This window comes from Musca autumnalis, unplaced genomic scaffold (assembly GCF_047663935.1).
Source record: "Musca autumnalis isolate F117 unplaced genomic scaffold, ASM4766393v1 scaffold_1, whole genome shotgun sequence".
Lineage (NCBI taxonomy): Eukaryota > Metazoa > Arthropoda > Insecta > Diptera > Muscidae > Musca > Musca autumnalis.
Window position 1 is genome coordinate 155309345 of NW_027411644.1, and position 72089 is coordinate 155381433.

General features: G+C 35.3%; 1 protein-coding gene and 1 long non-coding RNA gene across 2 annotated transcripts; both read right to left on the reverse strand.

Annotated features, from left to right (window-relative positions):
* Positions 1-5461: 5461 nt before the first annotated feature.
* Positions 5462-36590, reverse strand: Cpr97Ea (cuticular protein 97Ea). Its single transcript, XM_073958613.1, has 4 exons — positions 36145-36590; positions 6703-6869; positions 6363-6639; positions 5462-6303 (listed from the first exon to the last, which is right to left on the reverse strand). The coding sequence occupies exons 1-4, from the start codon at positions 36151-36153 to the stop codon at positions 6058-6060; spliced, it is 699 nt and encodes a 232-aa protein (XP_073814714.1). The 5' UTR covers positions 36154-36590; the 3' UTR covers positions 5462-6057.
* A 29241-nt stretch (positions 36591-65831) lies between these two features.
* Positions 65832-67133, reverse strand: LOC141390907 (uncharacterized). Its single transcript, XR_012409514.1, has 2 exons — positions 67003-67133; positions 65832-66611 (listed from the first exon to the last, which is right to left on the reverse strand). It is a non-coding gene; the product is annotated as an uncharacterized lncRNA (long non-coding RNA).
* Positions 67134-72089: the final 4956 nt, after the last annotated feature.

Here is a 72089-nt window from a genome sequence, read left to right on the forward strand (position 1 = left end):
GACGGAAACAATCGAGCACCTCCTCTGTCGGTGTCCTAGACTTTCGATCAAAAGACATAGGCTATTTGGTGCAATTGTGATTGAATCCCTCACTTACTTTTCCTCCATCGATCCTACTACGCTGTTAGCATACTGCAGAAGCCTTAAATGGCTATGGGGCAGGTCAATATAGATCAAACCCGTTCGTTGGTTTTGATATGGTTACGAAGTTTTTCGGCAAATCACACACACGCGACCCGAACGCAAAGTAAGAGAGCAAATGTTTTGATTTTTTACTTCAGTTTTGTACTGAATGTCATGCAAGCAGGTTGATGCCGCTTTATTTGTTTTTTTTTTTTTGGGTACACTGAAAAGATTTTGCAGTTGTACAGCAAATATGTGGAGGGAAGAATTTGAAAATGATTTTTGTTTTGTATTAATATGTTTAATGACGCAGAATGCATCGTCTGCAATGCAACAATAAAAAATGTATATCCATCTTACCTTAGGCGTCATTATAATACGCATACAAAATATCATTTAATGACGGAAAATGTGCGAAAAAAATAATATGAGTGGATAATTTTCACTGTGAGGTAGAAATCGATGTTATTTAACAATTTTTATTTTTTATCTAAATTTAACCGAATTTCGTTAATTTTATTTTATTATATTTAAGTTAAGACCCTAATGTAAAAATATAAAAAAGAACGAAATCTCTATCATTAATTAACTCTTAGCAATCGCAGTTTTAATAAAAGAAACTGAAGTGGATACTTTTGACTGTGATTAACTGTATATTATTTTTAATTTTAGTCATACAAAGCGAACGCGCCAACAATATATTTTTTCTATTTGAAAATTTTGCCTTTTTAGGCGAAGATCATTTTTATACCCTCCACCATAGGATGGGGGTATATTAAGTTTGTCACTACGTTTGTAACTACTCGAAATAATCATTGTAGACCCCACAAAGTATATATATTCTTGATCAGCGTGCAATTCTACATCGATATAGCCATGTCCGTCCGTCTGTCCGTCTGTCCGTCTGTGGAAATCACTCTAGCGTCCGAACGGATTGAAGTAGGTTGATGAAATTTTGGGAAAATATGTTATATTTACGTAGGACTTTTGGTATTGAAAACGGGCTATGTAGGTCCACGCTTTCGTATAGCCCCCATACAAAATGACGCGTGACGCGTCGTCGTTTTAAGGAATTTTTAAGATATTTGGCCCATTTTATCACCGAATTGATTGTAATTTGGTACTTTGTGTCTCCAGAGGCCAAAAAATATTCCTACCAAAGTTGGGTTATATAGCTCCACGTTTTGGTATAGCCCCCATATAAGGCCCCATATAAAGTACGCGTCATTTTAATATATTTTGAATGTATTAGACCCATTTGACCATAGAATTGGTTGTAATTTGGTATTTTGTGTCTTCAGAGGTCAGAAAACATTCCTACCAAAGTTGGGCCCCTTATAAAGTACGCGTCATTTTAATATATTTTGAATGTATTAGACCCATTTGACCAAAGAATCGGTTGTAACTTTGTATTTCCAGAGGCTAAGACACATTTCTACCATAAAATGTTTATATAGGTCCACGTGTTGATATAGCCCCCATAATACAATATCTCCCGATTTTCGATATTTTGTACGTTTTAGCCTCATTATCACACCGAGATGGCTGAAATTTGGTATTTAGGCGTATAAAACTTTCCCCCAGAAATTTGTAGGTATAGGTCCACGCCATCATATAGCCCCCATAGAACGGTACCTTCCGAATTTCGGTATTTTGAAGGTTGTGGCCACATTAATCCACCGAAATGGCTGAAATTTCTGGTGGAGGGTATAAAAGGTTCGGTCCGACCGAACTTAACGCTTTTCTTACTTGTTAGTATTATTTTTTTTTTAATTTATTAATCGAGCTTTTTATGATCTACAATGCAAATGAAAAAGGAATGCCGACGATTCGAACCCACACACCCACCATGTTTGGCTCTGAACGCTAACACGCCGTGACAACTTTTTTCCTGTGTTTTTCATTTCATACTCAATATGAAAATCATCACCCTGTTCTGTTCTGTCAGTGTAATTTTACCCACACATAAACAATTTAAGCGCTCGCTCTTCTTGGTCGGCTATGATATACATACATATGTACATAGATTAGAAATAGTCTAGGAAATACCTTCAATCAATCTATAAAAAAAAAATTACAGTTTTTTGTCCGAAATTCGGGCAAAAAATTTTTAACAAAAATCTGTCTCGCCTTTGAATAAAACCAGAAGAAAACGTCATAGAAATTGTATTTTGGGAAGTACTTTTAATGGATGCACATTTCTAGAAATGTTAATTTTTCCTCCTTCGGTAAAGGACTTTGTGACAACAAACGAAATCAAAAAATTGATTGGAAACAGGTTCTTCTTCGTCAAAATCCCAACAAGTACCACTCGACTTTGCGGACAGGAATATACCCTGAGCCTGTGTGAATTGAAACTTTCATCTATAGACAGATCAAATAGCGGCTACACAGATAAAATCCTCAAACCCAAAATCTATGTATTACGAGATTTCAGAAATTTGTAGCCATTTTCGGACATATGAACTTGCAAACAAAATATGGATTTGTATCATTGATCACAAGTGTTGCGGAGGAGGTATGGAGAATGGACCGGACCGACATAGTTCATTTTGGGAGTAAATCTTACTTTGGGAGTCTTTCCTTTTAAAAGATATTGCGCTCACCAGTCATTTCAGTTCGCCACAGTATAATTTTCACCTTTTGACCCTCATGTCAGGAAATATGGATTTGCACACGAAAAACATAATACCGCTCTAAACACAAGGAATACCTTCAGTAAACATTTCTAAAGATCCTCAAATAGACCTTTAACTGCACTTAAACAACAATTTTGAAGGTTTGTGAGGTAGGCCCATTTTTGAGCAAAAACTGTGTTCGGAAAAAGTATTACTAAATCCAAAGTTTGGACCAAATCTTTTGTTCAAGAAAACTCGCGAATACCACTTTAGCTAAAGTTTTTTAATTCTGTTTAATATTTTTGACCAATGTAATTTTTTATTTTCTTTATTATGTATTTTGTTGGGCTTTTCGTGGTCAGATTGCTTTATGACAATAAAAACAAGTTTTATTTCATTTTCTGCTCGACGTTTCGCTGGCTTTTTTCCAGCTTTTTCAAGAGCTTTTTATTGAAAATATTATTTATTTTTCATAATCATCTATTATTATTATTAATATTAAAAACTGGACTCCACAACACATAATTAATATAATAAAAATAAATAATTAAAATAAATAAATAAATCACAGTAAAAATTAAAGCTAAATCACAGGTGTCGTTACGTTAAGCCCAACAAAATACATAATAAAGAAAAGTTTTTTAAATTTGGGGGGAAAATATCAGAAGAAGTAGACCGATGTAGTATCCGGTTTGAAAGTTGTCGTGCGCACTCGCCACTACACATGATTGCCTTAGGTGTTCGTTACAGCTTTCGGGCCATTTTCTCTGGAAGTATAGTACTGTAGTAATAGGGGCCCCGAGAACCCTTATTGCAAAAAGCAAAGCGTTTCCAGCGAGTTCTTTTTATTTATAAATTTATTTATTTCATATTTTTACTTATGACTAAATTATTAGCATAAAGGAAGCGAATCCATGACCATTGAGCTCTTACACAGCTTATCCGGGGAGGTCTTAAACTGCACTTCGCTGGCAATTTTTGAAATACTCTGCGGAAGTTTGCCAAAAGAGTAGATCGATATGGCCCATCTTCGAAGTTGATTAAAATATCACGAAGGCCAAATTTTGGACCGAATCCTATTGATCTGCTTGAGAATTATCGTTCTCTCCAGGCAGCTACCCAGACGAACGGACATAGCTAAGTCGACTCCAAGTTTTCTGAAACAGATTTCTTCCAAACACACTTTGGACCTAAAGCCATTATTTTGATGAGGCACATTTGGCTAAAGGCTGAGAGTATAAAAAATGAAGATTGGGAAAAATTGTTTTTATGGATTTTTGCTAAAAGAATGTATACAGGTATAGACCTTGGATTGGGCGAAATAATTTAATTTTAAAAGAATTTAAGACTGAATTCCAGAGTTTCCCTTGTTCCTGATCAATTTATGAAAAGATCCAGGATAGGAAACCAGAATTTCTATAAGTGAAGTCCGACGATTGGACGCCAAAATTAGTCTATTGACAGATGCACGATATGGCGACAGAATTTGTCATTTACATAACCGCGATTAGGTGCTAGAATTTCTTGATGGATACACTAACTATTGCTCAGCATTAGTTCTCGGCCATCAGAAATTCTTTGTGATAAGTAGACATCAGATTTTTGCATATATTTGAAAATTATAATGTTGAGATATTTGAAAATTAAATGTTATGATATTTCTAAGGTTTTCCGATTGTATTCGCCTTCTCTTTTTTGGGTGCCACCGTGGTGCAATGGTATGCACACCCGCCTTGCACGCAGAAGGTCGGGGGTTCGATTCCCCGGCCAAGCAACATCAAACATTTTTCAACGGTGGCAAAATACCCCTCAGTAATGTTGGCGACATTTCCTGAGTATTTCAGCCTTGAAAAACTTCTCCATAAGTGGTGTCTTAAGACACGCCGTTCGGACTCGGCGATAAACAGTAGGTCCCATATCATTGAGCTAAATATGAATCGGGGTGCACTCATTGATATGAGAGAAGTCTCCCTTGTCCCGTATGGGATGTGGTGGAACAATGTTTTTTTTTTTATTCGCCTTCTTTTGGTCTTACCGAAGTGTTGTCACTGAATTTCATAACATTCACTGTAGTTGTGAATTATTTGATAAATGATACGCCCAAAAATATATGGGATTATTAATATATTCATTGTTTTGAACATATATTAACTGTGACATATTGTGAAAAAGTCCTAAAACAAGATAAAATTGTTCAAGAAGTCTTACTCCATTTGAATTAAAAAATAGTAATGAAAATTATTTCATCAGTAAAATAAGTCTAAAATAAGGTTTACATCTTTGCTAAATAAGACATTTTCGATAACATGAACTTTAAAAATTTTGGTCAGGTGGGCCTCCCCCCGAAATGAAATCCTGGCTACGTCCCTGTCTCAGGCAATTTTGCTCCTATCGTGTTGAAATTTTTTGCGGCATACTCTTAACTACCTGTACTTCAAAATAAGCCAATAATATTTTTTTCGATTTTTTGAAAGTGACAAGTAGAGGTAACCCCTTAATGGCATTACTTCTAATGACAAACCCTACCTCTCCACCAAAACTCAATTCTGTGCAAATTTTTGCTATTTCTCTAGCCAAAAATCACACTTCATAAGGTTCAGAACATTTCTTACATCTTTCTGTATTAAATTTTAATAGTCTCTAAAGCCAAAAAACCTTTTATACTGTCGATATCCGCAACACTATCCATAGGAAAAAGAATTACGCACAACATAAATATATTTATTTTATTTCACCACAAAAATGGTAAAGTCCACACAAATTACTTTATTGATTAAACAAAAGATTTCGTATTAAATGAAATGTTTATCGTCTCGTACACGAAATGTTGTTGGTGATCTGATCAACTTATATTTAAAAAATAGATTAAACTCAATAACTGTAAACACAACATAAAATCTCTTCGATGACTCTACAAGATCAATCGACGATCTCTCCTCTAATAATAACCAAATGAGATGTCATGTAATGGCTGAGATGTTCCCTCGGGAAGAGCATAATCACGTGCTAATTGATCTAACAGACTACTGCCTCCTCCACTGCTGCGACTTTGTGGTTGAGGTTGTGGATAGCGGGGCTGTTGCACAGGAATGGCTTGTGGTACAGGTCGGGGAGCAGGAGATGGTCCAAATTGGAATGGTTCCAAAAGTGGTCGACCACCAGATGCTGGTCCCAAGAAGCCTTGGGCTCGAGCACTGGACGGTGATGGAGTCTCGGGTGCTGGAGCGTATACGGGTCGTGATATGCGGAGATTTGATGCTCCACCATCACCAAATGATGTACTCTGGGAATAGTCTGGTTCAGGACGTGCTACTTTTTAGACGGGTGAATATACAACATCTGTGGTACGTTGAGCACCAGGTATTTGAAGTCTGGGTGGAGCGGGACCAACAGATTTGGGTGCTGGGATATTTTGTGGAACATATTGTGGTCTGCGTGGAGGCTCTGGTTCGGATTCTTCATCTTCATACTGGACATATTGGGGCTGGGGACGAGGTTGTGGTGGTGGCGGTGGTGGAGGAGCAGGTCTGTACTGTGGTTGAGGTTGTGGACGATTAATGCGCTGGAAAGACAATAAAAATATTAAAAGAAACTTATTAAAATTAGATTATTTATTCTTACTTGTGGTCTTTGTGGTCTATTTACGGGTTCTTCTTCGTAATCAGGTTCGGGTTCACGTCTCGTTTCATCCACTAATGTGGGTGGTGCCACTGTAATGCCTTCACCGGATGGTTGGAAACCATACTTGTTGGCACCATATTCCACAACTCGTACTTTACCAGTCTCATCAACATAACCGTACTTTCCTTTAACCTCACCAGTGGCCAATTTCGTTTCTATTTTGAATGAACCATCAGCACCCTCGTAGCCGTAAGTATAGGAACCATCCTCATTATGTCTATAGGGAAAAAGTGATTAGTTTATCGGATCTCATAAGTGCATTTAAATTTATTTTGCTTACTTGTTAATTTGCTTTAAAATGGGTACCGGTGTCGGTCTAGGTACTTCTTGTGCAGTATTTGGTCGCAGTCTTATAGGTGCAGGTCTGGGTGTATTTTCTTGATAGTCTTGATAATCTTGTGCACATACTGTTGCATACAATATGGACAGTAGCAGTAAACGTTTAAACTGAAATAAAAAATGCATCAATTAATATTTGGTTTATGCAAGGAATTAATTTACTAAAATCTGACTTTTTCTTGCAAGAGAAACCCGTAATATTGTAAAATTAATTAAGTTTAAAGAATAACCTCAAATAATAATAATAAGAAATTTAGGTATAGAGATTTTAAAGAGGACTCCGAGGGACAACTTTATCTGTGTGAGTGCTATCCAAACCGGGTTGATATGCTTTCTCTTGTATCATTACACATCTCTCTCTAGATCCTTCGACTTGTCGCGTTATATGTGGAACACGAAGACCTCGTTCCTACATCTCGCAAATAACTGTGGTATGCGCGGGCGACGTGAACATACTGTCGAATTTTACACTTTAAATCTTGAGTTAGTGATCGGAATTCTGTAAGCCTCGACCAGTAAATTCAAATCTGTGTTCATCTTCGCAGTCCATGTTGTGAGCAGAGTGGTCGTAGACTTAGTGACATAGGGGAAGGTACCAGACCCAAAGATCTTACAATCATCCGCATACGTAATGATCACAGTGCCGTTTGGAGGGGGAATACAGGAAATGTAGAGGATAAGCATCACCCCCATTATGGAGCTTCCGCTTCAGGGCTTCGACTTTTGTTCCCGAAATCCACGGACGACTGGCGTCCAACATTTCTAACTTGTCCGGATAAAGGTCTGTTCGATGTCCTCAAACAGCGTAGAGTGCTATGCTATCCTATGTCATTGATCCGGCTCAAATGTTGCAACTCCACAGATGATCTAACCACCATTCAGTTTCTTTGTGTTAGCTCCCTATTTCGGGTATTTGACCAGCAGGTATAAAGCGGACGCCTGCAGCTGTGATGATTTCCCGAAAAATCAGAAGGACTGGGCAGTTTTATAAAGCGGTTATTCGTAAACTCTCCGAAACAAGTTAAATTCCAACAGTTGAGCCTGATTTTGAGCCTAAAATGGCCACCAAATAGGATAGCCTAAGTGGTCAGATATAACAAACGGGGCTAAGGTAAGAGGACGGTTAGTATAATTATACCCTTAGCCTTAAGGCTAAGAAGGGTATATGGGCAATATTATTGAAAATTTAACATCGTTGAAGCCAAGGTTTACCCCTTTATAACTCGCGAATAGTGGTTGTATATTGTACAATTTAAATGCTTTTAGATAAAATGAAATGTTTTTAGACTTGGCAAAAAATATTGGGTTTCAAAGTTTATTTGCGTGGAAGCTGTGGCTATATTTATGTTAAAAAATGGGTAAAAATGGGTTGAAGCCAACGTGTCTTTTTTTGTTTTCTCTCGATTTGTGATTAAACTACACTTTTTACGATTCTCCCGTTAAAGTAAAAGTAGAAGGCAACTAAATAAGAATCATCTCACTAGTGTATAACTTCTCAAAATTTGATCTGCGTCTACCATTAAATGATGCTGACATTTTGAAGCCAGATTTTAAGTGTTTTTTGAAATTTTCTTATAATTTCGTTCCGCAAACAGGTTTTTCAAAAAATCATATATAGGAATGAAGAACTCACGATTCTGATTTATTTGATATATGTGTCGTGAATGTAGCCTACACAGCTTCAGAGAAATCTGTATCCAAATACGAAAATTTTGTGTGAACAAATTTCTAAAAATCATATTTTTCGGGCCTAATTTTTACAATTGGCATTCGATTTACTCGTACTTGATTGCAAATTTTTGATTTTTAAGTTGCGGATCTAATAAATCAATACTAGTGAAATTCCATCTACTAAAACGCGAGACACGAGAAATTCCAAGGTAGGAAAATCACCTAATATTGTTTTTGAAAATATCGCGCATTTTATCGCGTATTCTGTCGGCAGCTTGCACTGCTATGAAAAAACTAGTGCAGCATCTTCCTTTTTGCGGAAACAGAGATTTAAAAACTTCACTGATAAGGGAACTACATTCATTTTATCCCAAAAATAGTGTGTGATGCTACATCCACGGTTCTTGACTGATTGCCTTGAAATAGGTATATATCGATGCAGATTTTCATGGTGACACTAAAACCGGATGCGGAACGAAATTGTATGAACTTTGGGAAAATTAGCGATGTTTTATAGGTTTTTTAATGCTAAGATGCAGCCGATGCTACATCTTAGCGTCCAAATTATATTTCGAAAAATATATACAAATTAAAAGATATGGTCTTGCTGTACATGAAAATCACATGCGGACAAAACGATTTTGATAATTACGCGATTTACACATATTTTAATAATGCATATAAGTTAAAGCGGTTTATTTGAACTCTGTTTCCGTTTAAGAAGTCTAATGATTTATTTCAACAACCCGATAACTTTCCTCAATGGGAAACCTTCTATGTGAATGTAGATAAAGCAAAATCCACCCATTTTCTTGGGAGTTTCAAGAAAAATAAAAGAAGTACTCTTATAGAATTTTTCCAATATTTCCGACTCTAGAATGCGTGTGAAAACTATTATTCCAAACCAAAATTAGTTTTTTGTAACACAAATATGTGCTTATTTTGGCTATAATATCCTAAATACTATCCCGATGATTATAAGTTTGGTCTCATTTGATTCCCCGTGAAGTCTTTATTTAAAACTGTTACTTTTTTGTAATTTTTGACGGGTATATGGAGCTATATTTTCAAAAAATTCGGATTACATTTAAAATTTTGTCAATTTTTTGTAAATTCCGCGAATGCTGAGAAACATTTTACAAGTATTATGCAATCTACTTAATGACGTCACTTCGTGATAACTTTTTAGTGACAATTGTGCTCAATAAAATAATTAGCGTGTTTATAATAATTTTTTCTTAAAAGCAGAAGTAAAACCGCGATAACATTTGTCCGCAACAAAAATTTGCTCGCGAGCGGATTTGTACTGGGGAATTTTTTTTTAACCTATGTACCAAAAATCGTTAATGTAGCGCGAAAAGAAAAAATTCAATTTTTTGGAAATGGAATATGAAATAATTGGCAGTTTTGCCCATATACACTTTGATACGACCAAAAATGTGCCTCATTGAAATAACGGTTTTAGACCCCAAGTATGTTTGGACGAAATTCGTTTCAGTCAATTTGGAGTCGATTTAGCCATGTCCGTCCGTCTGTCTGTCTGGCTGGTGTGCACGATAACTGTCGAACGGATTAACAGATTCGTACCAAATGTTTGGTATCCTAATATTTTGTGTAAACTTAGCTTAAGTTCGAAGATGGGCCATATCGGTCCAATCCTTCGGGTACCTGGCCCACAAATTTCAAAATTTTTCTGTAAAATGGTGTGAACGATAACTCTTGAAGGGAGCAATCGTTTTGGTCCAAACTTTCCGCATCGTATTACTCCTTCGAGATATAGATCGTGTTCAAATATGGACTATATCGGTACACTCCTTCAGGTGCATCCACACACACAAAATTCGGGTAAAGTGAAGTTTAAAAGCACCTCTCGGATCGTTTTGAAATTTGTTTCAGCAGATTGCCCTTGCGGCTCCCTTTACAACGGTAGAATTTCTTTTGGGCACAAGTCCATACTTTCTATGGTAATGGGGTAAATGACCTAAAAGCTCCATGAAACCTTGACGGCACCAACTAAACTGTCAAATCCACAAGATTACTCTCGCAGGGAGATTCTGATTTATCTAAACTTTGCACATCGTATTATTTCATCTAGTCATGTAGCAGGTCGGAATATGACCTATATTGGTTCCGTCCTTCGGTTACTTCCCACACAAAATTTGGGAAAACTGTTATTTTATTTTTTTTTTTCAAAACGTTTGGGTATTACGTAAGATAACCCTCCAAGGGAGAAAACAATATTATCCAAACGTTGAACATCGAATTATTTCCTACAGCCTCGAATTGATTATTGACTACATAGGACCACTATTTCGGGTACAAAGTTTGAAAAGGGAACAGCTTATGGAGTCGTCTGGTTGTTTTTATATTTTTGGTAACATGTTCTGTATGCTATTGATTATTTTCCTTGGGTCCGAGGCTGAGGGTATATCTCAGTCGACACAGCGGACTGATACTTTCTTACTTGTTTTAATACCAAGAATAGGTTTTTGAGATTCTGTATGTCAGAAACCGAACTTAGGACTGAACTTTTTAATACTGAACAAACCATATGGGACCTGAGACCGCACATTTCCTATGGTAGTTAGCATAGAAAAGACGAACGAAGAAATTCAAATTAACGGTGGCCAAAAATTTGAAGGGTTTTGGTACAAGTAAATATTTTTGGGAAGGTCTACCACATTTATTATATCGGCACCACTCGATTTTATCAAATCGGAATGGCTAAAATTTTGTGTTGTTTTCTTGATTTTGGCGGGCTTATTGAGTACATCAAAATATTGTCTATAAACAATAAAATGTAAAGAAAAAGTACAGATTTATGACCAAACAAGTAAGAATGGCGTTAAGTTCGACCGGTCCGAACATTTTATACCCTCCACCACGAACTGTATTGAAGTAAATATGAACAACTAGTAAAAACTAAGCTCTACATCTACCTTCAATTTAATTCCTTGGAGAAGAATAATATTTTAAGATGATTATTACTTTATACTGAACATTTTCTGTGTAGAGTTTTTCTACCCACCGTGAGTATATTAAGACCTAAATCCATCAACGAAGGCTAAACACAAAATGTTAGCCATTTCGTTGTGATATTGAGACCACAACATTAAAAATATCGGAAATCGGGAGTACCCTTCTATGGGTGCTATATGATAACGTGGTCCTATAAGACAAATTTCAGGTGAAAAGTTGTATACCCGCAACGTAGACTAAATACTAAATCTCACCCATTTCGGTAGGATATTGAGACCACAACCTAAAAATATTGAAAATCTTGAGGTACTGATCTATGGGGGCTATACGAAATCGTGAGCCTATACCGACACATTTCAAGTGGAAAGTTGTTTGCGCCCAAAGAAGACTACCTACAAATTTCAGTTGGATTTGAGGTCACAACCTTCAAAATGCCGAAAACCGGGAGGTACGATTCTATGGGAGCTATAAGAAAACGTGGACCGATATAGCCCATTTTCAATGCCAAATATCCTGGGAGCAGTAGAAGCTTGTACACAAAATTATAAAGCTATATGTTAAAAATTTGGACGGACGGACATTGCTATTTCGAGGTAAAATTTTATGGTGATTAAAAATATAAGGCATATGATCTCCGAAGAATATTTCGATGTGTTACAAACGGAATGACAAATTTAATTATTAATTATTATTATTATTATGGTGGAGGTTATAAAAACGGTCCATTTATAAATTAGAATTTTTGATTTTTACAGTTAACTTTTTTTATTGATTATTAGGAATTTATAAGCCCACAAACATATAAAACAATCAGTCCATTCGTTTTCAAGCTTTGAGGGACACCGTAAAGCGTTTTTTATTGTAAAGGAAGGGTTACCTCCTGTGGTGAAAATGACTAATAACTGGTAGGTCAGCAAACGTCAGCAGCTGAACCTTTCACACACTGAAGAGTTAGTTCACTTTTCACAACTCAAACAGGACACATTAGATCACAACCTTCTGAAATTTGTTTGTTTTGTAGTTGTTACAAAAACAAAAGGAAATTTAACAACTTTTTAAAGTTACAGAATAGGCCTACAAGTATTAATGCCAAAATTTCAAAATTCGTTCAAATTGTAATTTTACCCATCAATAAATTTGTTGGTCACGGTCGTGACATCGTGTGCTTTCGTTTTGTTGAGGCATTTGTCGTTGTTTAAAGCAATACATTTACTTCCGATTGTGCCCGACATTGCTCTATATCAAATAGTGTAGTATATAGTATAAAAGTACGTCCCTCTTACCAGATGGTGCTAACTAGCATCTCAAATGCCTTATTATCGTGCCACCTATGGTCTTTATAAGATCGGCTTCCAAATGCCTTGACCACAATCTGGTTAAACGATAAGCTTTCAGTATAATCTATTTCAATGCTATGGGTGGCAACTGTGCATGGCATTGAGTTAGATGACTTGCAAATCTAACTCAATGCCATGCACAGTTGCCACCCATAAAAACGATAAAACTGGACAGATGATATAACTACTTGCATTGATGGCCACGGTTAAGTGTAGACTACGCAAATTTTTGTGACTGTAATATTACGATGTTGACTTGACAGTGAATAGATTGATATGCCCTCTTTTTTATTAGTGTCATTCATTTCATTGCTTCGATTGTGGTTGCAGAAATTCAATATTTAATATTAAATTTCATGACAGTGGTATCAGTATATGATATACATATGGACGAATACATATACGTAATAACAAAAAAACTATCTCTACCGGATAAAGCATTTGTTCCGCTTTGCATACAGTGGTAATAAGAAAGATATTGGGAACCAAAACACATTGCATTGACCAATTTAATACATACATTTATTTCATTTCATATTTAGTCACTGTACATTACCGTTCAAATATTGTGTTACTCTAATAAATCTCCTACTTCTTCGACAGTTGCGGTTTTTTATTAAAATGTATAATGTGCTACTGTATGTATGTAAGTACATACATATGTATGTAGAAGAGTTGCAAACTTTAACAATTTATTAAAAGTAGTTTTGAACCGTAACATTGCTACTTCCTCTTCAGTACCATTATACATCTCTGTGTATACATAAGTATGTTGTATGTATACATCTACATTATTTCCATTTTATTGTGCTTCTAACATGTGGTTTATAGAAAACTTTTAAAAGAGACATGAATTTAATACATATGGTTATTACAGCGAGGGTCGGTACCACGGACCAGCAAGTTTTAGCCAGGATAGTGCAAAGAATAATGATACAATAAGAGTGCACTTAATGCAGTCTCCGCACGCAGAGAATCATCAAGCAATTATATATTAAGAACAAAATAGTGTATTTTAAAAATCTGAAAATATATATGGTTGGTCCAACAATATATTTTCTGTCATTATGGTTCCAGACACAAAATATATAGTTGAAACGATAATATATGTTTTCAGATTTTTAAAATACACTATTTTGTTATTAAAATATGATTGCTTCTACAATATCTCTTCTCTGCATGAGTGGTCTTAATTACAAGGGCATATTTTTGTAGAGGGAAAGAGCATACATTTAAAAACAAGGGACCCGAATGTTCAGAAAAAACTTCATAGCCATAACTGCAATTTTAATTGAAGATCTTTTTGGTAAAAGAGAATTTTGTTCGTATAGCCAGGTTTGGCTACATTCAAATAGAGTAAACTAAAGAAAAACGCTAATTTCGACCGGGTGGAACTTTTTATACCATTCACCATGTAATATTCTGATCTGAAATTAAATAATTACTTTTCTTTTTGTTAGGAAATTAGCAGTTTTTTGGCTGAAAGCGATGATAAAAACTTTGAAATATCTAAATTCGGGCAGTACCGGTAGTTGAAGGTTATACCAAAACGGGAGCCACGGTGGTGCATCACGTCGCTTTCTGAGTGCAAGGCGACGTGCTGCACCACCGTCTGCGGATCAATCGCTGACCAGAACATCAAAATTATCGGCGGTGGCAAATCCCCTCAATTAGTATTTCACCCACGAAAACATTCTCTACGAGTGATGTCGCTGGGACTCGGCGATAAAATGTAGGTCCCCCATCTTTGAGCATTCATTCATTCTCGCTTGTTGTAGGAACATATGTATGTATACTAAAACGTGTACAATGGAACCCTAAATACCAAATTATAGCTTATTCGGTCTGGAAATTTAGCTAAAAACTCCAAAATTCCGGAAATCTAGCGGTACATTTACAGTCTGTCGCAAAAGTTAGTATACACCATTGAAACCAAAATGTATTAGGGATAAATATCACTATAACTTATTGAAAACAACAAGCAATTAGTTTTATTTGATAGGTAAGGAGGTTGTCTTCCGTAATAACAACTAAAAGTGCGCAATATTTGCATACAATAGCAAATGTACGGTTCGAATCCCAAAACTACCAAAATTTATGTCGCAAAAGTTAGTATACAACGGAGAATCCTCGTGGATGTGTGTAAAAAATTCTTGATATTTTTGAACAAAATGAAACTAAATCTGTACTTAAGATCATAAAGAGTATATTAATTGGTTTTAATGGCAGCTATAGTACTTGTAGTGACAAGTCCAGCGTACACTGGATCGTAAAATCCACAACAATTCGTCATCTACAAATACAACAACTGTAGCGACAAGATTCTGGGTGTTATGGCCTGTTTATAAATTCTAAAGCCATGAAATGCTGAGAAAAGCTCTAAAGTTCCTGTTTGAAAAAAATGGTAATTTCCTAAAGGAAATCCATACTTTTGAGGCCATTGTCCTTTTGAAACATGTAATTATCCTTAATCCTTACACATAAGGACTTTCCTTTTGAGTTAATTTTCTCACAAAGCTTGCCCCTTTTCATATTCCAACCAAAAGTAAATAGTAGGAGAACCTCAAGCTAACTGATCCATTCAGTTGTATTTTAGTCCTAAGTGAAGAGAAAACAGCTTTTCAGAACGTTTTTACACAATCCATGCGTTATAACAGCAGAGAAAGCTCTGTATTAAAATTTTAAATTAGCTATCATATCCTTCTGTGGTGGTGGAGTATCACTGTGGAGCTTACACCATAACTTGAGGTTCACCTACTATTTATTTTTGGTGGGAATGTGAAAAGGGACATAATTTGTGAGAATATTAACTGAAAAGGAAAGTCCTTATATGTAAGGATTAAGGATTATTACATGTTTCAAAAGGACAACGGCATCAAAACTATGGGGTTCCATCAAGAAATTCCCGTTTCTTCAAAAGGACAAGTCGAAACTCGATCAAGATCATCCCATATTGAAACTTTAGAGCTTTTCTGAGCATTTCTTGGCTTTAAAATTCATAAACAGGACATAACGCCCGGAATTTTGTCGCTACAGTTGTTGTATTTGTAGATGACCAATTTTTGTGGATTTTACGATCCAGTGTACGTTGGACTTGTCACTATAGGTACTATAACAGCCATTAAAACCAATTAATATACTCTTTATGATCTTATGTACAGATTTAGTTTTAATTTGTTCAAAAATATCAAGAATTTTTTACACAGTTACACGAGGATTCTCCGTTGTATACTAACTTTTGCGACATAAATTTTGGTCTTTTTGGGATTCGAACCGTACATTTGCTAATGTATGCAAATATTGCGCACTTTTAATTGTTATTACAGAAGACAACCTTCTTGTCTATCAAATAAAACTAATTGTTTGTTGTTTTCAATAAGTTATAGTGATATTTATCCCCAATTCATTTTGGTTTCAACGGTGTATACTAACTTTTGCGACAGACTGTATATGGGAGCTATTCCGAAACCTGGACCCATGTCTACAATTTTTGGTGAAGAAATTGTGTGTCTACTGAGAACGCTAAATGCCCAATAACAGCCTATTAAGACCTAAAAAGTAGATAAAAACTTCAAAATACAAGAAATCGGGTGGTACCGTTGTATGGGGGCTATAAACAAACGTGGACTTACATATATAGACAGTTTTTTGGTGAACATATTTGCTTACCTATTTCCACTACAAATTACAACTAATTTGGAGGGCAAATGCCACTACTACCTTCAAAGGTCCTTAAAGCGTCTACGCGTCACTTTGTATGGGAGCTATAACAAATCGTGGACCTATAAAATACCAATACCAAAAGTTCGACGGATCAAAATTTTGTCCTCATCGTGATTTCCATAGACGTACTTTGCTATATCGATGTAGAATTACACGCTGATCACGAATATACATATATACTTTGTAGGGTCAAGATTTATTATGTCGAGGAGCTAAAAACAGAATGAGAAACTTTATATACTCTCCATTATATGGGGGAGGGTATAAAATTGACAAAATTTTAACTAATGAGCGTAACAATTTTAAGCTCCAAAAAATTCAGTATTTTGAGTTATTACACTCTTTGTGGAAAAGAGCGCTATGTTTTTTATCAGTTGTATTATCTGATAACAATAATTTACAAATTCTTATTCCTTTCTAGAGTAAATTTGATCTATAGTTATTCACTGAAATTAACACGATTGACCTCGTAAAATCTATTACTTCTACATCTGTTTTTTATTCCCACTAAAACGGCATGGTGTTAATATATTCCTCCTATTCATTGCTAGTAGTTACATAGCATAGCCCAGCATAGTAAAGTTGTTTGTTCGGGTTTTATGTAATTAAATATGCATTGCAATGAATAATTTTCTTCCTGAATGACATTGATCACGATATGCGGCGTTGGTGTTGATTGCAGCAGATCTTTTGTTGCTATTGTCGAGTTTCTTTCTTTTTTTCTCTACGCTAATTTCCATTTCTATTTTATGTCATTGGCCGGCCAACAAGAAAAGTGAAAGGGCGGATAATTAAAACGCACATTTTTTTCCATTGAGATTGTTTACAGCTTGGCAAAAGTGCATTTTATCATTTCTGGTGTTACGTTTTGTTCAAGGCAATTACAATCGTTTAACAAAGAAATAATTCTGAATGTCTGCAAATAATTAAAAAACACGAACAAAAAATTCAAACATTCTCTTCTACTACAATGAGGTCAACAAATGAACGTCCTTGTAGAACAGTTAATAAATTATATAGTTGAACATTTATACACAAATCAATCGTTAGTGGAATTAGTTAACATTTAACAAATCTCAACATTCACATTATTATTGATGTTAGTGGTCAAATTCTTGCAGTTGAGGCGTTTTGGAGCAAAAAAATTGTTTGATTTCAAAATGATTGTATTCCGTATTAAATTGAAATATCATGTTAGCTTATATTGTACATATTTATACAGTGTTTATGCAGTGTACTTAAGTTACCCAGCAAAATTAAATGGAAGTGGTTCCATGTGAAATCATGATTTCACTGGTTCTTTTGCATGAGTGCAAAGGGAGTCGTGAAAGATCCGATCCTTTTCATCGAATTTTCATGAGCGAAATTGAAGTGGTGAAAGATCCGATCTTTGTCATAATATTGAAATAAATTAATGAGTACCCGTTCAAAAAATTACCAAATAATCATGTACCCGAATAATTGTTTACTTACAAAAGTAATTGTTAAAATGAAAATAAAATTCAGATAAATGTGATTGATAGTGGAAAAATTGACATATTTTAATTAAAAATACTATGCAAATTATTATAAAGTAAAAGGGAAATATATTTTGTGTTTGGAAACCTGTTTCGTTTAACGGATATTAAAGAGATGTATGAACGAGACCTGATCTATAAAACAGGAGCTGTACCAGCTGACGGGACACCGAAACGCAGTGGAATAAGATTCAAATTTTTCAAATTGCCGCCCTGAGAACAGCAACAGGGTGCCTCTTTAATTCCTCAGTGGCCCATATACATGAGGAGGCAAAGATTCTTCCAGTACAGCAACACAATGAGATGATTTCTTTGCAGTACTTGCTCGGGTGTTACCGTGAGAGCCAACCCAATCACTATCTGCTGGCTACCGACACACCCAGGCATATCAAGAAGGATACTCATGCTCTAGAGAGGGAGGTCCAACAATACAGGAGAGAACCTCTAGATCAACAGGCATATCAGGTAGGTTTGAATAGCATTCACACGGACGCAGTTGCTAAGGCATAAGCAAATATAGTGTGAATAAAGTCATCGGAGTACATCCCCCATCTATCGCAGCAGAGGAGCGTCAGCTGCCACGACAAACCAGAGTTCTTTTTGGCTCAACTACGCTCGGGATATTGCAGTCGCCTAAATTCTTATTGGGCGGAAATCGACCGTGCCGTGCAAGACATCTGCCCAGTATGCGGCATGGGCCCGCACGACACAAAACACCTTTTCAACTGCCCCGCCAAACCTACTCATCTAACTCCAGTGGATCTGTGGTTACATCCCATCGAAGCTCCCACTTTCCTGGAACTGGAGATAGAGCCAGATTGAACAGAAGAACGAACATACAAACATAATAATAAACACCGATATAGTATAACGTATCGAGCTGCAACAATTGCATTGGATGGTCCATGTCAATGTCAACAGGATGGATAATTATGCTACCGGCATATTAATACGAGTTATTTGACGTTATACGACCCGAGGGAAGGACAAAACTCCAATGGAAAGACCAAGTTGGATATTATATCACAAAACAGGGCATCTAAAATTGGAAAAGCAAAGTAGAAGATCGGTGTGTTTCGAAATATATTCTTAGTTCGGCTTATGGAACAATATGTTCTGTTTAGAATAAAAACAATCTAAGTATAAATGAATGAAATGAATGAATGGTAACTGTTACAGAATAAGTCGTTTAAAAATAACAACAGAATTCAAATTTATACTAGATGAGCCTGGAGCAGAGATTGGCACATAATTGACCGAATATTGGAAACACAGAAATCCAAATTGAAAGAAATATCTTGCAGCCATCGAAAGAGATAAATATGATTTTGGCAGATCAATATAATATATAATTTTTAAACCTACATAAAAAATAAAGAAAAATAACATCTGATGATAGAAATCATCTGTGAATTGTATTCTTATTAGTTCAATAAATTACATAATTGAACTGCAAATTTTATTCCGGATTGGTGAACATCCGGATCCAAAGCATTGGTGCAAAATGTCATGACAAAGAACTGGTGCAAGATGTCATGACAATGAACTGCTTCAAATACCCATGACAATGGACCGGTGCAAAATGCCATGACAATGAACCGATGCAAAATGCCATGATAATGAACTGGTGCAAGAAGCCATGACAATGAACCGGTGATAAATTCCATGACAATGAACTGGTGATAAATGCCATGACAATGAATTGGTGAAAGCGTGTGTTACTCCCTTGTAAATGTCATCGGTGATTCACCCGAATTTTCGCCGATGGCATGTCACTTGCACCCATGATTCAACTCATGATTTGTCATCGAACATTTTGCTGGGTTATTCGCATCTCAGCCTCCGACTGTTAAACACTTTATTATTTTTCAAATATTTGAATAGTGTCTCTGGAAACCGCATTTCGAGTTTCCGTCGGACAAAAAACTGACTATAAGGGTGTTCCCCTAAAACAAGTACAAACGGAGTCCAATCGAAGAGAAAATTTTACTAGTTCATTTCTGTGGCTAAACAATCCTATAAGATTACGTGTTTAGCCACAGAAATGAGCTGGTAAAATTTTCTCTTCGATTGGGCATCAAATGTGGCATTTAGCGCAATTTTGTGAAAATTCACCTTTGATCCCATACAAATTACTACGGAAACTGTGAGGCCCCATTGGCACGTGTTAACATATTCTGAGATCTTAAAATCTAACAATACTAAATACTTTAGGTGGGTGCCGTATAGAAAAATCCAACATCGATTTTTTAAAACCACCCTACGTTACACATTCCATATTTCTTCAAAGTTGGATAGATATAGGGTGTTCGGTGCTTCAAATACCTCAAAACGGTCAAAAATATATATGAGAACTATATCCAAATCTGAACTATTTCGATATATTTTGGCACATTTATTTGTAGGCCAACTTTCGACACACATTCTACATTTTATTGAAATCGGGCATATATAGCATGTTTGGTGCATCAAATACATGAAATCGGACGAAAATATATATAGGAGCTATATCCGAATCTGAACCGATTTCAATATATTTTTACGAATTTATTTCTAGACCCAATTCTGCCACATATTCCAAATTTGAAGACTGTATCTGTAACCGTTCTATGGATATTTGCTTACAAAAACTAAATTCTTTGGAGGTACCTGCGTTTCTGATGCTTTATCTACGGATCAACTTTCAAAACTTTTTATACCCTAGGATATGCTAACGAGGGTATATACACGTTCATACGGGCAAAATGTGCTTCATCGAAATAATGGTCTTAGACCCCAAGTATGTTTGGACGAAATCCGTTTCAGACAATTTGGAGTTGATTTAGCCATGTCCGTCTTTCTGGCTGGAGCGCACGATAACTCTCGAATGGATCAACCGATTCGGTCCAAAATTTGTCTTTCGTAATATTTTGTCCAAATTTGGTTTAAGTTCGAAGATGGCTGTATCGGCCCACTCCTTCCGGTACTTCCCCCACAAAAGTTCGAAAATGTTCGGAAAATTTGTGCGCACCTTTCTTTTAGAAAGGGTTTATAAAAGCACCCTTTCTTTTAGAAAGGGTCTATAAAAGCACCCTTTCTTTTAGAAAGGGTCTATAAAAGCACCCTTTCTTTTAGAAAGGGTCTATAGAAGCACCCTTTCTTTTAGAAAGGGTCTATAGAAGCACCCTTTTTTTAGAAAGGGTCTATAAAAGCACCCTTTCTTTTAGAAAGGGTCTATAGAAGCACCCTTTCTTTTAGAAAGGGTCTATAGAAGCACCCTTTCTTTTAGAAAGGGTCTATAAAAGCACCCTTTCTTTTAGAAAGGGTCTATAGAAGTACCCTTTCTTTTAGAAAGGGTCTATAAAAGTACCCTTTCGCACCATAACTCTTGAAGGGAGGAACCGATTTGATCCAAACTTTGCACATCGTGAAATTTCTACCAGACTTAGATGAGGTTCCAATATGGACTTAATCGGTCTACTCCTTCAGGTACCTCTCACACAAAATTTCGGACAAGTTCAGATTAGGAACTGCTCTCGAATCGCTTTGATTTTTGTTGCAACAACTTGTATTCACTGTCCCCAATACGACGGTACAAGCTCGATCAGGGGCAAGTCCATACTTCCTGAGAAAATAGCCTGAAAGGGGCGAAAGTCCTATGATACAGTGTCTAGTGGTTGGAGCGCAAGATAAATCTCGAACGGATCTGCCGATTCGGTCCAAAATTTGGCCTTCGTCATATTTAGTCCAAACATAGTTTAAGTTCGAAGATAAACCATATCGGTCCACTCCTTCAGGTACCTCCCCCACAAATGTTCAAAAATGTTCGGAAAAATTATGCGCACAATAACTCTTGAAGGGAGTGACCGATTTGGTCCATACTTTACACATCTAAATATATCTACGTCATTTCAGTTTTATATAATAGAAGAAGATATGACTGAGTTAAATTTAAACCAGTAATATTCAATTTTAAATTAAAATAGATATACACGAAATGTATATTCAGATTGCCCTTCAGGTTTGAAATTACACAAGATTCCAACTAAAACGACAATACATTACATTGTGTTTACAAACCCCATGCAGCTGGGAATCTCAATAAAAAGATGCAAATTCTTGTTTAATTTGTGTTTATCAAATTATCCCATCTATGAAATACAACTGGAAATTTGCACAATTATGCTGTGATCATTGAACAATTAGCTAAATATTATTATTTGTTTTTTTTTTTAGTTAATCATCAATTGCATTACAACGAAATCATCATCACGCCGCCAAAGTGTCCAGCCATAACTCTTGTCATTGGTTAATGATTTTCTTATTATAAAGTCACAACGTGGTACTGACACTGCTACAGCTACTGTTCGACAAGTTAAAAGATATCGTTGAGTGTTCGTTTTTTGTGGCTACTACACACCGGCACGAAATACATGGGAAAATTTCAATTTTTTTTTCACTTGTTTACATCTCTAATAGTCACTGTAAATTGAAATAACATCTAAACAAAATCTAAAAATTCACATCGATAGACCTTTCACTTCAATGGTTCAAATGGCTTTTAGGTTGTGCTGAAGCTGCACAAACAAGCAAGCAAACAAATGGTAGTAATAGAAGACCAAAAACTTGAACGTCGTATCGAATCACTGCATTACCAAATGAATGAATGGGGACTAAAGTTGGGTCCATTGAATGGACATCTTGATAGCTTACTGTTTTGCTATTCTATACGCAAACATTTTTCTGTTCCACATGGCAATGTGCAATGTTTTCCAAATAACTTTACCTCACTCACTTAGTTCATGGTAAAATCTGTGCAAGCAGAAATAAAAAAATATTGTGGTTTTTTGACATGTTCACCAAACTAGATTTAGTGGTTGGTCCTCATTGTTGACGTAAACTTTTTGTTGATATTACAAAATGTTGGCTTTTGATATTTAGAGCACATTTTAATTTTCGCCACAACATTATGCAAAATTTATTAATTTGTAATACATATTTTCGTAAAAGTTTAGTGGAGTAATTGTTAATAGCCGGTTATTGGAATCAATTTTGATTTTTTGTTTGAAATGCTTGTCTGTCCGTTAGCTAACAATTCATGCAACTAACTTACCTACCTACTTCGACTCTATAGGTATGTAGTACCAAATTCAGTGGAGCAAGAACAAGTTTTGCAGAATGCAGAAAAAAAACAAACATCAGCTAATAACTCTATTTAAATAATTCACACACATTTAGCCAGATTGTACACTAAAAGTAAAAGCGCAGTTGAATACGAATTAAAATAACAAATACAAAGATTGTTGAATTGAAGTAAAATCAATAATGTCTTTGGTGCACTATTAAAAAAACATTTTTTGCATGGAGGTTTTCTACTCTCCGAAGTCGCAATTCGAATGGAAAATATTCACATTCATCTTACGAAACATCACGAATCGAGAGCCTCATTATAAAATAACGTGTGTGAAACGGCAAATTCCAGCCACAATATGGGGAAATTTAGAAAAAACAAGTAAAAAGTCGTTAAGTTCGGCGGGGCCGAACTTTTTATACCCTCCACCATAAAATATTCTGAACTAAAATGGAATAATTAGGGTCCTTTCACAGTTTTAGGTGGAACAACTTTTCGACAATGGATAGACTCCTACTGCCTCCCACTATTGCTTAAATTACACTGTGAACAGAAATGTTGGGGCAGAGATAATTCCTTTTGGGGATGAAAGCCCTTGGTGTGTGTATGTTAAAAACCCCGAAGGACAGATGCGCCGTGAGTCGAACTTCCGCGTCATGGCGTGATGAAGTTTTTGCAAGAGACCCTGTAAGCCATCATGAATTAGCATGATATCTTTATTTGTTGTTTTTGTAGAGCACTTAAGCAACAGTGAACAAAGATATAACGCTAATTCCTGATGGCCCACACTGTGGGCCCCACAGGGTCTCTAACAAAAATTTCATCACGCCATAACGCGGAAGTTAGACTCACGGCGGATCTGTCCTTCGGGGTTCATAATATTCTCACCAAGGCCTTTCTTCCCCAAGAGGAATTTTCCGTGCCCCAGACTTTCACCTCCATTTTGTTGCACAGTGTTATCTGATCTAATCTATAAAAATGTGTTCAGCTAGGTGAAAGGTACCACCTACGGGGCTATATCAAAGAGTCAACCTATCTTTAAATTTTTTGGCGGAAAAGTTTTATAGCTGCAGGGTACTTCAAGAGTCAAATTGAGGGTAGTTTCATCAAAACAATGTAGACCCTCAAAAATGGACCCATGTTGACGAATTTTAGTGAAGAAATTTCGTGACCACTGAACATTCCCGAAAATCGGGAGTTACAGTTATATGGGGGGATATACCAAAACATGGACCTATATTGACGATTATTTTTGAATAGACAAAATTGTAGCTAAAATTCTCAAAATACCGAAAATCGGGAGATGCCGTTATATGGGGGCTATACCAAAACATAGACCTATGTTGACGATGTTTCGTTGGAGATATTTTATGACCACTGAGAACTTCAAATGTCAAATTACAGCTATTTCGGTTAAAAACTGTAGCTAAAATTCTCAAAATACCGAAAATAGGGAGGTACCGTTATATGGGGGCTATACCAAAACATGGACCTATGTTGACGATGTTTGGCGGAGATGTTTCATGACCACTGAGAACCTCAAATGTCAAATTGCAGATATTTCGGTTACAAATTGTGGCTAAATTCTCAAAATACCGAAAATCGGGAGGTACCGTTATATGGGGGCTATACCAAAAAATGGACCTATGTTGACGATGTTTGGCGGAGATGTTTCATGACCACTGAGAACCTCAAATGGCAAATTACAGCTAGTTCGGTTAAAAATTGTAGCTAAAATTCTCAAAATACCGAAAATCGGGAGGTACCGTTATATGGGGGCTATACCAAAACATGGACCTATGTTGACGATGTTTCGTGGAGATGTTTCATGACCACTGAGAACCTCAAATGTCAAATTGCAGATAGTTCGGTTAAAAACTGTGGCTAAAAGTCTCAAAATACCGAAAATCGGGAGGTACCGTTATATGGGGACTATACCAAAACATGGACCTATGCCCATATCCTTTGGAATATAAGTTTGTTGATCACTAGGAACCCTAAGTGCCAAATTATAGCTAATTCGGTCTGCAAATGTGGCGAAGAACGTCAAAATACCTCAAATCCGGAGGTACCGTTATATGGGGGCTATACCAAAAAGTGGACCGATATAGCCCATCTTCGAACTTGACCTGCCTATGGAAAAAAGACCCTCGGGTGCAAAATTTCAGCACTCTATCTCAATTATTGCGGACGCTAGAGTGATTACAACAGACGGACAGACGGACAGACAGACGGACAGACGGACATGGCTAGATCGTCTTAGAATTTTATCCTGATCAAGAATATATATACTTTATAGGGTCGCAAATGATTAGTTCGATGTGTTACAAACAGAATGACAAACTTAATATACCCTCCATACTATGGTGGAGGGTATAAAAACAAGTAAAAAAGTATCAGTCGGCTTTGCCGACAGAGATATACCCTCAGCCCATGTGAATTGAAACACTTCACGATGGGGCCAATGGCAGGTTTTCGAGGCAAAAAGTCAATTTTTGAAGTGTACAATTTGAAAAAAGTAATAACGGATTTCTATTACCAACACTCTGAATCACTAAAAATAAAAAATAATCAACCTGGTAACAGTGGTGACATATTTTCTTATGCATCATTTTCTGACAGTCATCATAAATAACAACAATTTTATATTTTTTAAAAATGGAAAACTTTTCTATGGGTATGTAAAATAAGATAGCATTAACAAATAATAAAAATGTTACGTGTGATAAATGTATTTTTGAGTTAATATGGGATGTTTTTTTGGAGTATTTTGCTTTGTCGTCCATGTGTTCTCTGGAGTATAACTTTCGGTATCGGGGTGTATCTGTGATATTATATATATGTGGTGAAAGGTATTAATGTGTACTATCATTTTGTGAAAAAATAATTTGGAAATTTTTATACCATCCGCCATAAAATGGGGGGTATATTACGTTTGTCATTCCGTTTGTAACTCATCGAAATAATCATTTTATACCCACCACAGTATATATGTTCTTCATCAGCGTAAAATTCTAAGTCGATTTAGCAATGTCCGTCCGTTCGTCTATTTTAATCAAGCTATCTTCCGAATGAATAGAGATAGAGCGCTGAAATTTTGTCATTATGTGTCTTTGGTGTTAACTTAGACCAAGTTCGAAAATGGTATATCGGTTCACGTTTTCGTATAGCCTCCATATAACGGTACCGTCCGATTTTCGGTATTTTAAGGGTTTAAGCTATATTTTTCGATATTTAGGGTTCTACTAGGACACTTTGTCCACCAAAAATTATGGATATGGTTCCACATTTTTATAAAACCCCCATGTGAAGGTACCTCCTGATTTTTGGCATTTTCATGCTTTTAACTACATTTTTACTAAATTAGCCACGTTCCCAGTGGACAAATAACTACATCTTATTTTTGAACCAAATTTAGAATGCGTGTATTAACTTATAAAGAATTAACACACCACATTATGTTAAGATCTGATGCATATTATCGCTTTTATGAAACAAAATCTGAAATCTGGAAAATATATATATAGAGGAGCTATATCTATATCTGAACCGACATGGTCCAATTTTTGCACATTTGGTTCTAAGCCCATTATAAACATATGTACGAAATTTCGAAGGTCTACCTTGCCCCTGTGTTGCCTCACAACCCTGTCATTGGCCCTACAGTGCACTTTTTGGACATCTGAACTTCCTGACAAGTGGATCATATTTTGGGAGTCATATCTTTTCGATAGATATCGCGCACACTAGTAATTTCAGTAGGCCATCGTATAACTTTTGGACCAGTACGCAGGAAGCATGGACGTGTCCACGGAAAACACAATATCGCTGTAAAAAGCAACATATCGAACAGCATCGGTATGCATTTTCAAAGGCTTTTCGAACAGACCCTAAACTACACTTGGACACAAATGTTGAACTTTTGTGGGGTAGGTATCAAAGGAGAGGACCGATATGGGCCATTTTAGAAGTTTAACTAAATTTGGACAAAACGTTAGGAGATCCAAAGTTTGGACCAAATTGGTTGACCCGTTCAAGAGACATAGTGCATACCATTTTAGTGACATTTTTTAAATATTGGAGGAAGTGAAGTAGCGGAAGCTGTGGACCAATTCTCGAACTGAAACTGAAGTTTGGACAAAATATGAAGAAGGCCAAATTTTGGATCAAATCGGTTGATCAGTTCGAGAGCTATCGTGCTCTCCAGCCACTACATATGGTGCCGTAGGGGTTTTTACACCTTTCGGGCTGTTTTCTTAAGAAATGTGGACTTGCCCATAAAAACTTTTATTGTCGTAATTGAGCGAATGCAAGTTGCTTCAACAAAAACTAAAGCGATTCTGAAGCAGGTCTTAAAGTCAAATTATCCGAAATTTTGTGTGATAGGTACCCGAAAGACTGAACAAATAAATTCCATATTCGAACCTGTAGTGCGATTCTCTAACACAATTTGTGTGTTACCGACAAAAATCCGTAACATTAAAACGCAAAATTATGAACGAAAAGTTCAAATAAAAGTGTATAACACTCTTGCTATCGGTAAAACTTTACGACTTTATGACAAAAATATCGTTAATTACTTAAATTATAACCCAGCAAACATCCTCATTACAAACCTCCTTTCCCACCCATTATTTTAACAAGGGCAGGTCGCGCGAAGTATCTGGTTATTTTGTAACGACTGAACAAAGTAGATGGTAACCACTGAAATAAGTAGATACTGAGTAGATTCTGACTACTTATTTCAGGGGTTACAAAATAACCAGATATTTCGCGCGACATGCCATTGTTAAAATAATGGGTGGGAAAGGAGGTTTGTAATGAGGATTTTTGCTGGGAAGCATTTTAATTTTACCGATTTTTGTCGGTAACTCAAAAAATGTGTTAGAGAATCACAACACTCATCTATATCTGGTATATACGTTTGGATGTGTAAAGTATGGACGAATCGGTCACTCCCTTCAAGAGTTATTGTGCGCACAATTTTTCCGAACATTTGTGGGAGAGGTACCTGAAGGAGTTTACCGATATGGCTTATCTTCAAACTTAAACTAAGTTTGGACAAAATATTACGAAGGCAAAATTTTGGATCGAATCGGCATATCTGTTCAAGATTTACCTTCCGCTCCAACCACTACACACTGTATAATAGGGGGTTTTTGCACCTTTTAGGCTATTTTCTTAGGAAGTATTGACTTGCCCCTGATAAAACATGTACCGTCGTATGGCGGACTGTGAATACAAGTTGTTGCAAGAACGTAAGAGCTGGATATAGTTCCAATAGCTCCTTGTCCGGAATAGTCCCTTGGAACTAGTTCGTTCCGGAACTACACAACTCTAATAATTTGGTACAGAAGTGTCTACTACACCTAGGAAGTTTGATATTGAAAATGGGATATATAGGTCCAGGTTATGATATATGATACGGAAAGATACCTCCCGATCTTCGGTATTTTTATGCTTTTAGTTACATTATTCAAGAAAAAATAGGCGAAATTGGTATTACGACTTCGCTAAGGGCTCAAAACATTTCTTCAAAGAATTGTCGTCAAACATACATATGTCAAAGTTTTGATATAGCCCCTGGTACGGAACCGAGAAATTTTCGGTATTTTGAAAGATTTTACAACATTATCGAACGGATATAGCCTAAATTTTATACATAGTTTTCGGGTGTCAAAAACCGAAACCGGTTAACCGGTTTTCGCCAAAAACGCAATTTTCGGTAAACCGAAAAAACAGATTGTTTGCATCGGTTAACCGGTTTTAAAAAATAGTAATATTTTTTAATATTAAATTAAAATTGTATCCTTGAAAGTAAACTAAACTTAACTAACACAAGGTACGGGCCTAGTTGTAAATGCCAGTTACCTCTCTTTTGTGTGGAATGTATGGTTGTGCCAATCTAGTCCAACTGAACGATATATGAAAAAGCTGCGCATACGTAATATCACAAGTTTCAATTACGTTACTTATACGTTTTGGAATTAGTACAGTAAACTAAGAACTTGTCGAATTTAAGGTTGTAAAGGGTAACGATAACAAAATGTATGTTTTATTCCGACACGATAATTTAAAGTTCTCAACGCATGAAGGAGAATCCAGACTTAAAGAAAATGAAAACTTAATTCTTTTGGTACACAATTTTATATATGTAAGAGTATTTACTATTCTTAGAGCACAATTTCAGTCTTAAATTTGCTGTCCCCACTTCGAGGTTGAATATCAAATAACAGGAATATTATGAGATTATTATATAATTTTTGTTGTTGAGAATTGTTTGTTATAATAACGAAGTCGTTATACTTAATTTACCACTTTCCGCACATTTTTAATTAAATATTTATCAACTATGAGCAATTTTATACCTATTTTACAAAGACGGTTTAACCGGTTTTGAATATTTCTGAAAACCGAAACCCGGTTTAAAAGAAATTGAAAATTTCGGTTAACCGAAAACGTTTTCTGTTTCGAAAAACAGATTTTTTGGACACCCTCGTTCCTCGGTTCGGTCCGAAAATTGGACTAAAAATACAAAATACAAAAATACAAAAAAGTTGTAAGCATCGATACTTGGGACCTTTTTGAAATAGGGGCATTTTTCTGGAAGGCTTTTGCAAACCAAAAAGTTCCAAAGGGACATTTTCCTCTTGCCAGAAATGCTAACTAAGATTAATACCTTACTAAGGCTTACACCGAAAACCCAAACAACGGGTCAGCTAGTAACAAATAACTGTTGGTTTGCTTATTACAGCAATTGGACCTAGTTTTTTTAGTCGATTCCGAACGGCGTGTTTTACGACACTACTTGTTGAGAGGTTCTACTCTACATCTATATATATATAAAAGAGCTCAGTGAGTGAGTGACTGAGTGATTGACATATTATCGCCCAGACGAAACCGCTGAAGCTAGAAAGCTGAAATTTTGACTGTGGGTTGCTGTCGGTTTGTAGGGGTTTTCGGAAATTCGACCTAGAAGGGTACGAAAAGTACTAAAAGGTACTAAATATGGTACCCTTTGTATTGGGCAAACGGGAAGAGCTGGAATGCTGAAATTTGGAATGAGGGTAACTGATGGAGAGTTAGAAAGATGTATCAAAGGGTTTTTGGAAATTTGACCTATAAGTGTACGAAAAGTTACTAAATTTGGTACCAATTGCATATTTAGAGCGGATATAGCTACAATCTTCATATTTGGTATAGGAATCATGGTTGGAAAGTGGTGTTGATATAAGGAAATGATTTTGGACGTTCGTACTTATGTGTACGAGTAGTACTAAATGGTACTAAATTTGGTACAATTTGGATTTAGATAGACATGGAAACCTGAAATTTGGAATTAAGATTACTGATGGAGTGAAGGATTGAGGTAGTTTTGGAAATTCTTACTTATGGGTACGAAAATTAGTAAACGGTACTAAATTTGGAACAAATTGGATTTGGGTGAACGGATAGAGCTGGAACCCTGAATTTGGGATTTAATTACCTTTGGAGTGTAGGATTGAGTTAGTCTTGGAAATTCGTACTTATGGGTACGGAAAGTACTAAATGGTACTAAACTTGGTACAATTTAAATTTAGTTGAACGGATAGAGTTGGAATCCTGAAATTTCGAATTAATGTTACTGATGGAGTGTAGAATTCAGGTAGTTTTGGAAATTCATACTTATGGGTACGGAAAGTACTAAATGTACTAAATTTGGTACAATTTATATTTGAATGAACGGATAGAGATGGAATCCTGAAATTTCGAAGTAAGATTACTTTTGAAGTGTAGGATTGAGGAACTGATGGGTACGAAAAAAACTAAATTTGGTACAATTTGTATTTGGGGGAACGAATAGAGCTGGGATCCAGAAATTTGGAATTAAGACTACTGTTGGACTGTAGGATTGACTTAGTCTTGGAAATTCGTACTTATGGGTACGGAAAGTTCTAAATGGTACTAAATTTGGTACAATTTAAATTTAGGTGGACGGATAGAATTGTAATCACGAAATTTGGAATTAAGATTACTTATGGAGTGTAGGATTGAGGTAGTTTCGGAAATTCGTACTTATGGGTACGGAAAGTACTAAATGGTACTAAGTTTGGTACATTTTGGATTTGGGTGAACAGATAGAGCTGGAATCCTGAAATTTATAATTAAGATTACTTATTGAGGTAGTTTTGGAAATTCGTACTTATGGGTACGGAAAGTACTAAATGGTACTAAATTTGGTACAATTTATATTTGGGTGAACGGATGCAGCTGGAATCCTGAAATTTATAATTAAGATTACTTATGGAGTGTAGCATTGAGGAATCCTGAAATTCGCAATTACTGTTGGAGATAGTTATTGAAATTCGTATTGTATTGGTATTATAGCCGCTGTTGGTGTGTAGGGTTGAGATATGGATGTGGTTGTGGATATACGTACAATAAGTGTACGAAAATTACTAAATGGCACAGAATTTGGTCCAAATTGTTATTGTGTAAATTCGTACTAATGTATACGAAAAATACTAAATCGCGGTTGGGATATAGTTTTGGAGAAAAGGAAGTAATTTTTGAAACTTATACATACTATAAGTACTAAATTTGGTACCAGTTTGGTGTTGCATGATGGGATATATGTAGGTGGAATTTCGAATTGTTGTATGAGGGATTGTGTTGTTGTTTAGATACGGATTTTTTGAAATTCATACAAATTCTAAAATTAGGCTGAGGCCTGGATGATTTATTGAGAAATACGAAATGTACTAAACGCTATTAAATTTGACGTTGGGTGTAGCAATGAAGAGGGAATTATATCATTAGTGCGCGAAAAGTACAAAATTGCAATAAATTTGGTATTGGGCTAAGGAATAGAAGTGAAATTCTGATATATTACTGATTTGTCAGGTTCATTGTTAGAGGTGGTCGTACAATAAGTGTACCAGAAGTATTAAATAATACTAAATATTGAAACACTGGTATTGGGCGAATCGATAAATGAAATTTGTTATGAGGATAACTGTTGAGATTGGATCAGAATGTTTATTTAAATCCGCCTTTAAATGTATGAAAGGTTTCTACATGTAATACCATTGACATTGGGTGAACAAGTAGAGCTAAAAATGTAACATTTGAGCTAAGATCCTGGATTTTAAAAATTGTACTGAAAATGTACTATTGTTTCTAGGTTAACACGAATTCTGTTTCTAAACAATGTACAGAAATCAAAAAGTCAAACGTACCTTTTCAACAAATTGTTTTTATCTTTGTTGTCTATTCTAAACGTTATACTAAGTTCATTTGAAAAGGTAGATCTATGCGGCTAAAGTTTTACAAAAAGGTTTTTACATCCTGAGAAAAAAAGGCCTAAAATAAAATGTCTCAAAAACTAACTGTTGTTCGGTTGGAAAATGTGGATAAAATTTTCAAAATACCCATACCGTACTAATAAAACATGAACTGGAATTTAAGATGTGGGCCGCTATTGAAGTGTAGAGGACTTTTTTTGAAATTCGAACAAAACGTATACGAGCAGTACTTGAAAGAAATTAAATATCAATTCAAATAGGTATTAGTACATCAACATTTTCAGTGTTCTCCATATTAAATATTGTTTATTTGTATATTATTCCTTTTCCGCTTACGAAGTTGCGGACATTTTGCTAGTATATTATATATGGTAACATTTGCAAATGGGGCGCCTACGCACAGTGTCACGACCGTGGCCAAAAATGGTAAAAACCAAGTATTTCGGAATACAAATTTATTGATGGGAATTGATAGAAAACATGTCAATTTGAACGAATTTAAATTACGGCATTGACACGCCAAATCAGAAAATTGTTGGAAATAAGTGTTATTATCCTGATTTTACTAAAATTAACAACTTGTATTATGCTCCAATATTCTAATATTTAAAGTAATGGTCGTTCTAAAAGTAATTTTTGCTTGGGATGTAATATACTTGGCCTTATTTTTGTTTGGAGGTAAATAATGATCGTATGGTGTTTACACTTACCCAAGTCTGTAGTACTTAGTACATCGGCTTTGTGAACCAAATTTTAAAATTAGTGGAGTGGAAAAATGTTGTATAAAAGTGTATATCGATATTATTTGCTTTTAGGGTTGTGAAAAGTTAGTACTTTAAATGTATAAAAGTGCCAGCTGCAAAGGTTTGCAGACGAACATGTTATTTATCTTTTTCAGTGTCCACCACATTAAGGCGTTACCCAATTTTTACACAACTAATTGGGGAGTCCACTAAAGCTCGAAAACGAATGGGCCGATTATGATATATTTTGTGGGCTTATTAGGTACCTAATAATAATGCCCTTAAACTAGGGCCTTTTAAAAATATCCCTTTTTAAAAAAGTTTGAACAGTCAATGTCGAAATTCCGATTTTTAGTAAAAAATGAACCTTTTTTAACCATTAATTGGTCAAAAACTTTTTTTAGGGAAAATTCTGTTGATGTATTCAATAAGCCCACAAAAATATATGAAGACTGAACACCAAATTTCAGTAATTACCGGGTGGATAATGTGGCTAAAACTTTCAAAAACCGAAAATCGGGCGTTTCCGTTCCATGGGGGCTTTACCAAAATATGGACCAATACTCACAATTCTTTGTAGAAATATTTCGCAGCCCTGCCGAAGACTAATTACCAAATATCAGGAACTTCGGGAGGTACCGTTCTATGGGGCTATATCAAAACGTGCTCACAATTTTTATCAGAAAATGTTGTCCACTAGGAACTTATGTAAAATCTACAAAATACCAAAAATCGGGAGGTACCGTTATATGTGGACTATATCAAAATGCGGACCTATGCTCATAATTTTTATCAGAACATGTTTTTTGTCGTCTGGGAACCCTCAATGCAAAAATTCAGCCAATTTGGTCGAGAAACTTAGGTAAAATTTTCAAAATATCGAAAATCGGGAGGTAAAGTTATATGGGGGCTATACTAAAACATTGACCGACCTTCCCAATTTTTTCCCTCGACATTGTCAGCCAACAATAAGTACTTTTACCAAAATGCATCCACCTACGCCAACTCCTTCAATTTTTGGCCACCGTTTATATGAACTGGTGACATATTGCTACGCAGCGCCGATTTGCTCGAAAACTACAAGCGCTAGAAAAAAATCGGTTAAAGGTAAATTTGTGAGTTTGACGCAGATCTATCATCTCCCAAAGTTGTTATTAGTGTCATAGATATGATCGCGGATGCACGCGATTTTGCGTTTTTAAGGGTATTTCCAAAAAATCATGGTAGGTATATTTTGTTATATCTTCTTTACCTTATGCGATATCAAAAATATATTTTATACCATTATAAGACAACTACTAAAGAATAGAAATCACAATAATTTGCATGGAAAAAGTAATTAAAAATGTCAATATATTCATATTATGAAATATATAGGGGTGGGGCGCCTACGCCCTGATAGGGTTGTGGTGGGTAAATGTTAGAAATTTTGACAGATTTAATTTAAATTCTTTATGCCATAGATACACCACACTATAATGTGAAGTTAAAGTTGAATATTATGCTAAACGTATCTTATTTTAATAAATATGATTTTTGTACCTAAATTCAAGGTACCCACTTCAATTAACTGCTAGAATCAGTTTATTTTGGGAATTTTAGAATCATTTTCGACTATTCAATAGAAAATATGTTCCTTGTTTGCATAATATTGCTATTGGTGAATATCCCACATGAATGGCGAAGGTGCCTCATAGGTGGAGAGGTTTCGACACTTTTTAGACATTTTGTAAATCTCAAAAATAATATTTTAAAAACAAAATTATAAAATATAAGACATATATAAAAACTTTTAGTCATGATATGCTAATATTTGTAAGATAATATTGGAAAAAACTTTAACGGTGTCGATATGAGAACATTTTGAACAAAAAAGGTGGAGAAGGCGCCTTATGTTAAAATTTATAAAAGATGTTGTAATATTTCAATAATATAACGACTTGTGCTAATCTAGTTCACTACCTAGTTCCACATCGTTTGTATAAAAAAACTACGTATACGTAATTGCATACGTTAGTTTGTTTGTATGACATCACTAATAGTTTTGGATCTAGGACAGTGAACTAGGAACTAGATTGCCCAACTGTAATATAGACCATAGCATCCAGTAAAATATAGGTCGTAGGCGGGGTGCAATACCATTCTTTAACCTTGATGATATTTGTTCTTGTTTTGATTAGTCGAATAATTAAATTATACATATATGTACATGTATGTATATTGTATATCTATGTACGTGTGCTACAATTTTTAACCCAAGTAAATAGTCATGAACTGTAATTTTTTTATGGGTGTGTCACTGTATGACCATCAACTGGAAAATCAACTTTATTCGATTCGGTTATTCATTGGTGCATTGTTAAATACAATTGAGTAAATAACTGTAACACTATTCCATTAGACTGACGACTACTAGATCACATAGTAACCAAATGGTACCAAATGGTGTTTACTAAATAAGCCGTTACAGAAGTGTCTCAGCATACGTTTATTCTTGGTGTCGTTACTAGGTACATAGAAATACACCATGTACGTAAGTGTTGTATGTTGTCGAACACGAATGCAAATTCACTTTTTAAGCAAAAAAAGTGCACCCCAATGGAATTAGACAGTTGGTTATGTTCACTGCATCGGTAATCGTTGTAATATTCCCATAGATGTTGTGGTAATAAAATCCATTGACAAAAAAATACAAAAAATTGAGAGTTTAATGGCATCCAAGTACCACTTCTTGTTGCACGATGATTTTCAATATCCATACGACAGTGGTTAACTTTGACCTTTTTGTTTTTTGAACCATCAACATCATCCAGCATGTGCGCACTCTCAGCAAGAGGATGAATGATGATTAATGTTTAAGATAAATGCAATTACACAGTTTTTGTTATATTTTATGTTTCGCAAAGCATTGTTTTTGCCCCTTTTTAATTAAGATTCACTTTTATTTAATGTGATATATTAAGTTTTATTTTCTAAAATTCTTTATGATTTTTTTATTTTCTTCCTCAATTCAACATACCAAAAACATTTTCAACACTTTAATAGATGTTATACACTTTTATAATTAATTATTTTTATTATTGAGTTCCATTAAACAACAAAGAAAACTCTTTTAAAACACTACGTTTGTGGTTCTCAGAATCCACCACAACCACCTCCACTTGATTTTTCTGTTTTGAACTTTGAACGGAACTGTTGAACTTCTAATGCGCTGGAGTGACTTGTGGTTGGCGTCTGTATTTAAATGGTGTGAGTTTTTTTCTTTGTTTGTTTGCACCCGATCGGTTTGCTCGGTTCTCAATGACTTTGTAAAACTCCGCGTTTGGACTGAACGGCTGCAAAACTAACTTGGCCTTTTTATAGTTTGTACTTGATTTGTGTGGCTAAGAAAATAAGAAGGAAAAGAAACGTTTGAGAGTTGTTGGTGGTGCTGTTGTTGGTTGGTTGGCTTGCTGGGACTAGATTGCTGGTGGTTATGCTTTGGTACTGTCCATAAAACCTTTCCACGTTGTCCGTTGCCAATGTAACAACAAATAAATAATAATTATATTATTGTTAATTGTATTTATAATCCTTTTTTAATTCAATAGGCATTCATCTGCATTGCATACACGTGTATATAACAATGTCTTATTTAAAATCTTTTTCTTTCATTTATTTTACTACTCCAAAAATGTTAAAATTCACCACAATTTTCAATTGCATTTTTGCTCATGAAAATTATGCAAAAGCTTTTGATAGAGAACACATGTACCAATGCATGTAAGTATGTAAACTCTCTTTGAAAAGCTTTAATACCTTTATGACTTTCATACGATGGCAGTTAAGAAAATATAAACAATAAAATATTAATTCTCTCTCAAAATAGCATATACATAACTTGGCCAGACCGAGAGGTCTGAACGTTAACCCGAAAAAAAACGGAAGTATGTATATTTACTAGGAAAACGAAAGTGGGAACCAGTTTTCCTAAATAAGACAATAAATATTTCTCGTACAGTTAAATACCTAGGAGTAATTTTGGATAAGAAACTTAAACGGAAAGATCATATTCAGGAAAGGGCTAACAAAGCACAAAGATGTTGACCAACTTGTAGAAGGGCAGCAGGCTCAAAATGGGAGTTAATCCTAGGATGACACACTGGCTATACAGAAGCTTAATACGACCGATCCTAACATATGCGGCTGTGCTATGGTGCACAGCTATGGACAAAATATACAATGTAAAGATATTGCAAAAATTCCAAAGAACTTGTTGCATAAGTATTAGCGGGGCAACGAGGATTACACCGACTGTGGCTTAAGAGACAATTTTGTTTGTACACCCAATAGAAATTCAAGTAAGATATGAAGCAGGCATCGGAGCTACATGGCTAAAGCCGACGAGCAAGTGAATCGGAACAGATCACAAACATACCAGCAAAGCATACTACGGGTCAAATAGTATCGGACCGTATACTTGAGACAAGTGGAGTAGCTTTGTGTGGAGTCTTTATACCGTACTGAGATATGTGGATCCATTGAGCTCTAGCTCAGATTCCAGCTGGAAGCTGTGGGTTTACGGAAAGGGCTGTGCTAGGCGGAGAACGGGACTGAGTCTATATATCATGGAACCGAAAAAAGAATTTCCCTCCGACTGCCGGAGTGTCTGAACTGATTTGACACTCAATCAAAGCCTACCACTGCAAACATGCTAACGGATAGCAAAGCAGTCATTAAAGCTATAACAAACAAGACAGTAAAATCTAGAACTGTCTTCGAATGTATAAAGTCTATAAACAACTACACCCAACATTGTACGGTATACATTATATGGGTACCAGGGGATATAAGGATTAGGGGTTACGAGATAGCAAACTCCTTGGCAAAACAAACCAGGGAAAAGCGTACTGTAAGTTTAGAAAACGCCAAGCCCTTAAAAGCTACACCTCTAGAGCTAAAGGAATTGTGAGGAGAAGGGAAAACACACACAAATCCTTTGGCATTAGTAAACTGACAGGCAGCCTTACAGGACACCGGGGGCTACAAGCTCATCTGCACAAAATAGGTTGTACAGAAAACAGAGAATGCAGAACATGCAGAGGATGAAAAAACATTGGAGCACTACCTCTGTCATTGCCAGACCTTCACAAATCTGAAAACGCAGCTATTAGCGAACGACATAATGCAAGGACTCGACCAAATTAGAACAATCGAGTTTAAAAAAACTACGACAGAGTTATAACTTTTCGTCATTTTTTGCATATTTCAAAAATACCAACGGTAGGCCCAACGCACAGTGCGAAATATGAGCACTTTAGCGGAACTTTACTAATAGCTTTTAAAATAAAGGGCGTAGATTCCTAAAATTTGGCAAAAAATGTTTCTTATATTAGTGGATATTGTGGGCCACATAGGCCCGCGGTTTCCCGTAGCGTTCATGTAACGGCGGCTGTCGTTTTTACGTATATTGAGTTTTCAGCGGATAGAAAACTTATGTACAAAATATTTTCAATATAGGTTCGCCTTTTGGTGTAGACCCCATAGAACGGCACCGGTGGATGGGACATATTTTAAATGTTACAGACACATTTTCCAACGTATTTGGTTGTATTTTGGCATTTTATGTTCTTCGTAGATAGAAAACCTCTGTGCGAAATATTAACATCGTAGGTACGCGTTTTTGGCATAACCCCCATATGACGGGTTCCCTCATATTAGGTATTTTAAATGTTGAAGACAAAAATTGCAACCGATTTTGATGCAAATGTAAATTTTAGCGAATAAAAATCCTCCTCACGTAAAAGCTGTCAACATAGGTCCACTTCTGGGTGAAGCCCCACAACCCTACACATCCATTAAGGAGTAAAATGTCAATAACTGTTTGTTTTCATTTGTATCTATAATGTTTATCGGTATATTTAGCAGGTCTGTGCCATTAATTTTATTAATAATGTCTCGCAGATCAAGTTCAGGTTGGAACTGCATTACTAGTTTTAACGTATATTGGTATTTGCACCACAGTATTCAAAAATGTTGCACTATATATAAATCACCAACATTTACAGGTCAAAACTATTAAAAATTGCGAGAGGATTCTTAATTCAACAGAAATCATCATTTGTTAATATTAGTGAGTCTTTTTCTTCAAAACACAGTCAACTACGGCGTCCATCGCCCTGTTTACCTTCCCTTTTCGAAAATGCAATTAAATGAAGTTTCCGAAGTCATTTTAAAACACTTGAATTTCTCCGAAGACCGCACGTTACCGCAGCTGTTTTATGGCTTTGCGAACAGAGGAGACCCCAATCGTTCAGATCATATATATCTTAAATCGTGAATGTACGGGAATCACTTTTGAAATATCCACGGAAAATTAAAAAAATATTTTGAAAACTTCAAAAAAGCACTTTTTCCGATTAAAATTGCACGAAAACAATAAGAGTTTTTGCATTTTTTAAGAGTAAAATATTATAATAGTTTTGTAAAATATTAAGAAAAATAAATCATGGCATACTGACCTACCATTTGTCCGCGCCACGCTATTTTTTAATGAATCCAAATTATATTTTTTAGAAAAAAAAATATGAAACGAAATTGCAACTTTAAGTGCATTTTTAAGTCGTTTCGCGGAGTAAATCGCCAAACTGAGTATGGGTCATTTGCAGTGGACTACTTAGCTAACGGATTCAATTAAAATTTAATTAATTTTATGTACTCTCAAAATTCCTTAAAGTTCCACTAAACTTCCCATATTTCGCACTGTGCAACGGTAAAAATTTAATGTTTTGTGAGTAAAATATACGAAAATGTCTAAAGAATTACGATTTCGGGGGCGGCCCATGTCCCCTGAACTCCCAATGGCTTCGTCGGTGCAGACGAGTATTTGATGTGTTTGTAAGTGTCGTCGTCGAATGTACTGCGAGCTGTTCCGGCTACACAATGACATTGAAATAGTTAAATGTTATCGGGTCAACGATTGTCTTGGTTAGGTCGTGGTATTAGATTCAGGAATGATACCCCCACTATACAAGAGTATTTATACAAGCCGGTATTTGAGGGCTATACCAAAAACTGCAACCAAAAGCACTGTGCAAGTTTTTTTATATTTTTTGTAAACAAAGAATACAAAATACACAGAAAGATTTTTTTCTATTCGGGCCAATAGTAAAGAAGTTATGAATATTTTTTTACATATAGTTTTTACAGAATTCGACTTCAATGCCTTACATGTTTCCCATATGCGTTATAACTGTACTTTTTACTCGCTATATGAAAAAATGCCAAAATATTAACACCTTTTAATGGTACACCAGGATAGAACCACCCTAAGAATTTACACTAATACTTTGTCAGGTGTGGAAAACTTTTACAAGAAACTACTTATAATTAAAAATAAAGGCCGTGTCAAAAAATATTGGACAACAAATTATATAAGGGTCTTGGAATATGTTAAAAATCATTGCTGAGAGCTCCAAAAAATATTCTATGAAGAAATTAATAGAAACAATTTACAAAGTCAAAATTGTATACTGAATTGGATTCAATATTTTCAAGACTACAACAAAATTACAAAGAACTCACATTTGACAGCTTTATAAGTCCGAAACAGAAGAAATATTGTAAATATCACTCAAATTTCTGCCTTTCCAATTCAATGATTGATATTTTATCTGGGAAAAATTAATGGAAATCGACGGGATCAACGCAGTTTATTTGGCTGTGGACATCTACAGCTCCAAAAAATAACAAAACTCCCACCGCTGCACGTTGTGGCAAGATTGAAAAAACGGGTCTTAATTGATAAAATAAAACACAAATTTTTGATAATCTCTCTTGACAGGGTTAACGAGTACAAAATTCTACCTCACTAGCCAAAATAGCAAAGTCGTATGTTGTTTACTTTTCTTGTAGCACAGTGTTAAAGTTGAACATATTTTTAAAATTTTAGAAACAGGTGAAAAGTATTAAATTTTGCTGCTTTTAAATCGCCATAACGTAGTTTTGCTACATAAGCTTGGCATTTTTTAAATGGACATTTCAAACAGAGATAATTCTTAATATATTAGAAGAAAATTGCTCTGAAAAAGTCTTGTGTTTAAAAAATTCGTCAAAAGGAGTCCAGATTTTGCATAATTTTTAAATGTATTGGAGTATAACAAAAAAGAGTGTCGAGAAGGTCGTGAGAATTTGTTTTTTTTTTTTTGTATTTTTCTCTTGATTGTTGTCTTTGGTATTGCGCAAACAAAACTTGCGTCTTGCTTGCGCATTTTGAGTTATGCCAAAAATGGTGGAAATAGCCTTGGGTCAAATTTTTGCATTTTGGGGGTTTTGCCTCCATTTTCTCTGTTATTGTTGTACAGTATGTCGTGTTATGGCTTACAGCGTGTTTTTGTAAAAACTTTTTGCCCATTCGTTCGTCGATTTCATGAACGAAGACACAATTTGGTTTTCATAGCGGTTGACGTTTGTATTCGTGTGACAAACAAATTAAAGCTTTTTATTTTCGTAATTATACCCTCAGCCTTTAGGCTAAAGAGGGTATTTACACTTTGATACGACCAAAAATGTGCCTCATCGAAATAATGGTTTTAGACCCCAAGTATGTTTGTACGATATCCGTTTCAGACAATTTTGAGTAGATCTAGCAATGTCCGTCCGTCTGTCTGTCTGTCCGTCTGTCTGGCTGGTGCGCACGATAACTCTCGAACGGATCAATGGATTCGGTTCAAATATTGGGTATCGAAATATTTTGTCCAGATTCGATTTAAGTTCGAAGGTGGGCCATATAGGTCCACTCCTTCAGGTACCTCCCCCACAAATGTTCAAAAATTGTCGCAAAACTTGTGCGCACGATAACTCTTGTAGGGAATAACCGATTTGGTCCATACTTTGCACATCGTGTACTTTCTAGCAAACTTAGATGAGGTTCCAATATGGACTCAATCGGTCCACTTCTTCGGGTACCTCTCACACAAAATTTCGGAAAAGTTCGGTTTAGGACCTGGTCTCGAATCTCTTTGATTTTTGTTTGCGCAAGTTGTATTCGCTGTCCTCTATACGACGCTGTAAGTTTCATTAGGGGCAAGTCCATACTTCCTGAGAAAATAGCCTGAAAGTTACAATAAAACCTACGACACCGTGTGTAGTGGTTGGAGCGCAAGATAACTCTCGAACGGATCTGCCAATTCGGGCCAAAATTTGGCTTTCGTAATATTTTGTCCAAACTTAGTTCAAGTTCAAAGATGGATTATATCGGTCCACTCCTTCCGGTACCTCCCCCACAAAAGTTAGAAAATGTTCGGAAAATTTGTGCGAACGATAACTCTTGAAGGAAGTAACCGATTTGGTCCATACTTTGCACATTATGAAATTTCTACCAGACTTAGATGAGGTTCCAATATGGACTCAATCGGTAAACTCCTTCGAGTACCTCCCACACAAAATTTCGGAAAAGTTCAGTTTAGGACCTGCTCTCGAATCGCCTTGGTTTTTGTTGTAACATCTTGTATTCACTGTCCCCTATACGAAGGTACAAGGTGCTCAGGGGCAAGTCCATACTTCCTGAAAAAATAGCCTGAAAGTTGAAAAACAAACCCTATGACACCATGTTTATAGGTGGAAACGCAAGATAATTCTCGAACGGAAATTCCGATTCCGGCCAAAATTTGGCCTTCGTAATATTGTTTCCAAACTTAGTTTAAGTTCGTAGATAAGCCATATCGGTCCACTCCTTCAGGTACCTACCCCACAAAAGTTCAAAAATATTCGGAAAAATTGTGCGCACGATAACTCTTGATGGGAGTGACCGATTTGGTCCATACTTTACACATTCTCATAATATCTACCAGATATAGATAAGGTTCGAGTATGGACTATATTTGTCCACTCCATCCCGTACCTCCCATACAAAATTTTGGATATGTTCACTTTTAGACCTGCTATTGAATCACTTTGATTTCTGTTGAAGCAACTTACATTCGCTGCCTCAATTACGATAGTAAAAGTTGTTTCAGGGGCAAATCCATACTTCTTGAGAAAACAGCCCGAATGGTGTAAAAACCCCCTATGGCACCCCCATGGACTATGACGGTCCATTCCTTTAAGTACCTTTTCCGCAAAATTTTTGAACTTTAATCCTAATCAACATTTTTGTCGGTTCATACGACCAAAATTTTTAAACCCCCTAAATACATAAGTTTTTTGTGAAAAAGGTGTTTCAATTTGCACAGGCTGAGGGTATATCTCTGTCGGCAAAGCCGACTGATACTTTTTTACTTGTTTTTTTGGTTTTCGTAACAAAATCAGACGCACGAATACGTCAAAAATAAACGAATGGAAAAGACCCATCGTTTTGAATGAAAATTAAATAATTTGAGTAATAAATGGCACAAAACACACGAAAACTGGAAGGGAATGCAATTTTATTTATTTTCATAGAAGCACACGCGTATATGTATATCCGTTTCTTCCTATTATCACAATAATTTTTGGACACATTTGATTACATTTTTTTCTTATTTTTTGTTTTTCATCTGTTTATCGGGGTTGCCATCAAGTAACACATTTTACGTGCATATGCCTATGCACAATTCACAAAATAAGTATAATGGAAACCCTGAAATATAAAAGCTTTTATGAAATAGACGAAAGCTCTCAGATAAAAACGAATGGTTCGTAAAATTTTACAAGAACCAAATTTTGAACGTATACGTTTTAGTACGAACGGTTCGTGTGACAGGCAAGCATTTTTACAAAAACACCCTGTTAATGTCTGTATTCACCCTACATAAGACAACGTGTACACATCCACCATTATGTTATATAGTACCTATATATAACAATTTATATGAAATTATGGCGATGCACAAGGGGTGAAAACGCAAAAAAATGAGATTAATAAAAAAATTAAATTCGGTTTTGGTATTTGTTCTGTTCTAGAACTACAAGAATCTAATAATATTTAATATTTGTTACGATAACATAAGGAATAAAATGTTGTCGTAATAATAAATTATTCATTAGCTTCTTGTATGTTCTGGAACAGAGTAATTATTTCTGGAAGTCTTGTCAGTAGCTGCTAAACTGTAGGGAATTGATCCAACTAACCTTTCGCAAAATTTTTCAAATTATGTGCCTAGAACATTCAGAAACTCTAAAATGCTTTTTTCACGTTGTTTCAACGGTATTTCCCGTCATACCTTCTACAAAACACATTTCAAACAATGTTCACAATGTTCAAACATATTTCAAACAATCTCATTTTTTGGATTGTTTACATATTTAACAAATTATCGTTGAAAAATATGCTAGAAACAACGCGATAGAGGCATTTTACAACAATGAAATGTTCGGAGGAGTTGCGTAGTATATTCCACCGAATATTTTTCCCAAGGATGACATTAAGAAAAATTTAACAGTTTACGACATACGCTGCGAAATATATACAAATTATGAATTTTTTAGATATATTATAAAATTTGAGGAAATAAGCGAACATTTTCTAGTACATTATTCCTCCAAATATGTTCTTCGTGATCTTATCTTCAAATTTGCTGCAGATGTCAAAACAAGATTCGTATTGGCTTCAGTGATGTAGATTTAAAAAATCAATATTTAACCATGTTTAGATGACGCCATAAAATCCGAACCCGATATAAGAAAACAAAACCCAAATAGGGGTTTGTCTTTAGGGCAGCGTACGTAAAAATACTTTAAACAACATTTCCAATCGTTTCGTTTCGTATTTTCCATAGGAACAATACAAAACGAAACATAACCCACGTTGGCCGAGCTCGCTGTTTAGTTTCGTTTTGTTTACATTCGTGAGTGCGAACAAAACGAAAAGCGAAAAGAACTCAACTCCACAAGAGCAGATAGAAAACGGAATAATACTAAACACATGTGAATAAATCAAAAACGTTTGGTGGTTGATAAAATTCACTGAGGTATGCTGATTGGTGGTTGATAAAATTCACTGTTATGCTGATGCTAACTTATAGGGTTGTTAAGCAATCACATGTGTGTGTGCCTGAGTGTGTCATTGACCATAACGCACAGCAAACGTTTGCCAAAATTCTTTTTGTTTGGGTGGTGAATGGAACAACTCGGCAAAGCATAGCCGAAGTACATTTCAGCAATCGTACAGTTTTCATCTTTTTACATTGAAAAGTTTGTGGTTTTGTTTTGGTTGTGAGAATGCAACGATTCAGAGAAGCAGAAAAGTTTGTGACTTTGTGTGATTGGTACGGGAATCGTTTTGTTTGTTTCCGTTCATCGCTTTATGGTCTCCACTTTCATAAAATGCTAGGCAAAAATGTTGCACAGTGTTATTAGATTTTCTACTATGACCTTCTCATCGTTTAAACCATGTGTTCTTCTACAATATATGTTTCACCTAATTATGAAGAGAGTTTCTTCTTTGTATTAATGCTGCAATATATACATATCTAAATATATATTACTAGCAAAATACCCGCTACTTCGTAAGCGGAAAAGAAATAATATATATAAACATTATTTAATATGGAGAATACGGAAAATGTTGATGTACTAATACCTATTTAAATTGATTTTTAATTTCTTTCAAGTACTGCTCGTACACGTTTTGTTCGAATTTAAAAAAAGGACCTCTACACTTCAACAGCGGCCTACATTTTAAATTCCAGTCCATGTTTTATTAGAACGGTATGGGTATTTTGAAAATTTTATCCACAATTTCCAACCGAATTTTGGAATTTGTGATATCAAAATGTAGAAAACCTTTATTCAGAAGATGTTACTCTGTATAACAGTTAATGTTTGAGACATTTTATTTTAGGCCTTTTTTTCTCAGGATGTAAAAACCTTCTTGTAAAACATTAGCCGCATAGATCTACCTTTTCAAACGAACTTACTATAACGTTTAGAATAGACAACAAAGATAAAAACAATTTTGTTGAAAAGGTAAGTTTGATTTTTTGATTTCAGTACATTATTTAGAAACCGAATTCGTGTTAACCTAGAAACAATAGTACATTATTCAGTACAATTTTTAAAATCCAGGACCTTAGCTCAAATGTTACAGATTTAGCTCTACTTGTTCACCCAATGTCAATAGTATTACATGTAGAAACCTTTCTTACATTGAAAGACCGATTTAAATAAACATTCTGATCCAATCTCAACAGTTATCCTCATACCAAATTCATTTATCGATTCACCCAATACCAGTGCTTCAATATTTAGTATTATTTAATACTTCTAGTACACTTATTGTACGACCACCTCTAACAATGAACCTGACAAATCAATAATATATCAGAATTTCACTTCTATTCCTTAGCACAATGCCAAATTTATTGCAATTTTGTACTTTTCACTAATGATATAATTCCACCTTCATTGCTACATCCAACGTCAAATTTAATAGCATTTAGTACATTTCGTATTTCTCAATAAACCATCCAGCCCTCAGCCTAATTTTGGAATTTGTATGCATTTCAAAAAATCCGTATCTAAACACAAACACAATCCCTCATACAACAACTCGAAATTCCACCTATATCCCATCATGCAACACCAAACTGGTACCAAATTTAGTACTTATAGTATGTATAAGTTTCAAAAATTACTTCCTTTTATCCAAAACTATATCCCAACCGCGATTTAGTATTTTTCGTATACATTAGTACGAATTTCCAAAACTTCCTCTCTATCTCCACTCTACGAGTAAACGTCAACTGCTATACTAATACCGAATTTCACAATTTCAGCTCTACCCCTTTACACAATAACAATTTGGACCAAATGCCATTTAGTAATTTTCGTACACTTATTGTACGCATATCTACAACCACATCCATATCTCAACCCTACACACTAACAGCGACTATAATACCAAATTTCCAAATTTCACCTATATTCATATGAAAGTACGAATTTCAATAACTATCTCCAACAGTAATAGCGAATTTCAGGATTCCACCTCTATCCGTCCACCCAAATCTAAATTATAACAAATTTAGTACCATTTATTACTTTTCGTACCTATAAGTACGAGTTTCCAAAACTTCCTCAATCCCACACTCCAACAGTAACCTTAACTCGAAATTTCAGGATTCAAGCTCTATTCGTTCACCCACATATAAATTGTACCAAATTTAGTACCATTTAGTACTTTCCGTAACCATAAGTACGAATTTCCAAAACTACCTCAATGCTACACTCCATAAGTAATCTTAATTCCAAATTTAAGGATTTCAGCTCATTCCGTCCACCTAAATTTAAATTGTACCATATTAAGTACCATTTAGTACTTTCCGTACCCATAAGTACGAATTTCCAAAACTAAATCAATCCTACAGTCCAACAGTAATCTTAATTCCAAATTTCAGGATTCCGGCTCTGTTCGTTCCCCAAAATCCAAATTGTACCAAATTTAGTACTTATCGTACCCATAAGTACGAATTTCCAAAACTTCCTCAATCGTACACTTCAACAGTTACCTTAACTCGAAATTTCAGGATTCCAGCTCTATTCGTTCACCCAAATATAAATTGTACCAAATTTAGTACCATTTAGTACTTTCCGTACCGATAAGTACGAATTTCCAAAACTACCTCAATGCTACACTCCATAAGTAATCTTAATTATAAATTTCAGAATTCCAGCTCTATCTGTTCACCCAAATCAAAATGTTCCAAACTTAGTACCATTCCGTACCCATAAGTACGAATTTCCGAAACTTCCTCAATCCTACACTCCATAAGTAATCTTAATTCCAAATTTCAGGATTCCAGCTCTCTCCGTCCACCTAAATTTAAATTGTACCATATTAAGTACCATTTAGTACTTCCGTACCCATAAGTACGAATTTTCAAAACTACCTCAATCCTACACTCCATAAGTAATCTTAATTATAAATTTCAGGATTCCAGCTCTATCTGTTCACCCAAATCCAAAATGTACCAAACTTAGTACCATTTAGTACTTTCCGTACCCATAAGTACGAATTTCCAAAACTAAGTCAATACTACAGTCCTACAGTAATCTTAATTCCAAATTTCAGGATCCCAGCTCTATTCGTTCCCCCAAATCCAAATTGTACCAAATTTAGTACTTATCGTACCCGTAAGTATGAATTTCCAAAACTACCTCAATCCTACACTCCATCAGTCACATTAATTCGAAATTTCAGGATTCAAACTCTATCCGTTCAACTAAATTTAAATTGTACAAAATTTAGTACCATTTAGTACTTTACGTACCCATATGTACGAATTTCCAAGACTAATTCAATCCTACACTTCAAAAGTATATAAACTCCAAATTTCAGGATTCCAGCTCTATTCGTTCACCCAAATCCAATTTGTACCAAATTTAGTACCGTTTACTAATTTTCGTACCCATAAGTAAGAATTTTCAAAACTACCTCAATCCTTCACTCCATCAGTAATCTTAATCCCAAATTTCAGGTTTCCATGTCTATCTTAATCCAAATTGTACCAAATTTGGTACCATTTAGTACTTTTCGTACACATAAGTATGAATTTCCAAAACTACCCCCATATCTCAATCGTACACTTCAACGGTAATCTAAATTCCAAATTTCAGGGTTTCAGCTCTATCCGTTCACCCAAATCCAAAGTGTACCATATTTAGTACCATTTAGTACTACTCGTACACATAAGTACGAACTTCCAAAATCATTTCCTTATATCAACACCACTTCCCAACTTTAATTCCCATACCAAATATGAAGATTGTAGCTATATCCGTTCAAAATATACAATTGGTACCAAATTTAATAACTTTTCGTACACTTATAGGTCGAATTTCCAAAAACCCTTTGGTACATCTTTCTAACTCTCCATCAGTTACCCTTATTCCAAATTTCAGAATTCTAGCTCTTCCCGTTTGCCTAATACAAAGGGTACCATATTTAGTACCTTTTAGTACTTTTCGTACCCTTCTAGGTCGAATTTCCAAAAACCCAGCCTTATCTCACCCCTACACACCGACAGCAACCCACAGCCAAAATTTCAGCTTTCTAGCTTCAGCGGTTTCGTCTGGGCGATGATATGTCAGTCACTCAGTCACTCACTCACTCACTAAGCTCTTTTATATATATAGATTGTGTGTCCACAACAAAATTAAATAAATATGAATGTATTAGCTTTAATAATATATTCTATAATTGCGCCAATTAAAATAAATCAATTATGGTAATTCTAAATTACAACTATTAAAGTTCATCCTCATTTAGGGCTAAACGTAAACAAAGGTCAGTGGTTTAGTTCACTATTTTGTTAAATGTATTTATCGAAATGGGTATTTGTTTGGTATTGTTCAGCTAATTGCCTAAAATTGCACTTTCATGAAAAATAAACAATTTTAGAAAATGTGGCAAAGTAATAAAACCTCAACATTGTGGTCATCATTTTCATGGTCGTCGCTAACCAAAAAATTACACCCAATTCGCTCATACCATAATGTAAACATAATAAACACTACAGTTTTCACGATTCGCACACAAGCACGCACTCAATTAATAATAATTTGCAGAATATAAAACAAATGGCGTACCTGACATCAGGGTTTCGGAGTCCGAGTCGGAGTCTAGCAAATTTTGCTGGATTCGGAGTCGAAAAAAAGCTCCGAAAGAGAAAAATTAAATTCATATGTAACTTTATCAATAGGAAATTCCATAAAGATTGCCTCTAAAGAAGTCTCAAAAAAGCTGACGAAACGTTGGGAGAAAAATGAATAAAAATCAGTTTTAATTCATTATAAAAAGGTGACCAATTAGCCCAAAGCACAAATAAATGCTTTTTTCTAAATTTATCAAAAGAATTTTTATTTTATTTTTATATGGTAGAAAGATGAAAATTAATAAATTTTTAAAATGGTTTATAAATTTTATAAAACAAGTAAAAAAGTATCAGTCGGCTTTGCCGACAGAGATATACCCTCAGCCTGTGTATATTGAAACAATTTTTTCCCCAAAAAACGGATGTATTTAGGCGGTTTTAAAAATTTGATTAGGATTAAAGATCAAAAGCTTGGCGGAGGAGTTACTAAAGGAATGGATCGGCATTGACCAATATGGAAATGGACCTCCAGCAACTACATGTGGTGCCATAGGGGGTTTTTACACCCTTCAGGCTGTTTGCTCAAGAAGTAAGGACTTGCCCCTGAAAAAACTTTTACCATCGTAATTGAGGCAGCGAATGCAAGTTGCTTCAACAAAAATCAAAGTGTTTCGAGAGCAGGTCTTAAAGTGGAGGTACCGGATGAAGTGGACAAATATAGTCCATATTTGAATCTGATCTATATCTGGTAGATATATTAGAATGTGTAAAGTATGGACCAAATCGGTCTCTCCCATCAAGTGTTACCGTACGAAGAATTTTTCCGAACATTTTTGAACTTTTGTGGAGGAGGTACCTGAAGGAGTGGACCGATATGGCTTATCTTCGAAATTAAACTATGCTTGGACAAAATATTGCTAAGGCCAAATTTTGGACCGAATCGGCAGATCTGTTCGATAGTTATCTTGCGCTCCAACCACCTCTCACGGTGTCCTAGGGGCTGTTAGCAACTTTCAAGCTATTTTCTCAGGAAGTATGGACTTGCCCTTGATGAAACTTGTACCGTCGTATGTGGGGCAGTGAATACAAGTTGCTAAAACAAAAATCGATTGCGATGCGATTCGAGAGATGGCCCTAAACTGAACTTTTCCGAAATTTTGTGTGGGAGGTACCCGAAGGAGTAGACCGATTGAGTCCATATTGAAACCTTATCTAAGCCTGGTACACATTTCACGATGCGCAAAATATGGACCAAATCGGATACTCCCTTTAAGAGTTATCGTGCGCACAAATTTTCCGAACTTTTTTGAACTTTTGTGGGGGAGGTACCGGAAGGAGTGGACCGTCTTCGAACTTAAACTAAGTTTGGGCAAAATATTACGAAAGCCAAAATTTGAACCGAATCGGTTCATCCGTTCGAGAGTTATCGTGCGCTCCAACCAGCCAGACAGACAGACGGACGGACATTGCTCAATCGACTCCAAATTGTCTGAAACACATTTCGTCCAAACATACTTGGGGTCTAAAACCATTATTTCGATGAGGCACATTTTTCCCGTATGAAAGTGTATATACCCTCGTTAGCATAAATGCTGAGGGCATAAAAACGATGAGAAAACGTATAAGCAAAGGCTTTATTATAATTAGCTTTTGGTCCAATTGATCCACTTATTTTTTGCAAAAAAAAAGTTCCATGAAAATATAGTTATAATTGCAGCTTTTGCGTAAGTTTTCAAGATGCATCGATTTCTTAACATACTTTATAACTTTGGAACACTGGTTTTACATCCCACTTATTAACACCCTACACTATAATGTGGAAAGTGTATTACAAATTTGTTTTGACCAAAATGCATGTAAAACTGCGAAATATTTGTCCTAAACCCCCTTTTAATATACCAATTTTAATTTATTTTTATTTTAATAAAACTCCATTAAAAAAGATATTTTAAATACTTAATATTTCTAAGTTTGATAGATAAGGATTACACTTCGATCCCAATATATTACCCACATCATATCATTGTTATATGGGAAGATATATAGCGAAATCTAATAAAGGAGGCATTTCACAGAGGTTGCAGCCGAAGTGAACCAACTATACAAGACGGATTGGGTAGTAATTTTGTTACATATCCTGACTGCTGGAAATGCTGCAAATGGTTCGTAGATTACGATGCAATCATTGCCGTAATGGTAATTACAACACCTTCTGTTGTTGTATGTGGTTTTTAAGTGCGAATTTAACTCATATTGACCAAAACTTTATTATATTTTGAGGGAAGTGAAAAACTCAGAGATCCAGCCTTAAAGAAATACCGCTGTAAAAATATCGAAGACGAAGACTTAGCGGCAAATTTATACTCTCCTGGTATAATGTCTAAATATTTTTAACAGGAAAAAATCCATTATTAAATTTCGTTATGTATCTTCCTACATAACATTGACATTATTTGGACAATATATTGGGATCAAAATGTTGACCTTACAGATCAAACTTAGAAATATAAAGCATTTAAAATATACTTTATAATATAATTTAAATTACATTTATATATCACATGATCATCCCCTTCCTACTATTGCTCACTATGAATTTTACGACTTTTTGACATTTTTCCTCAAAAATGATTTCCTGTAGTGAGAATGAATGCACTTTTGATTTTTTTTTTTTTTAAATACTGTGGTATGAAAAAAAATCTCAAAAAATTATTTCCTGTTGCACGAATGAATGCCCTATTGCCTATTAATGACTAAAATAACTTTTATTTCATATAAATATTGAAAAAAGTCCCGCACAAACCACTTTTAATTTTTATGATTTATGAAATAATGTTATATATAATACAAAATGATATATATGTAATAGTACGATGATAAAATAGAGAGAAACCAACGGTTATGTAAAAAAAACAAAAAAAAAAATTTAAAAGCTTTTTGAGCGGAAGCTTTTTTTATCGAATCACTTTATAATTAAGATTTTATTTAATCTTATGTAGAAACTCATCACACTATGATACAATGATAAGTATGCGGATGTAAAAAAGTCATAACCTTATTGCTCACACTTGTTTTGACTTATTTGTTTTTTATAGAAGTCATGCAAGTCTTCTGCAAGAAGTCCACTGGTCTTCTAATCTTATCTTCCATAAGAGGGCCTATTGGACTGCAATGAAAGACCTTGTGGTCTTTTATGAGAAAATCCTACTGATCATGAAGATCAACATGTTTTCTACATAAGTCCTAAGATATTTTATGAGGAAACATACTGGACTTCAAAGAAGAGATTAGAACAATTTCTATGAAAAGACCTATTGGTCTGGCTATGTGTTGGTTGGTGTTCAGGATAAAGCTGGAATCTTTTGATTACATTTTTCATTCCAGCCCTTCGGGTACAATTCCAAATATTTTCAAAATGTGTGGGCTTATGTTAAATACTACAAACGTTTGGATTGGATCTAGTTTATGAACGGGTCTTGAAATGCTAACCCCATGTAGTACTTATGATCCGGATTACTCTTGAATAAATTTAGAAGTTTTGTAATTTGCATTAAACAATCCACAGACGATTTTGTTGTCATATCCTACATTCTTGAACAAAGTTTTTCTACTTAAAACCTCTTATACAAGCATTAAAATTTTGATGAAATATGTATGCAGAGAAATGCTATTACATCATGGTGATCTCTCCTTGCATGTTAAATTATCGGCATTGCCTTCATTCACCGTCCACCATCTATCTGTGAAATCAATATAGAGCTTTGAGGTAGGTTATTCAATTTTAACACAGAATTTTTATCCAACAGAATTTTAAAATGATAATCTGAGCCTATATACCCTTAATATATTTCGGCAAAATCGACCAAAACTTTCTAACTTGTTGCTGTTGCTACTTTCCGATGTAAGATACAGCTGAATCAATATGGAACATGCTTTACAAAATACCTTTGGGAAAACAACATATATGGTAACATGGGGCGCCTTCGCCACGTTTTTGTTCAAAATGTTCTCATATCGACATCATTAAAGTTTTTCCAAATATTATTTTTGGTAAGAATATTAGCATATCTTGACTATAAGTTTTGATATATAAATGATTATAATTTTGCTTTTAAAATATTATTTTTCAGAATTTACAAAATGTCTAAAAAGTGGCGAAGCCTCCCCACCCATGGGGTAGCTTCGCCATCGACATAGGACATATATCAACGGACACTAAAACTGGCATTTAGCATACTTCCTCCTCAAATATCAACAGTATGCATAAAAGGAACATGTTTTCTATTTAATAATCAAAAATGATTCTAAAATTTACAAAAAGAAACATATTTTAGCCGTTAATTGAAGTAGGTACCTTGAATTTAGGCATAAAAACGAAAATTTTGCCAAATTAGATAGGTTTAGCACAATATTTTATTTCAACTTCATATTATAGTGCGGTATATCAATAGCATAAACAATTTAAGTTAAACCTGACATATTTCTCACATTAACCCACTACACCCCTAACATGGCGTAGCCGCCCCACCCCCTACATAGTTCATAATATTAATATATTGACATTTATAATTACTTTTATCATGCAAATTATTTGGATTTATATTCTTCAGTAGTTGTCTATTAACGGTATAAAATATAATTTTGATATCACAGAAGGTATACAAGATATCACATAATATACCTACCATGAATATTTTTCGCAATACCCCAAAAACATGAAACCGCGTGCATCAGCAATCATATATTTGATAGAAATGCCAATTATTGTGAGATGAAAGATCTTCGTTAAACTCACAATTTTCCCTTTAACGGCATTTCTCTAGCAGTTATAGTATCAAGAAAATCGGCGCTGGCGAAGGCGCCCCAGTGGCGAAGCCGCCCCATGTTACCATAATCATATATAGTCCAAATATAGGAAAAAGTTAAAATTTGTGCATGTTTTATTCATTTTCAGTGATATATGAAATTACACTCGGAGTCGACTCCGGAGTCAGAGTCGCCAAAAAAACTGGCCTGGAGTCGGAGTCGAAAGAAAAATGGCTCGACCCCGAAGCCCTGCCTGACATCATGGAAAAATTCGAAGCCTATCGCTTTTAAGTGCGAATTAAAATTATGCACATAAATATGGAAGTGAAAACATTTACTTTATGAAAATAGTAGGAGTATTACCGGATAATTAAGAATCGAAATAATCGCACCACGGTATTATCTGATGTGAAAAATCAATGTTTTCAATTTCCATATTTTTAATTTAAATTTAAATTAATAATAAATCATTCTCTTTTTAATCACTTTGGCCAGTAATAATAATACAAAATATTTATTTTTTCCATGAACTAAATAATGATAATAATAGCGAAGCATCATAAATTACGAGTGTATTGAAAATGTATGTTGTATTGTACGGCGAGCATAAAGACTGGTCATCTATATGTATTATATTATTAAACAAGTGAGCAAGGCTATAGTGAGGACGACCCGATACCCTACACCACTAACCCTGCACATAAGCTTTTTTATGGGTAAACATTTATTTTTGGGAGATACAAAAATTGTCAACCACCCTGGCTTTTATATCAGATGACTTAGGACTAACTGAACCAAAATTATTACAGCACTCCCGAATTCAATGTATTTTCAGAACTGTACATCGATTACTTCAAAGGTAAATCCTATAGAAAACTTCAAGAAGTGGATTAACAACATTGACACAATCTGTATTTATGTTTAATGTCTTTCTCCGACTTCTCCGAATGTAATGCAACAAGCAGAGATATGATAAAATAAAAGTTTCAAAATATTAACTCTGATATTTGGCCATCATTACCAGCACATTTGGTATTTATTTAAAGCTCAGACGGTCTACTTTCATTATTAGGCTCTCTCTCTTCCCTTAGAATATGTCCAACAGAAACGGGAGCTGATATCCGACATGGAAATAAAATTCCACAAACTGAAATACTTGAGCGTCTTTCTCTGTATCTCCAGTATTTGTCCACTTTTGTTAACGCAAGTGGGACCAATTGAATGCTCAGAATGTCTTCTTTAATATCGGTCACATTTGTTGAAATGCGTCCATCCAAAGCTGGGATATTCGTCATTACAATTCGAATGGAAACAAGTAAGAACGGCGCACAGTTGTTCAAAATCGTTTTTTCCTGGTCAAAACTCTTGAACGGACAGGGATATTTTAATAATTCTTTTTTTTTTTTTTGTTCGACAGACAACACAATTAGCTGCCATCTCGGTGTAGTAGTTGCAGAGGAATTCAAGGTCAAAATTAAAAAAATTTTGCATCATAATATGAGTGTTTTTGAGTTTTTCATATGTTCTATCTATTTAAAAAAGTCAAACACCAATAAACAACAGTGTTAATTTATGGCTTCCTACATACTATATGTTTACTGAAGTCCCATAACTTTAGTGGAAAAAATTGTACATTTTCGCGGAAATTAAGAAAGAATTCAAAAAATTGGTGGTTGGAAACTTGTTTTAATAAAATTCAAGCTGTTTATGCATCTTAAAAATATTTAAAAAATATGCTCGTAATCTAAGCATCACAAAGATTCAAATGGAACCAAAACAATGCAAAGCTGTTCAGAGGTTTGCATATTATTGTAAAAAAAAATATGTATATATTAAGGAAATTTATAACATTTTTGTATGAGAAAATATTTTTATACCCTCAGCATTTATGCTAACGAGGGTATATCACCAATATTTTTGAAAATTTAACATAGCTGAAGCCAAGGTTTGCCCTTTAAGAACACGCGACTTGTGATTGTATTTTATACAAATTAAATATTTTTGGATAAAATGAAATGTTTTTGGACGTGGCAAAAAATATTGGCCTTAAAAGATAATTTGCGTAGAAGCTGTGGCTATGTTTATGTTAAAAAATGGGTAAAAATGGGTTGAAGCCAACATGTATTTTTTTGTTTTCTCTCGATTTGTGAGTAAACCACACTTCTCTCGATTTTCCTGTCAAAGTAAAAGTAGAAGCAAACTAAATAAGGATCATCTCACTAATGTATTACTTTTCAAAATTTGAACTGCTTCTACCATTAAATGATGCTGACATTTTGAAGCCAGATTAACATTCCGCAAACAGGTTTTTCAAAAAATCATATATAGGATTGTAGTACTTGCGATTCTGAGTCATTTGATACGTATATTGTGAATGTAGTCTGCACAGCTTCATTGAAATCTGCATCCAAATGCGGAAATTTTGTGCGAAAATTTTTCAAAAAATCATATTTTTCGGGCCTAATTTTTACAATTGTCATTCGATTTCCTCGTACTCTATTGCACATTTTAGTTTTTTACATTCCGGATCCAATAAATCATTCATCGTGAAAATCCATCTTTTAAAACGCGAGTTACGAGAAATTCCAAAGTAGAAAATTTTTGAAAATATCGCGTATTTTATCGCCTTTTCTGCGGATTGTTTCCACTGCAAAGAAAAAACTAGTGCAGCATATTCGTTTTAGCGGAATCAGAGTTTTGAAAACTTCACTGATGAGGAAGCTACATTTATTTTATCCCAAAAAATAATGTGTGATGCTACATCCACGGTTCTTGATTAATCGCCTTCAAATAGATATATATCGATGTAGATTTTAATGGTGGACACTGAAATCGGATGCGGACAAAAATTGTATGCACTTTGTGCAAATTAGCGATATTTTATAGGTTTTTTAATGCTAAGATGCAGCCGATGCTACATCTTAGAGTCCAAATTATATTTCGAAAAATATATACAAATTAACAGATATGGTCTTGCTGTACATGAAAATCACATGCGGACAAAATGATTTTGATAATTACGCGATTTACACGTATTTTAAAATGCATATAAATTAAAATGGGTTATTTGACCTCTATTTTCATTTCAGAAGCTTTGAGATATATCCTCATAAACCCAATTACCTTCCCTAATGGGAAAGCTTTAATATGAATGTCAATAAAGCAAAATCCGTCTATTTAATTGGGAGATTTAAGCAAAATGAAGGAAGTATTTCTATAGATTTTTACAATATTTTCTACTACATAATGCATGTGAAAAAATATTTTTTCAAACAAAAAATTATTTTTTTGCCCAAAATAGGTGCTTATTTTGCTTGTAACATCGAAACTATAACACCAATCTGTATGATTGTAGTCTCATTTGATTCGCCGTGTTTTGATCCACAACAAATGTTTACGTAATTTTATGACCACTAAATGGGCCTTAATTTTGAAAAAAAATTGACTTATATTCAAAAATTTATCAATTTTATGTACATTCCGCGAATTCTGTGTAACATTTTGCAGGTATTATGCAATCTACTCGCTTAAGTCACTTCGAGAGAACTTTTTTGTAACAATTGTGCTCATTAAAATAATTAGCGTTTTTATAATATTTTCTTTCTTAAAAAGCGAAATAAAAGCGCCATATCATTTGTCCGCAACAACCAAAAATTGGCTCGCGACCAGATTCGTACTGGAAATTTTTTTCTTAACCTACATATCAAAAATCGTTGATGTAGCGCAAAAAAAAATTATCCTTTTTTTCTGAAATGGAATATGAAATAATTGACAATATTCGTGATATACACTTTTATAGACCCCAAGTATGTTTGGACGAAATGTGTTTTGGACAATTTGGAGTCGATTGAGCAATGTCCGTCCGTCTGTCTGTCTGTCCGTCTGGCTGGCTGGTGCGCACGATAACTCTCGAACGGATGAACCGATTCGATCCAAAATTTGGCTTTCGTAATATTTTGTCCAAACATAGTTTAAGTTCGAAGATGGGCTATATCGGTCCACTCCTTCCGGTACCTCCCCCACAAAGTTCGAAAATGCTCGGAAAATTTGTGTGCACGATAGCTCTTGAAGGAAGTAACCGATTTGACCCATACTTTGCACATCGTGAAATTTCTACTATACTTAGATGAGGTTCCAAAATGAACTCAATCGGTCCACTCCTTCGGGTACCTCCCACACAAAATTTCGGATAAGTTCAGATTAGGACCTGCTCTCGAATCGCTTTGATGTTTGTTGCAACAACTTGTATTCATTTCCCCCCATACGACGGTACAAGTTTCATCAGGGGCAAGTCCATACTTCCTGAGAAAATAGACTGAAAGTTGCAAAAAGCCCCTATAACACCGTGTGTAGTGAACGGAACTCACGATAACTCTCGAACGGATCAACCGATTCGATCCAAAATTTGGCTTTCGTAATATTTTGTCCAAACTTAGGTTAAGTTCGAAGATGGGCTATATCGGTCCACTCCTTCCGGTACCTCCCCCACAAAAGTTGGAAAATGTTCGGAAAATTTGTGTGCACGATAACTCTTGAAAGGAGTGACCGATGTAATCCATACTTTGCACATCCTAATATATCTACCAGACATAGATCAGTTTCGAATATGGATTATATTTGTCTACTCCTTCTGGCACCTCTCACACACAATTTCGGATAAGTTCACTTTATGACCTGCTCTCAAATCACCTTAATTTTTGTTGAAGCGATATGCAATCGCTACCTCCATTACGACGGTAAAAGTTTTTTCGGGGGCAGGTCCATATTTCTTAGGAAAAAAATCCCTATGTCACCATATGTGACTGTCGGCGAGCACGATTACTCTCGAACTGTTCAACCGATTTGGTCCAACATTTGGTCTTCGTCATATTATATCCAAACTTAGTTTCATGGGGCAATACTGGTCCACAACTTCCAGTACTTCTCCCCAATAATTAAAAAAGGTCACTAAAATGCTAGGACAATATCACTTGAATGTGGCAACCAATTTGGTCCAAACTTTGGATCTACTAATATTTTGTCAAAATTTTGTTTAATTTCTAAAATGGACCATATCGGTCCTCCCTAAGGGTACCTCCCCCACAAAGGTTCAACATTTGTGTCTTAGTGCAGTTAATTCCTCATCCATAATTGTCGCAAATTGAAATGTCCAAAAAGGGCCACAAAGTTCTGAAGAGACCTTAAATACATACGTCGATCAGTCCGTAGGTGAAAGTTTTACTTCACACTGGCTGAGGGTATATATCTGTCGGCAAAGCCGACTGACATTTTTTTACTTGTTTCAAATTTATTTTTTGTGTTAGTTGAAAAAAATGTAGGAAAAATAGGTCGGAGTAATTCTTCTATTTTAAAATAGTTAATTAGTTTAATTTCACGCAAAAAATTAATTTTTTTATTCTAATCAGTTCTCGAATACACGCTAACATCTAACGGAAAATATGGAGAACGTTCAAATAAATGTTGGGTTCCATTTTCGCACATTTTCTGTTTTTGCAGTAGCCGTTTCCGCCGTTCTAGTAGATGGATTTTCACGCTCTATGATATATATGCTCCGGACCGCCAAAAAACTCAAATATCTTGGGTCCCAGCTCAATCAAAACGACATTGGAAATACTGTAGCCAAAAATCGCGAGTTCTTTAATGTCAGCATCCATAAAAGGTGGATGTAGTGCTTATTTTCAAAAATGATACATTAGAAGTGTAATGTTCATTTTGTATTTTTCTACTTTTACTTTGGGAAGATATCCGTAATTTAAACGGTTTGAACGACAATCGAGTAACAACGTAAAAAAACTCGTTTGCTTCAACATGTTTTTACCTATTTTATTCATTTACGTGGTCATAACTTCAGCGCAAATTAACTTTTTCAGTCATTTTTTTGAGCTTTGATTAAAAACATTTCGATTGGTCCAACTATTGTCATATTTTATCGTATACTGTAATATTTCGCGTATTATAATAGTGCAAACCTTGGCTTCATCATTATTATTTTTTTTTCGTCATATACACTTTGGTACGACCAAAACTGTGCCTCATCGAAATAACGGTTTTAGACCCCAAGTATGTTTGGACGAAATTCGTTTTAGACAATTTGGAGTCGATTTAGCCATGTCCGTCCGTCTGTCTGCCTATCTGTGTGTCTGGTTGGCTGGTGCGCACGGATCAACCGATTCGTTATCGTAATATCGTAATATTTTGTCCGGTACCTCCCCTACAAAAGTTCAACATTTTCCAGTAAAAATGTGAACGATAACTCTCGGAGGCAGCAATCGAGTTGGTCCAAACATTGCACATCGTATTACTCCTTTCAGATATAGATCGGGTTCGAATATGGACTATATCTGTCCACCCCTTCGGGTATCTCCCACACAAAATTCGGAAAAAATGAAGTTCAAGAGCGCCTCTCGGATCGGTTGTACTTGCTGCTTCTTTTACGAAGGTGCAATTTTTTTCTTGCGCAAGTCCATACTTCTTGAGATATTGGCCTAAAAGCTCCAAGAAACCCTGACGGCACCAACCAAAATGGCAAATCCGCAAGATTTCTGATTGGTGCAGACTTTGCACATCGTATTATTTCATCTAGTCATGTATCAGGTTGGAATATGGACTATATCGGTCCACTCCTTCGGGTACCTCCCACACAAAATTCGGAAAAAGGGAAGTTTAAGAACGCTTCTCGGATCGTTTTGAAGTTTTCTTCAGAAGGTTTTATTTCCTGCTCCCTTTACGACGATACACTTTTTTTCGTGTGCAAGTTCATATTACCTTAGATAATGGCAAAAAACTCCAAGAAACCCTAACGGCACCAACGGAAATGGTAAATCTGCAAGATAACTCTCGCAGGAACTTTTCACATCGTATTATTTCATCGGCATGTATCAGGTTGGAATATGGACTATATCGGTACACTGTTTCGGGTACCTCCGACACAAAATTCGGAAAAAGTGAAGTTTAAGAGCTCCTCTCGCATAGTTTTGATTCTTTTTTCAGTAGGTTGTTCTAGCGGCCTCATTTACAACGATATATTTTTTTCCGGAGTAAGTTAATACTTCCTGAGATAATGGTCCAAAAGCTCTAAAAACCTGTCAGCACATACTAAAATGGCTATTGTGCAAGGTAACTATAAAACTTTTCAAAAATTTCTTTCAAAATTTGATAAACATATGGTCTGTTCCAGAACCTGCAAGAAGCTACTATTTCTTACAACGATAACATTTTTTCCTTTATGTTATCGGAAAAAATAGTAAAAATTAGTAGATTCTTGCAGTTCTGGAACAGACCAATAATTTAATATTTCGAGTCCTTCATGAAGAAGCATATAGCCTGTTTATATTATAGATTTTGGCAGGGTGAACCCTCTGTATGAGGATTTATTTGACGTAAACCCGATGGAATTGACATTTAAAACCCAGTGGGTTTGTTAAACCTGGTTATATATAAACGTACTATTAGTTACTAAAAATGCTTGGTATGTGTAAATGAATTGGTTTAGCCCCACATTACGGTACCTACAGATTTTAAAACAAACTCGTGATACATAATTAATATATTTTATATACGGCATAATTATTGTGTTTGGTTTTGTTGTCAGTCGATGGATGCAGCACAGCTGACTGATACCTTCTTACTTGTTATATATAATTCAATATCTATATAGTAATTTAATATCAATTTTGGTTCTTGCAAGAATTTATCATCCATTATTGGAATAAATTATTTCATTTCATTCGAAAAAGTGAAAGTTTTGTAAAAGCTTAAGGTCACCAAACCTGATACAAAACCAATTCGATATTTTATTCTTTCAACTATTCAATTGAATTGCTTTGCCAATTTTTATTAAATGAATCACAAATGCTGTTGGTGATTGTAAACACTTAAAGTGTGCTTTAACAAAGTGGGTGTGTTGGTTTTTCTTTTTTTTTCGAGTTTTATTTGTATCAGGTTATGTTGGTCCAACGAGTCAATATGATATCACGTCATGAAAGGAACAAGTTCTCAATATGTAAGAACAAACGGGAAAATACTTTTTGTTTTTAGTATTATGCCATAATTGAGTTCAAAGGGGGTTGTTGTACAATGTATGTACATACATTGTTGTTGTACTACTTCAATCAAATGAACAAAATGAATAAATAATACATAACACAATTGAAACTATTTTTTTTTTTTTTAATTTCTGGAGTTTATATTTTACATTTCCTACAACATAAGTTAGTACATACATAGAAATGAAATACAGTATAGTCTCAATAATGCGGACACCGCATGTTTCGGCGGTGTCCGAATTATCGAATTGTCCGGATTACCGAATAGTAAAGTAGATTATCGAATAGAAAATCTCGATAATCCGGACAATTTTAGTGTCCGGATTACCACGTTGTCCGGATTAACGAATGTCCGGATTATCGAGACCATACTGTATATTCATAAATTCAAATGAATGAAACTTTCAACGTAATGCTAGTTCTGTTATAGGTCCCTTGTACTATAGGCCCAATGGCCTATAAAATAAATAATAATAATAAAATAATAACGAGATTACCGATTTTCGGTATTTTGAAGGTTGCGGCCTCAATATTCCTCCGAAATGACTGAAATTTGGTATTTAGTCTTTGTAAAACTTCCCCCTCTAAATTTGTCGGTATAGGTCCACGCCTTCATGTAGCCCCCATAGAACGGTACCTCCCGATTTTCGGTATTTTGAAGGTTGTGGTCTCAATATTCCTCCGAAATGGTTGAAATTTGGTATTTAGACTTCGTTGGTTGTACTCAACTTTCCCCTTTAAATTTGTCGGTATATAGCCCCCATAGAACTGTACCTCCCGATTTCCAGTATTTTGAAGGTTGTGTGGTTGAAATTTGGTATTTAGTCTTCATTTAGGGTATGAAACATTCCTCTCTAAATTTGTCGGTATAGGTTCACGCTTTCATATAGCCCGCATGGAAAGGTACCTCCCGATTTTCGGCATTTTGAAGGCTGTGGCTTCAATATTACACCAAAATGGCTGAAATTTGGTATTTAGTCTTCGTTAGGGGTATACAACTTTTCTCTATTAATTTTTGGTATAGGTTCATGTCTTCGTGTAGCCCCCATAGGTCAGTTCCTCCCGATTTTCGGTATTTTGAAGGTTGTCGCCTCAATATTTCTCCAAAATGGCTGAAATATGGTATTTAGTCTTTGTTGGGGGTATAAAACTTCCCCCTCTAAATTTGTCGATATAGGTCCACGACTTCATGTAGCCCCATTAAACGGTACCTCCCGATTTTCGGTATTTTGAAGGTTGTGGCCTCAATATGCCCCCCGATATAGCTGAAATTTGGTATTTAGACTTCGTTGGGGGTACTCAGCGTTCACCTTTAAATTTGTCGGTATAGCTCCAGGCCTTCATATAGCCCCCATAAAACGGCAGCTCCAGATTTCCAGTATTGTGAAGGTTGTGTGGTTGAAATTTGGTATTTGATCTTCATTTACGGTATAAAACATTCCTCTCTAAATTTGTCGGTATAGGTTCACGCCTTCATACAGCCCCCATGAAAAGGTACCTCCCGATTTTCGGTATTTTATTGAAGGTTGTGGCTTCAATATTACATCAAAATGGCTGATATTTGGTATTTAGTCTTCGTTGGTGGTATAAAACTGTTCCCCAGAAACTTGTCCGTACAGGTCTACGCTTTCATTTTGCCCCCATTTCCGACTTAAATTCGTCGGTATAGGTCCATGCTTCGATATAGCCCCCTTAGAACCGTACCTCCCGGATTTCGTAATACTGAAGATTGTGATTATTGGAGATATTGTTTATTATTCGAATGAATATAATTTATGGTGAACTACCCTATTAACATAAGTAACAATATATCATTCCGTGTGAACTACCCTTATACTGATCACCTGTATGTTAAGTAGATCAGCTGACTATCAGCTGTAGTTTTAAGGTTTGTTTTTGTTATGATTGAGGATAGATTTAGGAAAACAAATATGTTAGAATTATGTACCGTTTTATTTTGTATATAAGGACGATGAAATGGAAAATAAAGTCAGAAGTCTTACAGAGCCTAAACTGGCTTTACAACTTCTAACCCTGCGTTTACAAATGCCAGTATTGGCAACACAATAGGAAAAATACAAACCTTTTTCACAAATACATTTATAAATGTTTAAATATGTATAGAGAAAAGTATGAATGTATTGGTGAAAATGGTTTTTAACTCTGCTATTGTCTTGCCAATACTGTCTGTGTGTAAACGCCTAGTAAGAAAAAGTAAAACCTAGCTCTTTCAATTTTAACTGAATTTGCTTAGGCTACTAGTTGTGCCAGCAAAAACACAAACATATACAGACTGCCAAGTGGCGTTAATAAGCGCCGGCAGAAACTGATTAGGCAGGCCTATTCATACCCATCATTTATTTTTGAATAAATACCAAACCAGACGGCTTAAACTTACACGTCAATATCCCACCGAATCGTCATCGTTATTTAGTCTTCCAAGAGGTTATAAAATATTCCAAAAGAGTATTATCGGCATTGATCCACGTCTTCCTATATTCCCATAGAAGCGTACCTCTTAATTTTCTCTTACCGAAATATCGGACATCTGATATTTAGTATTCTAAAAACTCTCCGCCAGAAATTTGTCGGTATAGATCAACGTTTTCAAATAGACCCATAGAACGGTACCTCACATTGTTTTACCGAAATTGCTGCAATTTAGTATTAAGTCTTCTTCATACACCAAAGGAAACTAATTATTCCATTTTACTTCAATACAACTCTTGGTGGAGGGTATAACATGTTCGGTCCGGCTGAACTTAACGCCGTTCTTACTTGTACTGTGTTGGGACTGGACGATGCTCAATATGACAAAATTCGCAAATTTGTTGGTAATTTTATCCGAGTTATACCAAGCATTGAAGTCTTCAATACGTCTAATAATCTCTGAGTTTTCGCGTTTGGCTAAAACTCGTTGTGGGGGAGGCCCCCCGCCCCTCCATTTTTCGTTATGAAAAGTACTTTACGATCTATTCTCAGACCTAATGAATCTACAAACAAAAGTTTGTCAAATTAGGTCCAAGCATTTCAGGGGATTTATATTTCGAACATCATGGCATACCTGAAGAATTTTGCATATATATGTAGATATTTATATATATGAACCGATCAGAACCAAATTTTCCGAACATGATTCTAAAATAAAAAATATTTGCCATATCAAATTTTAAAGCCATCAGATGTAAATTGTGACCTTCGTGCGGCTTAAATATAAAATCGGATGAAACATATACATATATGAAAACTAAAGGGTGTTTTTTAAGCCCGATAGAACTTGAAATTGTAAAAAATAACACAAAAAATTAAATTGTAATCAATTTTTTTTTATTCGAAAGATCAATACGTGACATTAACATTTGAAAATGATTTCGGGCATATGGGCACCGCGACTGTTCTTGACGAAGTGCATTCTGGACGTCCAATTTTTGGTCACTTTTTCGAGCACTGCTGGCCGTATGTCACGAATAACACGAACAATGCTGGCCTCCAAGGCATCAATTGTTGCTGGTTTATCAGCATAAACCAGTGACTTCACGTAGCCCTACAGGAAATAATCGAGAGGTGTCAAATCGCACGACCTTGGAGGCCAATTGACAGGTCCGCTTCTCGAAATCAACTTATCGCCAAATTTTGATTTCAATAAGTCGATGGTTGCGTTCGCCGTATGGCACGTAGCGCCATCCTGTTGAAACCACATCTCCTCCGGATCAATGTCATCCATATTTTCAAACAAAAAATCATTGATCATGGTGCGGTAACGATCTCCATTGACCGTAACGCGAGCTCCGGCCTCATTTTTGAAGAAATAAGGTCCGATGATGCCACCAGCGTGAAAACCGCACCAAACGGTGCATTTTTCTGGATGTAATGGAGTCTGTAGGGTCTCTTGTGGATTGGTCTCACTCCATATGAGGCAATTTTGCTTATTAACAAACCCGTTAAACCAAAAATGCGTCTCATCGCTGAACACAATTTTGCGATAAAACAACGCGCGAATCGACGACTGATTTTCAAAGTAAAGTTGGATAATTTCGTAGCGTTGTTCAAGCGTGAGTCTATTCATGATGATTTGTCAGAGTATACTGAAACAAATAAAAAAAGTTTCATCAAAATTTAATTTTTTGTGTTACTTTTTACAATTTAAAGTTCTATCTAGCTTAAAAAAACACCCTATATATCTGTATCTGAACCGATTCCTACTAAATTTTGCAGATGTATTTTTATGCTCATTAGAAAGCAGCTTTCAATGCTTCCAGTGACCTTTCATTGGGCCCATAGTGTCTTGTAACAATACCTCTCGATTATGTGAGATACCTTGCTGAAATTTGGTACAAAATCAGCAAGAATATATATTTTGGCCGTATATGCACAATATCGGCTTTAGTTTTTTCTGTAGGCCCATACCATATAATGGTAATATCTTGAGCTCATTTTACAATCTATTTGTCTGTTATTTTGCATTCCATGATCTACCTTGGAATATTGAATATAAAATCGCCTTATTTATTAGGATAAAAATACAAATTTAACCAAGAGGCACACTTTAGTAAGATGTCTTAAATGAACTATCTCCAATATGTTTAATACTAATGTATAAAGGCAATCTATCCATCCTAATAAATAACTTTAAAATAAAAAAGAACTACTACTCTCTGCGGTTTTAGTTTTTCTTCTACTAGGCATTCCGTTATATATTACTCTCGTACGGTATGGTTCAACTATCAACATTGCTATGACAACAAATGACCAACAATAAACCTCTCCATATGGTGGTTTAGCCAGATATCACTTGACTACTTGCCTGGGAACATAAGAATGAATTGCTGGCTAACAAGAATTGGTGAACTGCTACTAAGTGAAACTTGTTTTCATTTTCTTATCTTACAGTTTTAAGCCACTTACACGCTACGTACAAACAAACATAATAGTCTCCGGGCAATTTGTTTGGGTGTGTGTTATTTATTCTAAAGCATGGACAAAATATTTCAAAGCGTCCATCTCGTGTTGTCTTGTACCATGCACTGACATTAGGTCTGTTTGAACGAAAGATTGAGTAGCAGTTGTTCATTTATACGCAACAACGTTGACGTCTGTCTGTATGCTCGTATTTTCTAATTACGCATTCTTGACTATAAATAGCCACCGAGACCATGGACGTCTGTCCGAGAATTTGCAACATTTTTTGTTACTGCCACCATTCAATGTTCTCCATTCAAGGTCATTCTATTGTTTTAGTGTAACTGCCGTGAAATAGCTGGCAAATGTTTCCTTATTGGTTGGTAGCTGGAGATAAAGACACATTTTTGAAATAACAAATTCCTGAAAAACTGGTCACAACAATATTGAGGAAGCATTGAAAATTCCATATCAAAAACACACACAGGTGTTTGAATTCATTTTTGGTATTTAATTTAACAAAAATGTAGTTTAGTATTTGTGTCCATAATTATTCAGCCATACAAATGGAATGAAACAAGTGTAAATTTGAAATGAAAACTTAATAGTTTTTTTCGTTGAAATTATTTGGTTACTACCGGCAATTTAATAGCACTTAAGAAGAAATTATTCCGTGGGGGTGACTGAGAATGAAATAATCATAATACACACTTAATTTCTTTGGGCAGAAAACAGCCATTACTTCCTTTAATTCCCTGAAGATGATTGGAACTCCAAAATAAATATTGGAAATAAAACAAGTAAGAACGGCGTTAAGTTTTGTATACCCTCCACCACTAAGTGTATTGAAGTAAATGGGATCAATTAGTTTCCTTTCGTTTGTAAAAGCCCTACCCTCCTCCTCCACGTTAAGACTTCCTTGAAGGAGTAGGATATCTTAACGAAAATCACTTTATATAGATAATTTTCTGCGTGGAGATTTTCTACCCATTGAGAGTCCAAAATACTACGTTACATCCACTTCGGAAGGATAATGTTGTTCTTTCCAAAGCATATACCTACATTTACAATTATCCGAATTGAGCTGACAAAACGCAATAACAAATTACAGCAATCTCACTTCGAAGATTTCACAAAAAAAAAACCCTCGACATATAAATGATGGAAGAATACCGGTTCATAAGGGCTAGACAAAAACCTGGATATATATGGATAGTTTTTTGTAAGTAGGTTCTTTGGGGTCATATGAAGATGTTTGAAGACTAAATACAAAATTTCGGACATTTCGGTGGGATAATGTGGCCACAACCTTCAACGTACCGAAAATCGGCAGATACCGTTCTACATGAGGACGTGGAACTATACCGAAAATTCTCTGGGAGGTACCGCAATATGGCGGCTATACCCAAACATGGAACTATGTTGACAATTTTTGGTGGAGATTTTTTGTGACCTCTGGGAACCTACTCGGGAAGCTTCAAACGTCAAACTGCAGGTACTTCTGTCAAAACGGTGGCTAAAATCCTCAAAATACCGAAAATCGGGATGTACGTTATATGGGGGCTGTACCAAAACAAGGACCTAATTTGACAATTTTTGGTGGAGATATTTTGTGACCTTTGGGAACCTCAAACATCAAATAACATATAGTTCAGTCAAAAAGTTTAGTTAAAATCTTCAAAATACCGAAAATCGGGAAATGAACTATTTTTGTGGGAACCTCAAATGTTAAATTACAGGTAGTTCGACTAAAAAATGTAGCTAAACCCCTCAAAATATCGAAAATCGAGGGTACCGTTATATGGTCGCTATACCAAAACGTGGGCCGATATAGCCCATCTTCGAACTTGACCTGTCTATGGAAAGAAACACTCGGGTGAAAAAATGTAGCGTTCTAGCTCAATTATTCTGGGCACTAGATTGATTGCAACAGACGGACATGGCTATATCGACTCAGAATTTCATTCTGAGCAAGAATTTATATATGATCGCAAACTGTTATGTTGAAGGGTATAAAAACGTCCCGCAAAAGCCGCTTTGATTTTGTCTTCTTTTTTGAAAAAAAAACTATGAAAAAAATAATTTTTTGTCTGTTGTACGAATGAATGCCCTTTTGCTTATTATTGACTATAATAACTTTTATTACATTAAAATATTGAACCAGTAAGGAAAGGATAAAGGTCGGGCGGGGCCGACTATATGATACCCATGGGTAGGGTGACTTGATGACTTCAATATAGTTTAGAGAATTTTTTTCTAGACAAAATTGAGTCACTTGTTCCACATTTCATCTGAATATCTATCCAGTTTTGAGTTTGGTGCGCCACATAAAAGAAATCGGGCAAAAATATATGAGAGCTATATCCAAATCTGAACCGTTTTCCAAATACTTTGGAACTTATTTCTAGTCCAATTTCCTTTCGACATTTAAAATTTCATCATAATTGCACATACATAGCGAGATTGGTGCACCAAATACCTAAATTTGGACGTAAATATATATGGCAGATATATCCAAATCTGAACCGATTTCAATATATGTTGCCAAGTTCATTTCTAGTCCGAATTCGATGACATTTTCCAAATTACGTCAAAAATGCATAGAATTTACGTGATTGGTGCACCAAATACCTCAAATTGGACGAAAATATCTATATCGGAGATATATCCAAAACTAAACCGATTCTTACCAAAAAAAAAAAAAAATAGCGTTCGTCCTTTGGCAAAAAAAGATCTTCTCTAATTTTTATTTGAATCGGACAATAAATGCGACCTTTACATTTTTACAAAAATACACGGAAAGACGGACGGACAGACATAAATCGACTCAGAAAGTGATTGTTTGTATATCCATAAATGAACTGTGGGGCTTATTCGCATCCTTTGGAATGTTACATTTGTGCACAAAGACTTAATACCCCTTACCACAGTGTGGTGTAGGATATAAAAAGCTTCCGCACCAACCACTTTTAATTGATATGATATGTGAAATAAGTTTACATATGATATAAAATGATATAAATATATGTAATAATATGATGATAAATGTAGTGAGAAACAAAATATTTTTAAATTACACTGGTCAACACGACTTTTATTTCATTCAATTTTTTTCCCGTTTCTAACTGAAATTGGCAAGTTGTTTTCAAATCCAGTCGCGATTTTTCTCCACCAGCTCTTGTTCTTGAGATTTGGCTCAAAATCGTTTTATACGGGTTTTAGCCTGAATTTCTTTATTTTCGGATACAAACAAATATTTTTTGTGGGTTTTTCGGCACCCCCAGCTGGTGGAATTCTACGCCGAAATAGATGAATTAATAAAAATGACCAAACCGCATGAGTTAACCATCATACAGGAAGACTTTAATGCGAAAGTTGGGAGCGACGATGTAATAAGAAAACGTGGACTCGGAGTACGAAACGAAAGAGGTGACAGACTTGTGCAATTCTGCCAAGAGTAACAAATGAAAATAACAAACACCCTATTTCAACTACATCCTAGAAGATTGTACACTTGGAGATCGCAAAGCAATCGAGAAAAATAAAACAGTATCAGTCGGCTTTGCCGACTGAGATATACCCTCAGCCTGTGTGAATTAAAATAATTTTTTTCTCGAAAAACGTAGGTATTTAGGAGGGTTTCAAAATTTTGGCCGTATGAACTTCCTTACAAAACAAGTAAAAAAGTATCAGTCAGCTTTGCCGGCAGAGATATACCCTCAGCCATTGTATATTGAAACCATTTTTTCCCAAAAACGTATGTATTTAGGGGGTTTTAAAAAATTTGGATGTATGAACCGACAAAAATGTTCATTAGGATTAAGGATCAAAAGTTTTGAGGAGGAGATACTTAAAGGAATGGATCGACATTGACCATTATGGAAGTGGATCTCCAGCCATTACATATGGTGCCATAGGGGGTTTTTGCACCCTTCGGGCTGTATGCTAAAGAAGTATGGACTTGCCCCTTAAAGCAGGGAATGCAAGTTGCTTCAACAAAAATCAAAGTTATTCGATTGCAGGTCTTAAAGTGAACTTATCCGAAATTTTGTGTGGGAGGTACCGGATGGAGTGGACAAATATAGTCCATATTTAAACCTGATCTATATCTGATGCATATATTAGGATGTGTACAGTATGGACCAATTCGGCCACTCCCTTCAAGAGTTACGGTACGAACAATTTTTCCGAACATTTTTGAACTTTTGTGGGGGAGGTACCTGAAGGAGTGGACCAATATGGCTCATCTTCGAACTTAAACTATATTTAGATAAAATATTAATAAGGCCAAATTTTGGGCAGAATCGACAGATCCGTTCGAGTGTTATCTTGCACTCCAACCACCTCACACGGTGTCATAGGGGTTTTTTGTAACTTTCAGGCTATTTTCTCTATTTTCTCAAGTGTGGACATGTCCCTGATGAAACTTATATTGTCGTATGGGGGGCAGTGAATACAAGTTGCTACAACAAAAACCGAAGCGAATAAAGAACAGGTCCTAAACTGAACTTCTCCGAAATTTTGTGTGGGCGGTACCCGAAGGAGTGAACCGATTGAGTCTATATTAGAACCTCATCTAAGTCTGGTAGAAATTTCATGATGTGCAAAGTATGGACCAAATCGGTTACTCCCTTCAAGAGTAATCGGGCGCACAAATTTTCCGA

Excerpts from the sequence above, each read along its gene's own strand:
- Cpr97Ea (XM_073958613.1), bottom strand. Across the intron at positions 6,640-6,702 it reads ATTTTAAAGCAAATTAACAA|ACATAATGAGGATGGTTCCT; the intron begins GTAAGCAAAATA and ends TTTTCCCTATAG. Across the intron at positions 6,304-6,362 it reads ATAGACCACAAAGACCACAA|CGCATTAATCGTCCACAACC; the intron begins GTAAGAATAAAT and ends TTGTCTTTCCAG.